At 34.2% G+C, this 72,089-nt stretch overlaps 3 protein-coding genes, 1 long non-coding RNA gene and 1 pseudogene across 4 annotated transcripts; 1 reads left to right on the top strand and 4 right to left on the bottom strand.

Annotated features, from left to right (window-relative positions):
* Positions 1-30,516: 30,516 nt before the first annotated feature.
* On the bottom strand, positions 30,517-38,656 carry LOC143565880 (myosin-17-like). The gene is made up of 29 exons (XM_077052722.1): positions 38,501-38,656; positions 38,270-38,416; positions 38,098-38,199; positions 37,973-38,030; positions 37,788-37,889; positions 37,673-37,710; positions 37,474-37,600; positions 37,224-37,394; positions 36,994-37,125; positions 36,804-36,913; positions 36,669-36,729; positions 36,406-36,583; positions 36,130-36,335; positions 35,944-36,063; positions 35,773-35,871; positions 35,334-35,695; positions 35,110-35,227; positions 34,185-34,241; positions 34,011-34,091; positions 33,746-33,916; positions 32,715-32,870; positions 32,430-32,636; positions 32,220-32,357; positions 31,670-31,740; positions 31,503-31,602; positions 31,306-31,419; positions 31,143-31,223; positions 30,968-31,050; positions 30,517-30,865 (listed from the first exon to the last, which is right to left on the bottom strand). Coding segments are annotated over exons 1-29 (3,516 nt in total). The 5' UTR covers positions 38,503-38,656; the 3' UTR covers positions 30,517-30,741.
* A 61-nt stretch (positions 38,657-38,717) lies between these two features.
* Positions 38,718-40,191, bottom strand: LOC143565881 (uncharacterized). Its single transcript, XR_013141151.1, has 3 exons — positions 40,127-40,191; positions 39,873-40,032; positions 38,718-38,855 (listed from the first exon to the last, which is right to left on the bottom strand). It is a non-coding gene; the product is annotated as an uncharacterized LOC143565881 (long non-coding RNA).
* A 4,125-nt stretch (positions 40,192-44,316) lies between these two features.
* On the top strand, positions 44,317-49,919 carry LOC143565890 (uncharacterized). Its single transcript, XM_077052727.1, has 14 exons — positions 44,317-44,716; positions 44,787-44,973; positions 45,065-45,207; positions 45,279-45,395; positions 45,838-46,479; positions 46,575-46,666; positions 46,747-46,797; positions 47,427-47,515; positions 47,598-47,915; positions 48,584-48,658; positions 48,738-48,808; positions 48,918-48,975; positions 49,065-49,305; positions 49,378-49,919. Exons 1-14 carry the CDS (start codon positions 44,349-44,351, stop codon positions 49,917-49,919), a joined length of 2,994 nt encoding a protein of 997 aa, XP_076908842.1. The 5' UTR covers positions 44,317-44,348.
* Positions 49,920-51,330: 1,411 nt separating this feature from the next.
* LOC143565889 (pre-mRNA cleavage factor Im 25 kDa subunit 1-like) lies at positions 51,331-53,733 on the bottom strand. The gene is made up of 7 exons (XM_077052726.1): positions 53,603-53,733; positions 53,465-53,510; positions 52,056-52,149; positions 51,901-51,974; positions 51,754-51,831; positions 51,572-51,682; positions 51,331-51,501 (listed from the first exon to the last, which is right to left on the bottom strand). The coding sequence occupies exons 1-7, from the start codon at positions 53,731-53,733 to the stop codon at positions 51,430-51,432; spliced, it is 606 nt and encodes a 201-aa protein (XP_076908841.1). The 3' UTR covers positions 51,331-51,429.
* Positions 53,734-55,420: 1,687 nt separating this feature from the next.
* LOC143565888 (uncharacterized) lies at positions 55,421-57,110 on the bottom strand (annotated as a pseudogene).
* Positions 57,111-72,089: the final 14,979 nt, after the last annotated feature.

Here is a 72,089-nt window from a genome sequence, read left to right as displayed (position 1 = left end):
TGGTCACAAGGAGGTACCCCCCCTTCTCAGTGACGAGCTCACGGTGTCTGTTTTGCAGGTCATCAGAAGAACCATCTTTGCCAGACCTAACCCCTCGTGGGAAACATCTATTTAACCCCCAGATTATCCGTAATCTGCCCGGGGTCGATTAGTGTTTCTTCAGATAGGGACGTTTCTGAAGATCAACATGATACAAGGACGTTTCCGAAGGTCAACATGAGTCAAAGTAAAAGGACGTGACAGAAGGAATAGTCAAACACGCGTTCACCAAAGGGAGTTGGTGAAAACGTAAGGAGAATGCATATTCCTGCCCCTCAACCACTTCCTTCATTGGTAGATCTATTGAATGATAGAAAGCGCGCCAAAAGAAGGCTTTTGTCATAGATTTTGTAGGTTATTGGTCTCGTATACGCGCTACAAGAAAAGAATAAAAGTAATCACGAGTGTTTCGTGATTTTTATTTTTAGCCATTGGATATAGTGGCATACATTAACAAGAGTCAAACTGTACATGGATGCTTGTTTCTTGAAGCAGTGGATTTGATTCATATATGTTGAAAGTCTGTTTCATTTGGGATCCAGTTGATGAACAATATACATTAGTGACTGGTTTTCAGCCGATTTATTTTCATTTCATGTTAACTCATCACGTGATGATTTTGAAGTTTGATTATGTATGTATATTTGCAACAAAAGAAAAAAGGTCATAATGTGAGGGTGTGTTTTAAACGGATTGTGTCGTGTTATTTATGGTACCGAAATGATTATCTTTGATTTGGTTTAAACATGGCATAAATACACTCTATAATAATGCAAAATTACACCAAAGTGATGTCCATAAATAAGAAGCATGATTAAGTAAAGATTGATAAAAGCAGGAACAGTAAACGAACGAAAACAAGGAAAGGCGGTCTTTTGGGTAATAATTTCACCGTGGCGTTGATGGTTCAGCTTCGTGATCCGTTAAGAAACTTCGAGCCCTTTGGCACTCCTATGCTCGCTCTCGTTCAAGTCGAGCGCGTTTTCGTTCCACCAAAACCAAAAATTTACAGCTCTATTTATTCATTATTTAACAAACCCGAAGAAAAAGATGAAGAAAAGAAAGTTCTTGTTAAAGAAAAGAAAGTTTTAGTTGAAGAAAGTGAACCGGTCCCTCAGTTCAAGATCACAGAGGTTCATCTCGCAGGTGTGAGAACCGAACCTGAACCGGGGTCAAATAAGAAGAGGTTCACGATATGGGGTTCAAACGCGAAACAGCAACAGGCGGGATCACGATGGTTGGTTGCGAACGGGATGGGTAAAAAGAATGCAAAACATCCACTTATGAAGTCAAAAGTTGATGATGATAAGTCTAGTGGCAGTATATCATCAAAGGGTAAAGGTAAGGGGAAGGATAATAACGAGACGGTTAAGTTACTTAGTGGTGCAGGTTTTGTATAAAGTTTGCTGTGTCGATTCGTATTAATCAATTTTGTTAATTAATAATTATTAATTATTAGTTGTTATTAACATTATAGGCACTTGATGATATATATTGACCATTTTTCTCAAGCTATTGAAATTTCCCAAGGCTCAGATTTGTCTTTAACAGTCACATGAATTATGGTGATCAATTTTCGTTTTTTTAAAGATAATTGTATTTTGGTTCTCACTAGAATAGTTTAGGTATGTAGGTATGCTTACGTTATCCTTTGTTTTTTTTTTGTTTGAAACGTTTATGAACAGTGGCGGATCTAGACATCAATTTCAGGGGTAACGTTTAAAAAAAAAAATTTATCGTATTTCACACAATATAAACCAGGGCCGTGTCTAAAAATCGTGAAAATAGGCCGAAGGAGAAAAAAAATAGCCCTTAAATTAGTGAGTAATAGGGTTTAAACATTAAATTACACATTTTTTTCAATATATATATATATATATATATATATATATATATATTTGTAATTAAAAAAAATTCAGGCCTATCAGGTGTCGGGCCAGGATCGGTCGACCACCCTACCCTGCCTCATAGCCGCCCTTGATGTATAGAAACACAATAATAAATACATTTAAACACATAGGGTGCAAATTTCTCCTATTCGGTTTTTGAAAGCTTAAAATCGAGACCTTACATCCTCTTCTTTTACTTTATCAAACGTTTCTCTTTCAACTGCATAAATTAAAGCATTGTTCAAATACTCATCACCCATTCAGTTGCACAAATCCGTCTTGATAAGTTTCATTTTAGAAAAACATCTTTCAACGGTTGCAACCAACCGGTAAAACCAACGCTCGCTTTAATATTCGTTAAACTAAAGAAAAAGTGGTGTGCTTTCCCGTTTCGACCATTACACGAGCAATGTCAAACATTACACCCATTTTTGCAAATTTATAATCTTCCTTTAAAGTGTGATAAAAGGTCGTAAGATCATCACTCGAAATACACCGTCTTTCTTCTTACTAAACTAGTGGGTCAGTTGCATGCAGGTGGTCTCATGGGAGTCTACGTGAAGCTTAATTGATTATAAGCACGATAAAACAATTTTGTAGTACCCTTTCTATGAAGAAAATCGATGATAAAATGAAGGTTAGCTTATGCTCTTTCTCTACAATGCTGAAAACTGTGCTACCCTTTCTATAAACCAAAATGTTGTTGTGATGCGTTATAATCATTAAACATATACATGTTTGAAAGTCAAATTTATAATCATGCTTATGTAGGCTAGACATTGTATTAAGTCATCATTCAAAGTTAAAACATTCTTTTTTTGCATTAAGTTGTCAAAATAGTCTTCTAATATAGGATGGTGAAAAGACTATTTTTTTAAGGATGGTAATCAGTTTTCGTGTTAAACGGTTCGGTTTATTTGGGTTATAGAGTTTTGAAAATGCTATCCGAGTACCAACCTTAGTAGCGCCCGGCATTCTTTTTTTGCATTAAGTTGTCAAAATAGTCTTCTAATATAGGATGGTGAAAAGACTATTTTTTTAAGGATGGTAATCAGTTTTCGTGTTAAACGGTTCGGTTTATTTGGGTTATAGAGTTTTGAAAATGCTATCCGAGTACCAACCTTAGTAGCGCCCGGCTTAATAGGTAAACAAGTGCTGGTTATAAATGAAAACTAATTGGTTTTGCTATCAATGAAAACTGAACCTAAAAAAGCATTATTTATAAGAAATCAATAAATGGCGTAGGCTAAAATTTTTTGATCCAACTTTGTAATAATTATTTAGCAAAACAATATAATTTCTGAAAATGGCCCAACTTCATTACTTAGTCGAGCATTTTAGTCTACTTTAGTGGTTACTTACTCTAATTCTTGAGGTGCTTTTATGCCTATTTAGTTTTAATACATATTTGAAGTTTGCATATTGCCTTCATCTAATGGTTGAGCTAAAGATCTCATGCTACGATATGTTAATAGGTGACAACCTAGACTAACCGTGTATTAAAGGTGGGACATCGAAAATGTTAACATGTTTGTTGTGATTCATCTTGTGCTTCAGTTTTAGAAGAAAATAATCAATATGATGATAATTTGTTGGTTTTTACTTTTAAGGTTTCAGGATTAAAAGGACATGAAGTTGGTTTTTACTTTTAAGGTTTCAGGGTTAAAAGGACATGAAGGATGGTGAAGTGAGCGATATTCGTTCAACTATAGACAAAACTTGTTGAGGAAGCTATCAGGTTGTTTAATGATATGCATGATTCATATATCACGTTTGATTAGGTGATAATTTTGAGTGTATGTGTCAACTTAGATAGGTGATGTTTAGATAAGTGGATTCACGAGTACATAGCAGTGTATTTGGTAAGTAACATGTAGATTCAAAACCAAATCTTTTTTTATACAACAATGTTGATGGTATATAATAGTAGTAACTTCTAGCATGTTCATAAAAAAAATAAAGGATTATGTTGGGTTGTGCACAAATATGTTTGTTCTTGGCAATGTAACTTTTACATTATTTCTTTGTTGATAGCATGTATGTTATTAAGTAATTATTAAACCGGGATCACTCCATGTAGCAAACCTATATGACACTCATCTTGTGTGTTCCATCTTTGCATATGTTACAGTATATTTTTTGTGGTCCTATTTTTCAATATTTTGAAGCTTATGATTTTCTTTTCTATTAATGTTTCTTTTTTTATTTTATTAATTTTAGTATGTAATTTCAGTATTTGTAACTTTATGTACTTAAATACTATATTTTGATTGTTTATTTGAAACAATATTTTACTTTTAACGATTATGTCCTATTCTACCTTATACACCTACTAATAAATCTACTAACAAACCATACTTTCAAATTGTTACGTAATAAATGCATTATTATAATATATTTATATTCCTCTAATATATTTTAATTACAAAAAACATAATACATTATGTAAAATAATCCGTTCAAATATATACAAAATTTTAAATTTTGTTAAACATATAAACATGTATGTTTATCTGACGATTTTACTAACTTCCACCCGTATAGTACATGGGTCAATAACCTAGTTAAATATAGTAAACCAATTAGAATGTGAATGTGTGCTTTAATTTAAAAGGTTTGACTAAAAAACTGATAAGGAAAACTATGTTTGACCAAAAGGTAAAAAAAAGTATTATCTTTTAGTTGTGGAATTAAAATCTGAATCAGTGGACAGAGATGAACAAAGTCTGGTCCTCTGGTCCTCTGATTATGTCTAATGACAAAAGTCAAATGCATCTTACGAACACAGACTTCACTGATGAGGCGGATTTAGCTGGATGATATTCTTTCAATATGTATTTTAATAATGTAATGAGATGGCATATATAGTTATACTTATGCACTCAAAACACAAACAATCACTTGCAAGAAGATTTATAGGAGCTAAGATGAGTTTCAAGAGCCTTGGGGTAGAATTCAATGTCTTTAATTTAGTTTATCATACTTGTTTACAATTAGTTTGTAATTTTTATTTGGAGTTATTATTGGTTTCCATCCTACTTCTTAATTATATCAAGAGTTATATAAATTAAATATTTGATAGGTTCAACATCGTTAAATTCTGAGTTATTTGAGAAACTACAGTCTTAAGTCATAAATAACAAAAATAATATAAAACTTAAATTTAGTATAAAAGGGTAAAGTACCATTTTTGTCCATATGATTTTCGTCATTTTCATCTAAAAAGTTTTTTCTTTCACATTTTCGTTCTTAAGATTTCAAAATCACGTTTTTTTCATCCATTTGACTAAACTCTGTCCAAAAGTTGTTTTCACTTTTTTCTCTGTCCAAAAGTTGTTTTCACTTTTTTAAAAGATCAAAGTACCCTTGTTATTTAAAAATTTATTATGTTTTATAAAATAAAATAAAACTTTTTATTAAAACCCACTAGAACAAAACTGATATGTATCACTCTTACCATACGCCACACACATCACCGCCATTTAAATTAGTCAATATGTATCTTTTTTAGCCCATCATGGTTATTCAACGAGCTAGAGGAGGATTGGAGCCGACGATGGCTATTTATGTATATAACATACATATTTGTATGTAAAAAAGTTAAAACTTTAAAATATATGAACTGTTAATGAAAAATTAATAATTTAGGTTTTTCTCGTAATAAGATCAACTTCTCACATGAACCCTATCTATAACCTTCTATCTATAATATATATAAATGAAAACCCTAAAATCCTACGTGTCGTGATGTGGTCGCTCCCACTTTTTATGAAAGTCATTAGATTGCTTGATTTTTAAATTGAGACATCTCATTGATTTAACCCAAATTCATGGGTATGGGTCTTACCAAAACCAGATAGCTCTTAAACGGGATATAACATCTCATTAAATTAAAAATTAATCTTACAAATTATTTGATATGAAAACCCTATAAAATAGGGATATACTAAAATTTAATATCCAATTTAAAAACAAAAAGATATTATTTATAATTAATAAACAGTTTTATAGTAAAAAACATAAGCGGGTCATGAGTTACCAAATCCAGATAGCTTTTAAACGGGTTATAACATATCATTTATTTATTAAACCCTTTCATCATCAAACCCTAAGTATATTATTAACTTTCTTACAATAAAGAAAATTAAAATCCAAAAAATAAATATTAAAAAGCTAAAAAATGTAAAACAACCACTCTCTCAAGCCATCAGATTGCTTTATTTGTAAATGAATGTTTCTTACGCATTTGACCCGAATTCACGGGTAAAGGTCAAGCCTAGATAGCTCTTAAATGGGTTCTAACATCTCATTATATTAAAAATTAATCTCATAAAATATTTGATATGAAAATCCTATAAAATAGGGATATACTAAAAATTAATATCCTATTTTATTTAAAAAAGGATATTATTATATAATTAAGAAACAATTTTATAATAAATAAAATAAACGGGTAGTGAGTATCACCAAACCCAGATAACTTTTAAACCAGATTATAACATATCATTTATTTGTGAAACCATTTTATGATCAAACCTCAAGTATATTAATTGTTAACTTTCTTACAATAAATAAAATTAAAATCCAAATATATATATATAAATATTAAAAACGAATAGTGTAAAACAACCCCCGTAATACGGGGGATAAAATCTAGTGTGTGTGTATATATATATATTTGTCTACATTTAAAGCCCTCACGTCACTCCCCCCCCCCCCCCCCCTCGTGTCACCAGATTGCTCCATTCTTGAATACTTATTTTTCATTCATTCCCTTCTTTGTTTTTTCCATGGGTCTAGGTACTCAAATCATCAAAATGGGTTACATATAAATCTCAAATAGATATTCTATATATATATATATATATATATATATATAGGATGAGTATCATTAAAGAACTTTTAAATTATTTAAGAACTCTAAAGAACTCATAATAACTAACGTTTTTTATAAAAAATTTTGTATGTTAATATTATTTGAGTGTAGTTTTATCACTTTTTATATTTATATATATGATTACAAAAATACAAATTAGTTTTTACACATATCTAATTTTCTTTTACACATATGAAAGTTTGTTATTACATAAATTTTACATATATGTAAACTTGTGATTTATATATGTAAATCGAAAATTTATATATCAAATATGATAAAACTACTCTCAAATAATGTTATTATATAAAAAAAACTAAAAAACTATATGGTTTTTAAGAGTTTCTAAAAGTTCTTAACTTTTTCTGAATTCTCAAATAAAACTAACAGTATATATATATATATGTATATTTCTTATTTAGCAAATGTTTTTCATATTTAGTATAATAGTTAATTATGATTTAATTTACAACTACTCCCCTTACCGTTCTCAGCTAATTTTACAAATTTTGTAGAGAATATATGAAATTTTCATAAATAAGAGAATATATTATTAGGTTTATGTAAACAAACGAACGTTCGGTTGATCATGCATGAACTCTTCGGAGGGAAATTTGTCTATATTTATTTAGTAAGCAAACGAATATGAACAAAAATTTTCATTCATTTAGTTAAATGAGCAAATATAAACAAATCTCTTATTTGTTCACTCATTTAAATATGTTTGTCTGTTCATTTACATTCAATTATATTTATTAATATATTCGTTTAAACTTTTTAAGCCCATCACAATTAATTCTAGTTTTTTTTAATTGATTTTAGGAAATGAGATAACGCAGCTTGTGTAATTAATATACATATTTTTGTTTCTTAATTAGTAGATGATTTTGAATGTTTGTGGTTAATTATGATTTGATTTACTTTTATAAAAGCCTGTAATAATTGGTTGACATTTTACACCAGCTACCCTTACAATAACTAATTTTACAAATTTTAGAGAGAATATATGAAATTTTCTATAAATAATTCTGTAAATAATGTTATTAAGCAAATTCTTGACTAAGTATTAATAGTTCTGTAAACGAACCAAACATTCAATTGATCATTCATGAACTCTTCAGAGGGAAGTTTTTTTACGTTTGTTTATTTAGTAAGTGAACGAACATGAACAAAATTCTTTGTTCATTTGGTTAAATGAGCAAATACAAACAAATATCTTGTTTGTTCACTCATTTATATATGTTTGTCCGTTCATTTACGTTCAATTATGCTTATTAATATATTCACTAAAAATTTTTAATTACAAATTATTGTAATTTTTTTAATTGATTTTTTTAAGTTAATTATGCTCGGGCTCCAACCACCCAAGGACCACTAGAGGATGTTTAGATACATGTTGAAGTCATCGTGGTAATTAGTTCAAGGAACAACAAAGTATTGTTCACATGTGTGGCTAAAGTGATCATTCGATTTCAAGTAAGAATGTTAAATGTTTTGTGGTTGACCAACGGAATTATCATTATGATTTATATCAGGATCGATGAAAGTAGTGTGTTATACACTTATACGTGTATCGCAATGTATATATATATATATATATATATATATATATAGGGTTAGTTTCATTTGAGAACTCAAAAAAAGTTAAGAACTTTTAGAAACTTTTAATAACCAAATATTTTTTTAACTTTTTTTATATATTAACATTATTTGAGACTTGTTTTATCATATTTATAAAAAAAATTTTGATTACATATATAAATCACAAGTTACACATGTGTAAAATTTATGTGATAAAAATTTACATATGTGTAAAAAAAACATAGATATGCATAAAAAAACTAATTTTCATAATTGTAATCGTCAATATAGATGTCAAAAGTGATAAAACTACACTTAAATAGCATTAACATACAAAAATTTTTATAAAAAAGTTATTAAGAGTTCCTTCAAGTTCTTAAGTAATTTAAGAGTTCTCAAATGATACTAATCTTTTATATATATATATATATATATATATATATATAGGGATAGTATCAAGAGAAAACTCTTTCTTAAAGAGAGAACTAGAGAACTAATAAAGAAATATTTTTAATTTTCTGTTTTTGTCATTATTCTTATATTTTGTTACCATTCACTCGAAAAAAATAAAAAAAATAAATAAATAATAAAAAAACTCGTTATAGTGCACATATGCAATACGTCGACTTTTTTATATTGCATCTATGCACTTGTGTGTATTTTGATATGTGCAATAGTTTTGAATAGCATATATGCCATTTTTTGTATTGTATTAGTGCAATAGTGTTATATTATATACAAAAATAAAAAAAATCGATATAGTGCATATGTGCATTAGTGTTGTATATTACGTATACGCGATAGTGTATTACATACAATTATTAGTGTTTTATTTGCATATATTCAATAGTGTGTATTGTATAATGCAATTGTGTTGTATTATATGTAATAAAACACTATTGTATATATGTAATACACATTAGTGCACATATGCATTACATCGATGGGTTTTTTTTAGGAACAATATCATCTTATTAGAATGAGGAAAGAAAAAAAATCGCAAAATATTTTTTTTTTTAAATTTAAAAATAATTCTTATTAGTTCTCTAGTTCTCTCTTTAAGAGAAGCTCTCTCTACATCCCACCACTCTATATATATATGTATATGGGGAAAGTGAATACGATGCTGTTAGGCATGTAACCTTACATGGAAAACCAATCAAAACTACGTAGTTTTAATTAAAAACCCCTCATTTATTTAAATTCCTTTCCATTTTTATTAAAATCTTAATTTACTAATCTTGATTATGAAAAACATTTTTTTTAAGCTCAGTTTATTATTTAGCTGTAACTTTTTAACAAATTCCACCAAAAAAATATAACTGATTTCCGATTTCTCTTTAAAATTGATGACTCCTTCAAAACGTGTATAAGGTGGCTTGATTTCTTGGAATTATATTTTCCTTTTGGATGTTATGTATTAATCTTAAAACTTATATATAATAGTTAAATAATATATAAGGTAAAACGAATTTATCCAATACAAATTAACACAATTTTTTTCTTTTGAAAAGCCTTAATTTGAAAAACCTGTATTTTTTTTCTCTTTATAAAACCATAGTAACTAATTATTTACCTCTCTAGAAACTTGAGGCTTTAGATTTTTCGGATGGAAATCTCCATAAACAATTTGATCAAAGAGTTGACAATTTGTCACATTTTTAATGAAAAAGAAACGGTGTTTGTATTGTTTTAAGATAGTTGTTATATGCAAGAAAGGAATTGTCATAAACATAGAAGGGATTTTGAAATAAATGAGGGGTTTTTAATCAAAATTACGTAGTTTTGATTGTTTTTGCGTATAAGGTTACACGCCTAACAGCACCGTATTCACTTTCCCCATATGTGTATATATATATATGTATGTATATATATATATATATTGGGAGAGGAACAATAGAAAACTCATCTTTAGAGAGAAAACTTAAAAACTCCTAAAGAATTATTTTTAATTAAAAATAAAAATATATTTTCAAAATTTTGTTTTTGCCATTATTTCTATATTTTCTTACCCTTCACTCGAAAAAATTAAAAAAATAAAAAAATAAAAATAAATAAAAAAAACCCGCTGTAATGCACGATACCGTTGTATTACATATGTGTATTACTATATATTTTTAAGTTTAATAGTGTTTAATTGCATATATTCAATATTTATGTATTTATTATAAACCAGGGAATCCAGAGAGACTTTGTATATTATTGAATGAATAAATAGTCTTACAATGTTCAATACATAAGACTATATATATAAGAACATAACTACCATAAACTACCATATACACATAATGTATATATGATTTTATAACACTCCCCCTCATATATACATTACCGTTCATTATACACTATTAACAACATGCTCCATATGATGTTAAACATGTACTTCAGGACCTATGAATAAACTTATATATAATAGTGTTGTATTATATGAAAAAAATAATAATAAAATAAAAGTCGAAATAGTGCACATGTGCCTTAATGTTGTGTTACACATACATACTAATGTGTATTCGATGTGCGTATTAGTCTTATATTGCATATATATACAATAGTGTGTATCAAATATGTGCAATAATGTTGTATTATATGCAATACAAACACTTTTGCATATATGCAATGCACACTATTACACATGTGTACTACACCGACGAGGTTACCGACAAGGTTTTTTTTTTTTTTTTGGAACCAATAACAACATATAAGAATAATGGAAAAAAAAACTTCAAAAAAATTTTAAAAAAAAGTTAAAAGTAGTTTTTAAGTTATCTCTTTAAAATGAGTTTTCACTGGATCCCACCCCTGTATATATATATATATAATGAATCTATACGCCAATGTAAATACATAAGGGATATGGTGTGATGTATCACATTATTTCAAGTCTTTATTAACGGGAACAAGCCTAAATGCGAGTAAAGTTACACATGTGACTCTTAGTAACGTATCTCATGGCTAAATGAGTGATTTGTTTCTAAAATAACTATATACATATAACACACCAAAGAAAATAATTATGAAGTTTGGAGAAAAGGACGACTAATAAGTATGGTGAGATTTTCAATAAGATACGTCTAAGATCACTAACTAATAGTCACTTTTAACGTCACATTACACTAAACATAAGATTTGGTCATTTGAGATAAAGAGTGTTAAAGAGGTGATATATGTAAAAATCCTTTAGATATCTTTTAGATATGTAGCCAATCACACCATGTTGTTTTATTTTAATACTATAAAATTATATTTTTAAAAACTTTGACTATTTACCAAAAGCAAAAATGTGGTTGCCAACTCAACACAACTTAACATTTATAATAATATCTTAATAGTCAGTGATATGAAGTTCACCCTTTTAAAATGGAGGTGATTGATTCAAATCCTTACAAATGCGATTTTAGATGGAAATAAATTTGTTGCTGAAAAAAAAAGAAATTTAATAATAAAGGTCAGGTTATTCTACAAAGGGGATAAAAAATTAGAAAGATGAAAAGGGTTTGTAGCAAAAAAAAATTAAAAATTAATAAAAAAAATCATAACTCAAAATTTAATAAAAAACAAAAAAAGTAAAAACACAAAAATGTTTCCATCGTTTTAATCGTTCTAAAAAAAAAGACGCAATGCTAAGGAAAAAAATCACTGTGTCTTTTTTATTTATCATTGTGTTTTTTTTGTTTATTTTCTTTATTGATTGTGTATTTGTTTTCCTTGACATTGTGTCTTTTTTTCTTGATATTGTGTTATATTACTCAACATTGTGATATATTTTGTTCGGTATTTATGTTATATTTTGCGATCTGTTGTGTATTTTTATTTATTATTGTGTTTTTTGTTTATATTCGTCATTGTGTCTTTTTTCTTGACATTATGTCTTTTCATCGTTTTTTTTTGGACTGGGATTTGGACCGGGAATAATGGTGGAAACATTTTTAGTTTTTTTAATGTTTTTGTTTTTTTATTTTTATTTTGAGTTGTGATTTTTTATGAATTTTTCTTGTAGTCACAAATCCTCCATACATTTCTTATTTTTAACTCCTTTTGCATTTTTACTTTTTCCATAATAATAATATCCCATATCAGGTTATCAACATTACATTCAGATTCATCAATGTTTCTTTGTTAAATTACAAAACTATTCTTTTTTCTTTAATTATTAATTGATTCCTTTTACTTATTAATTATCAATTATATTAAATATTAACATTAAATATCAAATAATAAATCATAAATGTTAAATATTAAATATTGAATATCAAATTTTAAATATTAAATTATTAAGTATTAAGTATAATTGTATAAAGTATTAATTATTAACTATTAATATTACATATTAAGTATCAAATATTAAATGCTAAATACTAATGATACTTTGTGATATATTAATATTACGAAAATATATTGTGTTATATTATTCAACGAATGTGATATATTTTGTTCGTTATTATGTTATATTTTGCGATCTATTGTTTTTTTAATTTATCATTGTGTTTTTTGTTTATTTTCGTCATTATGTCTTTTTTTCTTGGCATTATGTCTTTTCGGGTTTTTTTTTTGACCGAAAATGATAGTGGAAACATTTTATTTTTTTAATTAAATAGTTGTTTTAGCCATTTTTAAACTCAAATAATTTTTAATATACATGATATAAAGATATAACATACATGCTTTTTTGTTTTGTTTTGTTTTTTTAGGTTTATCTAGTTTTCTTAATTATTTCATTATTATTGATTTTACTTTTATTTCTCAACTTAAATGCCATTTTATTGTTTGAAATAAAGCATGTCCCAAGTTAGTTATTAAATACACAAAATGCTTTATTTTAGTAAAATTATATAAATATAGATGGGACTTCATCATGTGATTGCTCTTATACTTCACATATATATAAAATAACTAACTTATTAAATGTGAATTAAAGATCAGCGTTGGTGTACTTGATAAGATTTGTGTAGTATAACAAAAACGGAAAAGGCAAACCTAAAAAAAATAAGAAAATAAAATTAAATAATAGAAACATATATATAGTAATTAAATTACAAGAATTCAAATAGTTATTTTTTTTATTTTAACGAAAGACAAGGTTAATGGTGTATTTTAAGCATTTGGCTATAATAAAATAATTACTTAACATTAAATTATTGGGTAAAGTTAAAATGGAAAGGGGGGTAAAAATGAGAAATATGAGAAGAATTTGTGGTCACACAAAAAAACTACTCAAGATAAAAATTGAAAAAAAATAATAAAAAAATCATAACTCAATATATAAATAAAAAACAAAAAAAAAGTAAAAACCAAAATGTTTCCCCCGTCATTCCCATTAAAAAAAAGACACAATGCCAATAAAAATACACAATGACGAAAATGAACAAACACAATGATAAACCAAAAAGACACAATAAATCGTAAAATAAAACACAATGACGAACAAAATATGACACACTGTTGAATAATATAATACAATATTAGGAAAAAAAAAAGACACAATGTAAAAAAAAGATACAATTAATGATGAAAATAAACACAAAAACAAGGATAAATAAAAAGACACAATGATATTTTTCACTCAACATTGTGTCTTTTTCGAGTTATTTATTATTTTTTTAACGAGAAAGAAGGTGGAATATTTTTGTGTTTTTATATTTTTCGTTTTTGTATTAAAATTTGAATTATGATTTTTTTATAAATTTTTCATTATTTTTAGGGTATTTTTGTGGCTACAAATCTTCTCATCGTTCTCATTTTTATCCCTATTTGTAGATTAACTTGACCCTAAATTTTAAGTTATTTAATAAATAGGAAAGAAAAATTAGGGAATTTAAATTTTTGTTAGTATTTTTTTTATTAAATAGCTATTTTAGCCCTTTTTAAACGCAAATATTTTTAAATATGCATGATATAACATACATGCTATTATTTTGTTTTGTTTTGTTTTTTTAGGTTCATCTAGTTTTTTTTTATTATTGATTTTACTTTTTTTTGTTCTCAACTTAAATGCCATTTTATTGTTTGAAATAAAGTATGTCCCAACTTAGTCATTAAATGCACAAAATGCTTTAATTTTAGTAAAATTATATAGATAGAGATGGGGACTTCTACTTGTGAATGCTCTTATACTTTACATGTATATAAATAACTGATTTATTAAATGTGAATTAAAGATCAACGTTAGTGTACATGATAAGATTTGTGTTGTATAATAAAAAAGAAACAGGCAAAACTAGAAAAAATAAGAAAATTAAAATTAAATGATAGAAACGTATATATAGTAATTAAATTACAATAATTCAAATAGTTATTTTGTTTTAATTTTAACGAAAGACAAGGTTAATAGTGTATTTTAAGCATTTGGCGATAATAAATAATTACTTAAAATTAAATAGTAGGGTAAAATTAAAACACAAACGGAGACAAAAATAAGAAGTGTGAGAAGGATTTGTGGCCATAAAAAAAACCCTCAAAAATAATTTAAAAAAATCATAAATCAATATATAAATAAAAAACCAAAATGTTTCCCCCATCATTCCCGCTCAAAAAAATACACAAAGAGACACAATACCAAGAAAAAAGACATGATGCCGAAAATGAACAAACACCACAATGATAAACCAAAAAAACACAATATATCACAAAATGTAACACAATGACGAACAAAATTTGACACAATGTCCAATAATATAACACAATATTAAGAAAAAAAAGACACAATGCCAAAAAAAAGGACATAATCAATGACGAAAATAAACACAAAACAAAATGATAAATAAAAAGACACAATCTTTTTCACTCAACATTGTGTCTTTTTTGAGATTTTTTTTTGTGAAAGAGAAAGAAGTTGGAAATATTTTTGTGTTTTTACATTTTTCGATTTTGTATTAAAATTTGAGTTATGATTTTTTAAAGAATTTTTCATTATTTTTAAGGGCTTTTTTTTTCTACAAATCCTTTTCATTCTTCTAATTTTTGTCCCTCCTTGTAAATTAACTTGACCATAAATTATAAGTTTCTTAATAAATAGGAAAGCAAAATTAGGGAATTTAAATTTATGTTAGTATTTTTTTTAATTAAATTGTTGTTTTAGCCGTTTTTAAATGCAAATATTTTTTTAATATACTTTGATATAACATACATGCTTTTTTTGTTTTTTAGGTTCATCTAGTTTTTTTTATTATTATTTTATTATTAATGATTTTACTTTTTTTTCCTTAACTTAAAAGCCATTTTATTGTTTGAACTAAAGCATGCATCAACTTAGTTATTAAATGCACAAAATGCTTTAGTTTAGTAAAATTATATAGATAGAAACGGGGACTTCTTCATGTGATTGTAACATCCCGAAATTTCTAAAGTAATATTTATTATATTATTTTGTCGGGTGAAATAAACGAGTTAGTGGAACGATAATAATAATAGCAAAATATGAAGACTTAGTAGGATAATTAGATGGGATTAGATATGGACCAAAAGGAAATATGGGCCTTCGGTCCATGGCTTAAGGGAGTATAAATACTCCCTTAAACCCCAATCCTTTCCATTCCATCCATTTATCCATCCTAATCTCTACACACTCCAAAACACACACAACCCGAACCAAGATCCAAAGGCGAGGACCCGAGCTCGTTGGTGCTAGATCGTCGTGACGAACCAAAGCAACAAGACCAGCTCGTGTTCGTAGTTCGACTCATTTACGGTACGTTTATATCGAGAACTTGTTCGTTTAGGTTTGGATTAGTATAGAAATGATAGATCTGTGTTTGTATGGTAAAAACGAATCCAACAAAGCTAAACTTACTGAAAATGGATATGATTTGATGGGTTAATCGATTGATAAAAGAACCCGTAACCTATATGCCTAAATCACACCCTTTAAACATCGATGTTAGGTCGATTTGATGGTTGGGGTTTGTAGGCGCTGGTCAGACGATTCCGTGGATACCTAAATCGAGTTATTTGGTTAAGAAACGAAGATGATTAAGGGATTTAAGGACGAACAGTACCTGCAGCTGGACAACTTCGCCTGCAAGCTAAGTTTGCCTGATGAACTTCGCCTGCAAAGCTAAGTTCTCCTGATGACAACTTCGCTGCAAAGCTAAGTTCGCCTGATGACAACTTCGCCTGCAAGCTAAGTTCGCCTGATGACAACTTCGCCTGCAAAGCTAAGTTCGCCTAAGGTTTAACTTCGCCTAAAGCTAAGTTCGCCTAAGGTTTAACTTCGCCCAAAGCTAAGTTCGCCTAAGGTTTAACTTCGCCTAAAGCTAAGTTCGCCTATGGTTTAACTTCGCCTAAAGTCAAGTTCGATTAGAAAATAAATTAAAAACGATAAGTAAAAGTAAGCTAATACTAGGCCACCAGATTAAATCAGGCGAGTATTGATACGTGTAACTTATACAGTCAGCCGAGCTCAGTTAAAGAATGGATTTACAACTATCGAAGGAAGAAGCAGAGTTCAGGTGAGTTTCTAGCCCCATTTATGTGTTATGTTTTCGGGGCTGTGTGCATACTCAATATGTTTGTTAATACGCTTATCCTAAGAGATAAGTGTATGCCTTATGTGAATAATGTGAAATGTCTGAATGATTGCTTGATGGTACGTGAACGATCTTCGGATGTTGCACGTACTGTCAGGTTGTAACGCTATGTATAAGGTAAGTATGATATGTATGCTTATGTGTATGAACGTGATAAAGTTAAAAAAAGAATGAAAGGATGGTTGTATGGTTATGAAAAGGGTACCGGGCCTAATAATACTCGAGGTATGATGTATGGTTGTATGGTAACGAAGAGGGAATCGAACCCTACTAATATTCGAGAACTAGGGAACCGAACCCTACTAATATTCGAGGAAAGAGGGTACCGAGCCCTAATAATACTCGAGGAAAGAGGGTACCGAGCCCTAATAATACTCGAGGAAGGAGGGTATCGAGCCCTAATAATACTCGAGGTATGATGTATGGTTGTATGGTAACGAAGAGGGAATCGAACCCTACTTATATTCGAGAACTAGGGAACCGATCCCTACTAATATTCGAGGAAAGAGGGTACCGAGCCCTAATAATACTCGAGGTATGATGTATGGTTGTATGGTAACGAAGAGGGAATCGAACCCTACTAATATTCGAGAACTAGGGAACCGAACCCTACTAATATTCGAGGAAAGAGGGTACCGAGCCCTAATAATACTCGAGGAAAGAGGGTACCGAGCCCTAATAATACTCGAGGTAGGAGGGTACCGAGCCCTAATAATACTCGAGGTATGATATATGGTTGTATGGTAACGAAGAGGGAATCGAACCCTACTAATATTCGAGAACTAGGGAACCGAACCCTACTAATATTCGAGGAAAGAGGGTACCGAGCCCTAATAATACTCGAGGAAAGAGGGTACCGAGCCCTAATAATACTCGAGGAAGGAGGGTACCGAGCCCTAATAATACTCGAGGAAGGAGGGTACCGAGCCCTAATAATACTCGAGGAAGGAGGGTACCGAGCCCTAATAATACTCGAGGAATGTAGGGCGTAATGTTCTTTATAACGTAAGATATGAAAGTAAGTTAATACAAAAGAAAGTATGAAAGTATGAATGAAAGAATATAAGTTTATATGTATTGTATAGTGTATGATTAACTAGAACTCACTCAGCGTAGCTGACTTTTAGTATGCACGCAGGTGAGTAGGATGAGGCAGCTCGCTTGAGGAGACACGTGGCACTGAATAAGAGGCTGGCATCGGAAGACTCAAGACGTTTAAGTTTAATGTTTCGTTTATTTTGAAAGACAAAATGATGTTTTAAGGCAAGACGTGTTTTGTTATGAAATGTTTTATGAAAGCTTTTATATTCCGCGAAAGTTTTAATTAACTCTGATATTTAGAACTGTGTTTATGAGTAAATCCAACACGAAAGTAGGGCTACCGGTAACGGGGCCTTACAAGTTGGTATCAGAGCATAAGTTCGAGAGATTTAAGCATCCTACATGCTTAGACTCGAACAGAGAATAAGATTTAAAATGAGAAAGAAAGAAGATGCCAGTTCAAAATAGCCATGTGTCACTCAAGCAAGCTCAGTAAAGGTAAAGTGTATTGTAAATGGTGTATGTTAATGTTGGCTTATTTGCTAAATGAAGAATGAGTGCAGGTTAGGGATAGGATTAATTGATCTTAACTGATTAACTGTTTAAGAGTATAAACAAGCACAAGTGAAATCATGAAGGGAAGTATGTAGAACCTGAGGAGTAACTCAAATAGTTAACTACACTTGATTAACGTCATTAAGTACTTACTTTACAAATCATGTGCTAAATAATTCCTAGAGTGATGACGTTTGTGTTTTCCCTTTTAGAATACTAATGGCTGGAGCTGGAGAAATTGTTGGAACTGGAGTTCGCACTGGACGTCGTGGCAGGCCTCGTCTTGTCCGGCAACCCTCGGTAGAAGAAGCTTCCAACACCGGAGACGAAGGAGGCGCAGCTGGAGGAAACTCGAGCAACAACGAAGGACATCAACTTGACCCTGCTGTTCTAGCTGCCATTGCCCAAGCTGTGGCAACTGCCATGAAGACTGGGAATCCCGAAGGATCTGCTGGAAGAATTGCTGAAGGATCAGGAGAGAATGGTAGGAAGGATGGTGAGGGAGGGAAGGGTGACTCGAGTGAAGCTGGATCTGTCAAGGTTGGTGATAGAAAGAGAGGTCGAGGTGGGTGTAACTACAAGTCCTTCAAAGGATGCGACCCGCTGAAGCTGACTGGTTTGGGAGACGCAATCGCTACTCTCCAATGGATAACCACTATGGACAAGATTATCCGCATTAGAGAATGCCGTCCCGACCAAGCTGTGGGTTATGCCACTCAGTCATTTGAGGAAGAAGCTATGTATTGGTGGGAAAGTGTGGAGCAGAGAAAGACTAGGGATGAGATTAAGGCGTTGAGATGGGACGATCTGAAAGAGTTGGTGATGAAGAAGTTGTGTGCAGATGCCGAGGTTGAAAGGACGGAGATGAAGTTCCTGAATTTGAAGGCCGGTATGATGACGCATCGTGAGTATACTACTGAATTCAACCGACTAACTAGGTTGGTGCCTGGTATGGTTGACACTGAGGTCAAGAGAATCAAATGTTATGTGAGGGGATTGCCACAAAAAGTCCGCATGTTAGTCAGGGCAAATAAACCTGCTACTTTTAACTCTGCTGTTGAATTTGCAGAAGTGGTTTATGCTGACCTGGCTGAGGACGATGTGGTGGTGGAGGAAAAGAAGGAGAAGAAATGGGCTACCTCTGCTAAGCGGTCTGGCGAGATGGTGACAACAACTGATGGGAGGAAGGCCAAGGTTGGGAACAAGGATGCATGTAAGACGTGTGGGCAAGTGCACCAGGGAGAATGCAGGACTGGGACAGACAGGTGCTATCGGTGTGGAAAGAGTGGGCATTACTCTCGAGAATGCTCTGATCGTCCAAAGTGCTTCAAATGCGGAAAAGCTGACCACATGGCTAGGGATTGCAAGGAATCAGGGGCGGGAGGTGCGAAAGGATAAAGATTTGGGGAAACTGCAGAGAGGAACACTTGATGAAGGAATAATTGCTCATGCAATGGTTTTATTAAATTACATTTGCTTAAGAACTTGTTTTGTGTTAAGGTTTAAAACTTATGTTTATCAGTGACGTGTAATATATTGAGTTTGGTTATGAATGATTATTATGTTATGATGAAATGTTGTTTTAGACAATAGTGTTAAAAGTACTAATCGAAGCCTTGGAATGATGAGATGAGTCTTGGTACATCGAGGGAGACAAAAATGAGAAGTGTGAGAAGGATTTGTGGTCACACAAAAAACCCCTAAAAAAATTTCAAAAAAAATTAATAAAAAAATCATAACTCAAAATATAAATAAAAATAAAAAAGTTTAAAAATAAAAAATGTTTCCCTCGTCATTCTCGTTCAAAAAAAAAAGCCGAAAAGACACAATGCAGAGACAAAAGACACAATGACGAAAAATAAAATTATAACTAAAAAAAAAAGACACAATAAATCGTAAAATATAACACAATGCCGAACAAAGCATTACACAGTATTGAGTAATATAACACAATATCAAGAAAAAAAGACACAATGTCAAGGAAAAAAAGCACAATCGATGACAAAAATAAACACAAAACACATTAATAAACAAAAAGACACAATGGTCTTTTTCATTCAACATTTTGTCTTTTTCGAGATTTTTTTTAAGAACGAGAAAGACGGTGGAAAATTTTTTTTGTTTTTACTTTTTTTTGTTTTTTTATTAAATTTTGAGTTATGATTTTTCATTTATTTATTTTTAATTTTTTTTGAAGGGTTTTTTTATGTGACTATAAATCCTTCTCATCCTTCTCGTTTTTGTCTTCCTTTGTAGAATAACTTGACTCATTTAATAAATAGAAAGAAAAATAGGGAAATTAAATTTATGTTAGTATTTTTTTAATTAAATAGTTGTTTTAGCCGTTTTTAAACGCAAATATATTTTAATACACATGAAACAACATACATGTTTTTTTTGTTTTGTTTTTTTAGGTTCATCTAGTTTTTATAATTATTTTATTATTATTGATTTTACTTTTTTTTTTCTCAACTTAAATGTCATTTTATTTTTTGAAATAAAGCATGTACCAACTTAGTTATTAAATGCAAAAAATGTTTTATTTTAGTAAAATTACATAGATAGAGATGAGGACTTCTTCATGTGAATGCTCTTATACTTCGCATATATATAAAATAACTGATTTATTAAATGTGAATTAAAGATCAACGTTAGTGTACATGATAAGATTTGTGTTGTATAACAAAAAAGGAAAAGGCAAAACTAAAAAAATATGAAAATAAAATTAAATGACAGAAACGTTTATCCAGTAATTAAATTACAAGAATTCAAATAGTTATTTCTTTTATTTTAACGAAAGACAAGGTTAATGGTGTATTTTAAGCATTTGGCTATAATAAATAATTACTTAGGATTAAATTGTAGGGTAAAGTTAAAATGCAACGTGATTCAAAATTGAGAAATGTAAGAAGGATTTGTGGCCACACAAAAAAACACTCAAATAAAAATTCAATAAAAAGTAATAAAAAAATCATAACTCAATATATAAATAAAAAACGATAAAAATTAAAAAACCAAAATGTTTCCCCCGTCATTCCCGTTAAAAAAGACACAATGCCAAAAATGAATAAATAACACAATAATAAACCAGAAGGACAAAATAGATCGTAAAATATAACACAATGACGAACAAAATATGACACAATTTTGAATAATATAACACAATATCAAGAGAAAAAAGACACAATGTCAAGAAAAAAAAAGATACAATTAATGACGAAAATAACATTAAACAGAAGGATAAACAAAAAGACACAATGATCTTTTTCACTCAACATTGTGTCTTTTTTGAGTTTTTTTTTTTGAACGAGAAAGACGATGGAAATATTTTTTTGTTTTTACATTTTTCATTTTTGTATTAAAATTTGAGTTATGATCTAACGCCACACTTTTGAGAGTTATTAAATAAATAATATAAGTTTTATTTAAATAAGTGTCGTGTATCGTTATTTAATAAAATTAAATAATAATAATAAGAGGAAAGGTTAGGATTAAGGTGGTTATGGACTAAAGACTAGATTATGGGCCTAAAGCCTTGGACTTGACCTATTTAAAGAAACCTAAAACTCTAAATATCTCATCATCATCATCATCCTTTCAATCAGCAGACACACATGCTCCCAACATAAATCTCCTGTGCACCCAAACATTTCACCCTTTCCATTCAATCCAAAATCTAACATAAAAGTTGATACCCTGTGCATCTAAGAAAGAGCTCAAATAGGATGTCAAGGGAAATCAAAGATCTACTGTAATCAAGTCCATAGGGTAAGCATTATGTTAAGTTATGTTCTTCTTATTAATCTACATCTTGTTTCCTTCTTGATAAGATCTAAAATAAGGGAATGAATGGAATTGTAAGTTAAAACGAAACAAACCGACACGAATCTTGTAAGTTGGAATGAAATGAATCTAGTCATCCACTATGAAAACGGGTTGAATTCGATTTAATTGATTTAGCAAATATATATATCTATATATATGGAAATATAATAAGTTCGGCCTTAGTAAGATCCAAGTGGAGTTTGGGAATGAATCCTGGCCGGCAATGGTCAGGACCCAATTATATATACTAGTATTTCCAACCCGCGCTTCGCGGTGGGTGAAACCATTGATCATCTAATTAGCCCACTTGTGTGCTGCATTAGTCCACGTGAAACCATTCGATCAACTAATTAGCCCACTGTGCGCTGCGTTGGTACTTGGACGTTAAACCATTCAATCAACTAATTAGCCTACTTGTGCATTTACGTGAAACCAATCGATTCAACTAATTAGATTATTTGCATGTTGGGTACTCAGGCTTGCTATTCTTTTGATTCTAGCCTACCCACCATAAATATTGAATCACACTGTTTAGAATAACCATAAATTAAATTAAAAGTACATTATATGATAATTTTGAAGTAATTGATGATACTAAAAGAACTAAGGAATGAATCAACTAAAGAAACAATTATGGAATCAGTTAACCGAAATTAAATTCATAATTGAATTGAACTTTTAACAGGAAAGAGGAAAATGCAGGTACATAATGTCAACCGCAGACCACCATTTTACTGAACCACCTCTCAAAAACCTTAGTTTTTCTGCGAAGCCACGAACCACGCAACGTTCGTGTTGTCGCTCGAAGTGCCGGAAGTTGCCCATGTCTGAAATGACCACACAACAACAGATCGATCGTTATCAGGCATTTAAACGGCCAGAATAGGACATGCATCTTCATCTCTAAGTCAGAAATCCTTCTTGGCCGTCGTCGGTTCCTGAAACTGTTGCAACGGTTGTAGAGGTGTCTATTTCAGGTTTCCGCAACTACCACGATTCATACTATTGTTCTATCTCTTTACGTTCTGTTCCACCACCGCAACCACCTGCATCAGCGCCATCACCATCGTGTCGGTTTAAGTCGCAGACTACTCCCTCTCTTTCTAGATGTGTGCGGAGGCATATGTGGTTAATGAACATTTTGTGAAGATAATCTTGTTATATTGGTCAGTGTTTTGAAACCCGGCCCGGCCCTGCCGGTCCGACCGGGACCCGGATCCTATACCGGCCCGGGTCAGGGTATTTGGACAGCTTTTAAAAAGCCGGCCGGGCTTTGCAGGTGGCAATCGGCCCGGACCCGGTGACCCGACAGGTGAACCGGTAAAACCTTTTTTTTCTATTTTTTAAAACTTAATCAAAAGAATAACTAAAATCCAAGTAAAATTTAACACTAGATTATTCGAAATCGCTGGCCTACCAAGTTTCTGTGTTGATGTACGCACGTATACAGAAGAAAAGAAAGTTTATAAGAATTAAGAACTTGATGGGGAAAGCAAGTTTGGCAATCAGTGGCGGCTGGCAATAGATAGACATGGATGTGGTAGGGTTACTAAGCAAAATGTAATACATATTTTATTTAGTGAAGTTGGGCTTTTCAATAAAGCCTAAATAGTGTTAGGGCCTGCCCAATTAGTTGACAACTCTCCAAGACGTTCAGCATGGTATATGGATTTTAGATGTTAGAACTTAAAATTGATGGTAACTTCAGGACTACTATTTATATTAAAGGACTACTATTTATATTAAATGGACTATTTAATTGTTACAAATTTAACATATATGCCGTTCAATAAAAAACAATATTTAACATAAAATCTTAACTTTTATTACTTTTCAACATATTAAATACTACATATAATTATTTATTTATTTATATTATATATGACATCATCCGGGTCAATATCCGGTCCGACCTCCCGGGTCGGTCCGACCCGTGACCCGATAAGACGTCCGGGTCGATGTCCGGTCTGGGTCTGAAAACATTGGTATTGGTTTTGTCAGGGATTGATAAAATAGATATATGTGTCTGAAATGATCAGATGGTTTTGTTAAAGACACGTAGCATTACGGATGACAGATGGCAAAGCAAGTTGATGGCAAGAAAAGTACAACACATAGAAACACAATGTACAACATTGCAAGCACACAATTAGACGAAATTGTTATATATAAAATTAATTACGAAGTTTGTGTTAAGACACAAAAGGGTACTGTTGTAGTGCTACAGGTTTTTAAGCATATGGTACAAGCATCTTATGCATCCCCAACTGGTTCCTTCAACATTTGCCATCTTGGTCGTTATAATCACTCCTAAATAAATATCTATTGTGCTCCTCATCATGCTTCATTCAACTTTCTAGCCTTGCGGCATGATGCTAAATCCCCCACCCCTTCTGCGACATGTGTGTTGGCGGTTGACGCCGGCTACGATGATCGAGATGCTGCCGGAGGAGGTAAAGGTATCATACTCCATTTCGTGTTATTTAAGGGATTTGCTTTGTAAATCAATTTATTAGTTCTTGATATATGGAATTAGGGTATACCTGAATCAAACATCAATCAAACGGCGTCGATGATTTCGCCGGTAATAAGAAAATAAAATTAAATCATAGAAATGTATATATATTAATTAAAAGAAAATTAGAAATAAATAATTCCAACTTTTGTGTATTGGCCGATAATAATCCCAACTTTAAAAATCACTACTAGCGGTCCCAACTTTTAACTATTTTTGTTTCAATGGTCATCCGTTAAAAAACACTTAACACCGTTATGTTTTCTCCCAAGTTTCAAACCGATGTTTTAGGGCTATTGATCGAAAGAACGATACGAGTCAACCGATGTAAAACTTATCTCGAAACTGTCATCCAAGCTACGAAATAATGTTTTAATTCGGGTTTTTGAATTTCCAATTAACAAATATCAAGTCGTTTGAATCACCTTTTCGAGATAAGTTTTACATCAGTCGAATCGTATCGTACTTCTGATCAAAAGTCCTAAAACATTGGTTTGAAACTTGGGAAAAAATATAACGGCGTTAAATGTTTTTAACGGAGGACCGCTGAGACCAAAATAGTTGAAAGTTGGGACCGCTGGTAGTGATTTTTAAAGTTGAGATTATTATCGGCCAATACACAAAAGTTGGGATTATTTATTTCCAATTTGCCTTTCATATATTCCATTAAACTAGGTTTTATCCACCGTATTACGGGGATTGTTTTACATTTTTTGTTTCCAATATTTATGTATTTTTTTGAATTTTAATTTTATTTATTATAAGTTAATAATATAGTTAGTGTTTGATGATGAAAGGGTTTCATAAATAAATAATATGTTATATCTCGTTTAAAAGCTATCAGGATTTTGTGAGACCAATGACCCGCTTATTTTTTTTACTATAAAATTGTTTTTTAATTAAAAATAATATATATATATATATATATTAAAAAATCAGATATTAGTATATCCCTATTTCATAGAATTTTCATATCAAATAGTTGGTGGGATTAATTTTTAATTTAATGAGATTTTATAACCCTTTTAAGGACTATCTGGGTTTGGTGAGACCCATACCCTTGAATTTAGGTCAACTGCATAAGAAGCCTCCATTTACAAATAAAGCCATCTAATGTTTTGAGAGAATGCAGGGAACAACCAGAGAGCTTTTAAAGGTTCCGTTTATATATATTTAAGATTTATTCAAATTGATTTGTACACCAATCTTATATTAAATAAATTAGCATTCCTTGCATCTAACTTTTTTTAACGGTCAACAAACAGAGAATTGGGTAAGGTACTCTGTACGGAATGACCAAATAGCAAAAGACTACCGCTAGCTAGCCCAACCCACCCGTACGGAGCCCTTAAGCGACTCCAATTTATCTCGAGTGACGGTAAAACTTGGACACCCTAAGGATCGAACTTGAAATTACAAAGATCCTGATCATTTATTTTTGGCATAATCAATATGTAATTATGCATGATAGAAGCATTACAACTGAAAATTTTAATAAACAAAATAAAACTAAGACTCAGTAATCACTCCAGCTAAACCTTCCAACACATTAAGGCTAACTATTTGAATTACGTCTCCTTGACAACTGGTGGTGCACCAATAGCTCTTTAATCACTCAAGCATTTGCTTTATCTATATGCATTTGCACCCTACGTAAATCACGCACCAACTTTGCACTATCTAGAGCTTTTCTCTCTTCTAATTTGCGCTGTAATCATAATTTCAAATTAAAAAAAAAATCCAACTTATAAAGCCAAACGGCTAGTAAAATACTAAATTAATTTACCCTCTTTCGCTTCTCCACTTGCACAAAATATTCAAGTACTTCCACACGCTTTTCTAATTCGTCTTTATAAATTTGGGGCCCGGACTCTCCATTGCAGCCTATAATTTACAAATAATTAATTAATCACCAACTCCAATATGCTATAGGCACAATACCCCCGTCTGATTTCACACTATCAAATGGCCTTCTATAAAATATTCAGACGACCGTTTTGGCAAAAAAAAAAATCAAACATATGAAAATTATCAAATATCTGGACGACCGTTGTTATGATCATAGGAGGTCATATGAATATCTATATATTTAAAGTTAAAAGATTAAAACACTTTTTTACGGCATCGAAGCTCTTTGCTTGCGACTCTACACCTCCAACAACACTGAATATATAACGCAGCATTCTTCGGATTCTGAAGACTCTTGTAGAAATAATATGTTTTGTGGCAACGATGGTGTGCCTACATGCATGCATGCATTAATCAACGTACATTAGACCACTTATTAATATTAATTCATAATATATTAATTTATTTCACCTGTATAAAAAATGTATTTTTAGCTATCTTTCTGTATGTCATTGCTCTTAATCCTGATGCTCTATGTGTTTTCTCTTCCATTGCTGTCCCTGAAATTTTTTTAATAAAATTTATCAACTTTGAATAAAAACAAAAGTGATGCAGTTTTGAAAGCAATCAATGGCTCGAGAGACTCATGATTAACAAAGACCATAAAACCGAACCAAAGGTTCAAGAACAATGTTCTTATAATAATAACTTAATCAAAAACTATTAATACATAACCTTCAACCCTAACTTATTCTAAAATAAAATAAGATAAAGTTGGAAATAAGATAAACACAAAATATTAAAAGATAACAAAAATCAGAATTTAAATTAGAAGATGCTCCTGCATAAAAAATGAGAAGAGAGAAAATAGATACACACGTAACAAAATATTGACTTAATCTCATTTTCTGTTTTAAATTAATGTTGAATATTAATACATACATTTGATTATAAATTAAAATATATATCTAATAGCTATTATCAGGGGAGGCTATGAGGGTGGGTAATGTGAACGTCCAGCGAGGGCACGTATTTTTTGGGGACAAGAAAAATTTAGAAATTTCCGATATTATATATATTTAGAATACCTGAACTTTTATAAGCCCACTATTTTATAATACCCACACTTTATAGTCTATATTTGGTATATCATAAACTCATTTTAATCGTCATTAAAAAATAGTTTATATTATTTAGTTCGTTAATTTTATGCATATTTTTTTCCGACCTGGCCAGGGTATGTACGTGGATTATTAGGGCCAGCCCCGGCTATTATTGTTGTTGTTGTTATTATTATCGTCTATGAAATTTCATTATAAATTTATGAAATTTCATTATAAGATTTTAATATTTATGAAATTTCATTATAAAATATTGACTAAATTTGCATCATGCCTGAATTGAATAATACATGATTAAGGAGGGATTAGGTGACCTTTATAATCTTCTTCAACGATGCCAGCAGCTTCCATCACCAAACAGAAAGATTGAAATTTTTTAAAGCTTTTTACAAGCAATTTTAGGGGTTCTTATATTTCATATTAGGGTACAATTGTAATTTGGTTTTGATATAGTTTTAGTAATTCCTACAATTATGCAAAACCACAAAGCTGTTACTTTTGGGATCATGGATGTGGATTTGGAGTTAAATAATGTTTTTAACTGACGGCAAAGCCTGACCACCGGTACACATCCATTGGCAAATGGCCACTCACGTCCATAGTCGCATTACATCGCTTGTGACTTGGGGAACTACCCTTTTGTTAACTAGATCCGCCCCTGTCTGGCAAAACCCACCGTCTAAAGGCCATTGTTTAACCCGCGACTCACGAATGACATTTTGTCACGAACGAGAATCTAACAGTGACCCTTCCAGTTCTAATTTTAATTATTTTAATGAATTTTATAAACTATACATGCCATAATATTATGACTATAACACCTAATATTTGTAACTGAAATTAAAATGTTTTACAAATCATCCCAGATTTTCAAGATTAACTTGTAATTCATATATAACTCATAACATAATGACATTAAACTAGATGTGAGAGCCTGTGACGAGCGACGTCACACTTGACACCACCTCTGTTAAGATAAGATTCAAAGGGTTTACACCATGAGCAACGACAAGATAAGCTATGCTTCGTGAGCATACGGATATATTGGAAGAAAATAAAACTAACAAGCCACACTTATTATGGAACTAATTTCTTAATAATCACTCTAGCTAAACCTTCCAACAAATTAAGGATAGTTATTTGAATTATGTCTCCTTGACAACAAGTGGTTCACCAATAGCTCTTTAATCACTTGAGTATTTGCTTTATGTATATTCATTTGCGTCCTACGTAAATCACGCTCCGACTTTGCACTATCTAGAGTTTTTCTCACTTCTAATTCGCGCTGCAATCACAATTTTTTAAGTTAAAAAATAAAGCATAAAAAAATTAAAACTTGTAAAGGCAAATGGTGAGTAAAACACTAAATTAATTTACCCTTATTCGCTTCTCCACGTTCACAAAATATGTAATTGCTTCCAACCACTTTTCTAATTCGTCTTTCCACCTTTGGGGGCACGTGCACGTGCACGGCATTGCAGCCTAGAATTTACAAATCATTAATCAACTCCAACATGCTATAGACACTATCAAATGGTCGTCCACAAAATATTCGGACGGTTGTTCTTACCGACGGCTGTTCTTACCCAATAATAATAATAACAACTTTGAAAAGTACGGGTCAAAACGGCCGCGTGAATTAACATCCGGATATTAGTTAAAAAAAACAAAAACAAAAAAAACCACACGGACACGCGCACACATACAAGTTTAAGACATCGAAGCTCTCTTCTTGCGACTCTACGCCTCCAACAACACTGGATATATAATGCAGCATTCTCAATACTCTGAATATGCTTGTAGAAATGATATGCTTTGTAGCAACGATGGTGTGCCTGCATTCCATCACAATTAAGTTTCTTTATTAATATTAATATTATATCATTTATAAATTCATTTATAAATAATAATAATAATAATATATTTCACCTGTATAAAAAATGCATTTCTGGTTTGCTTTCTGTGTGTCATTGATGCCCTATGTGTTTGCTCTTCCATTGTTAATGAAATTTTCTTTAATAAAATTCTTCAACTTTAAATATAAATAAAATATATAAACGAGAAGAGAAAAAATAGATGCACATTCATAATATTGACCTAATCTCATTTTCTGTTTTAAGTTATTGTTGAATTGAATTTTAAATCATACATTTGATTATAAAATATATCTATTATTATTATTATTATTATTATTCTGAGTTTATAAGTATTATTTCAAATTTTAATTTTCTATGCAATAAAAATATATTATCCTTAAATTCTAGATTTTAATTTTTATGAATTTTTATGAATTTTTATTATAAATTCTTCTTCCAACAATTTTAATAATTTAGAAGTTACTTCAACGTTATTAATTTCATATGTGTGTCGTTATGTTTAACTATGTCATGTTATGTTTATTCGTGTGTTTTCGTTATGTTAGTAGCACAAAAAATCTAAATGTTAGAAATCGTTTTGATCCAAGCTCATTGTTCATAACTTGTTCTCACTTGATACCCCACCCACCCGGTTTGCGGGCTTACAAAGATAAAAAATGGTTCTCTAGTCTAATAAAAAAATATATAAAATTAAACACAAAAGTAGATCTACAAATGAAGGTATGATATACATACAGGATACAAAATGAAGCAATACAGTTTTGATGACACTACTGCAAATTGTCACCTAACAATTTGCATCTATAAATGTTACAAAATATTTTAAAACCAATAACATCACACACTTTTGGCAATATTAAGAATTGCCATAACTAATAAATAATAAATAATAATAAATCACCCCTTTCCAACCCAACCCAAAGGGTCAAAAGGAGTACAAATAAATTGAACCCCAGACACTAATAAAAACCCAAAATGCCCGAGAAAAAAAAATATTGCACACCGAAGTAAATAAAACCGAAAAGATACTGTATTGACATGTATGCATCTTTTCATTCGGTCCGTTGATGTAAAAACACGAAACCCGAGTTTTCACGAATCAACGGTGGAGGTTCGATATCGCCTATTTCAACTTGTGGCATAGATTTGGATATGTCGTCCACAGAAAACGGTATGCTGCAATAATAACCCAAATATTAGTACCAGCAGATTTTTGCAGATAAGCCCTTTAACTTACTAATCATTAACAAAAAGGTCCTTTAACTTTTGAAAACTTACCTTGAGTCATCGTCTAGTAAAAACGAGCTGCTAACAGCATTGTTTGAGTCTTCTGTCATCATAACTCTCATACTTGAAATGACCTAATCACAAAAAAAAAAAAAAAAAAAAAGACCCTTAGAACTTATTGAAATTATAATAAATTCCAAAAAAATAATAATAACAAAGCACTTACTTCTGAAGAAACACTGTGTGTACCGTATTTATCATCCCAATACATCGTGCTAATTCTGTATAATTGTTGTATACTAAGAACCTGAACAACAGAAAAAAATAAAATAAAATTTACATATGTTTATGTTATGCTTATATATATATTATTTAGGAGATAATCTTACGGGACAAAGTTCATTGGTTATTTCATTCAAAGTTTTCTTGGGCTTTTGATGAATAACCAAAAATCCAACAGCTTGTCTAATATGCTTCAGCTCGTCCCACGCAGTGCCTGCATACTGAAAATAAAATATATTTTAGTAAAAAATAATATTGAAATATATTTTAATATGAATTTGAACCACTCGGACAAAATGCTTACTTCCTCGGTTGCATAGCAACACCATTGTTCAAGTTCAGCCAACCCTGATTTTACATATTCTCCATTACTGAACGAGCAGCACTCGCGTCTCAACAGAAGACTAAATAAAAAAATAAAAAGTGTCAGAAATAATGTATAGCATTTAATTATTTATGCTTTCGTCTTACCTGTTAAATAGCTGAACATTGATAAATGAGAATATTTGCGTGAATACTTTGAGCACCAAAAATGGAGGGACCTGTGAAACCCAGAACACATGATATAAATATTGTTCAAACATAAAAACCCAGAACAAATTTGATATAGTCATTAAAATTTTTACTAGGCGTTGAAACGAAATGAACCTTCAGTGAACCGTTTAAAACCGTTCAGCAGGAAGTTCGTTTAATTAACGAACATGAGCACATGCCTCGTTCGTTCATTTATGTTCATTGATATAGTCATTAAAATTTTTAGGCATATTACAATTTAGCCAGTTATGTTCGTTCATATATTTTAGTATGTTTGTCCGTTTACATTTGTGAACAGTTTGTTTGCATTGTTAATGAACTAACATAAACGGACACGAACACATCTTAACAAATGAACAAGAACAAGAAGATCATGTTCGTGTTTAATCGTTTGTTCCTTTAATGTTAAACGAACGAGCGTGCTACATTCGTGTTCGTTCGGTTAGTTTATAAGCCCAGATTTTACAATTTAGGGTTTAAAACTTACAAAATTTGCTTTCATTGTCTTCAGATAATTATCAAGACTTTTAACAATACTCTGCCAGTGAGCAATTAACGCTTGCTGAGCAACAGCATTAGCTTGTGAACGCCCTTTAACTAAACTTGAACGTGATGTCCTCGGAGCCTGCATTCAATAAATTATATCAATTTCTTCTTATACTTCCCTTAAGATACGTTACTCGAGTCAAACTTTTACCTGAATACATAATCCAAGCAATGGAGATATTTCTTTCTTCAAATTATCACGTATCATTCCATATATTTTCTCAAGAAACGCAGTAAGCTGTTGTTTAAACAACAAAGCTGGATATTTTGCTTCCACCTGGCGAAGATCATCGAGTCTACCGAGCACTCGACCGTTAAGAAATGAAAAGCCAGCACTCTGAGGAGATGCGCGCAACCCCTGAAAGTTTTAAACTTTATTAGAAAGAAATAATACTAATAATATTAAAAATGGAATATATATTTATGATGATCATACTTGTGACATTCTTCCAAAAAGTGAAGCTGATGATGATCGTCGCCTTTGTGGGGTCATATGAGCGGCCCCACTTGCTTTAAGCGTGTGTTGAAGTAAAGTGAGTAATGTGGAAGTGTTACATAACCAGTAGCCTAACACATCATTGCTATCCTGGACCTTCATCACACAAGATTCAAAGTCAGTTGACTTTTTGAAAATGGTCAAACTCACTCACACAAGAAGGCAAACCAAAACTTGTTATAATAAGGGAAAATTGCATGAAACAAACTTACCATGTTTTCCGATTTTAACAATCAACCTAAAAAAAGATTAAGATGCCATATCATGCCATCACTATTTTTAAAATCTACAAAAAGTGACTTGCTAGCGGATAGGCATGTAAAGTGTAAACGAACCGAACATACACAAAGAGAGCACGTTCGTGTTCGCTCGCTTAACTTTAACCACGAACAATTAAACGAATGTGGTTTTCTTGTTCTTGTTTGCTAGTTAAAAAAATGAGCGTGCTCGTTTATGTTCGAACAATAACAATATAAACAAACAGTTCACGAACGTAAACGAACGAACATAACTGATTACACATAACCGAGATTAAACCAACTAAAAAGTAAATGTGAACAATGTGCCGGGCCTAAAAGTTATTAAAACTAGACTAATTTGTAACAGCCTAAATTTTAAATGAATATATCAACGTAAATGAACAAACTTAAAACTAACAAACATAAAATAAAAGTAAATGAATGAACATAAAAGAATTTAAATGAATGAACGTTGAACGTTCATATAAATGAACGAATGAGAAATGCGTTCATGTTCGTTCGTTAACTAAATGAGCATAAAACTCCGTTCACATTTGTTCGTTTATCAAATAAATGAACTTCCCGCCGAACACTTCACTAATCGTTTGGTTCATTTACAGGCCTGCTAGCGGTTCGTTTACAGGTGCATAAAATTTAAGTTGATTTCTATTTTGTGCCTAATTTAAGGTTGGTTACTAAAATGGTAAAAGTGTAAATATCTGAAGTAGACACCTCAATAGCTGAAGCAATGGTTTGAATTACACGGTCAAACACAGTAGTTCTTTCAACTTCAAACGACCTCCAATGAAGAAGACTTTTGTATATCAATACAGCTGCAACCGGTTTGCCACTTGAAAACCCTAGATCTTGTGTAATGCACTTGATAAGTAGATCTTGATTCTCCTATTGAAATTATAAAAAAAAGGCATAATATTCATAAAGTATCAAGTTTTTTTATTAACATAAATCAGAATAATTAATGATCATAGTCACATACTTGTTGTTTTTCATTGAGATACTTTTGTGGTTTCTCCTCGGATTCAGGCTCTCTTGTATTTGATAAAGCATGTGTTGTCTCCTGAAAAATAAATAAACAAAAAAATAATAAAATCATTTTTTGCATTTTGAATATGTTTATGAAGTCTATTTCAATAATATTAAATATTCTTACAGGTGTAGCCACCACCCTTGTTTCTCCATTTTGAACATTTCCGTTCTCTGGTGTTCTCTTTACATTCATCAAAAGAAATATTATTATTAATGCCTTTAAACTAAGCAACAAGAATAATAAATAAACTTTATAAATTTATTTGTATGGTACCGGAATAATCATTGTTCTTGGTCTTGAAGATATGGATTTTCCAGTTGGTGACATGGCAAGTGCTTGCTGGCGAAGTACTTGATTCTCGGATTCCATATTCGAGAGCTTTTCTTCAAGCCTATAAAATAATAATAATTGAAAAATAATAACACTAATAATAATAATAATAACAACAACAACAACAACTTTATCATCACAAACAATCAAGTGCGTGAAAATCAAACCTTTGATTAGATTCTTGAAGCTGTTCTGCTCTTTTCTCAGCATCTTCAAACTTTTTCATTAACTCGGCATTCTTTGCATCAGCTTCTAATAAAGACTTTCTAGCCCCTTAAACTAAGCAACAAGAATAATAAATAAACTTTATAAATTTATTTGTATGGTACCGGAATAATCATTGTTCTTGGTCTTGAAGATATGGATTTTCCAGTTGGTGACATGGCAAGTGCTTGCTGGCGAAGTACTTGATTCTCGGATTCCATATTCGAGAGCTTTTCTTCAAGCCTATAAAATAATAATAATTGAAAAATAATAACACTAATAATAATAATAATAACAACAACAACAACAACAACTTTATCATCACAAACAATCAAGTGCGTGAAAATCAAACCTTTGATTAGATTCTTGAAGCTGTTCTGCTCTTTTCTCAGCATCTTCAAACTTTTTCATTAACTCGGCATTCTTTGCATCAGCTTCTAATAAAGACTTTCTAGCCCCTTAAACTAAGCAACAAGAATAATAAATAAACTTTATAAATTTATTTGTATGGTACCGGAATAATCATTGTTCTTGGTCTTGAAGATATGGATTTTCCAGTTGGTGACATGGCAAGTGCTTGCTGGCGAAGTACTTGATTCTCGGATTCCATATTCGAGAGCTTTTCTTCAAGCCTATAAAATAATAATAATTGAAAAATAATAACACTAATAATAATAATAACAACAACAACAACAACAACTTTATCATCACAAACAATCAAGTGCGTGAAAATCAAACCTTTGATTAGATTCTTGAAGCTGTTCTGCTCTTTTCTCAGCATCTTCAAACTTTTTCATTAACTCGGCATTCTTTGCATCAGCTTCTAATAAAGACTTTCTAGCCCCTTCTATCTCTTGTTTTTGAGTCAACATCAACGCCTTTAAACTTGAAACCTCAGCAGTCAAAGAGTCAATCTTTTCCGTGTCTTGAATAATGACAGGTGTCTCCTTAACAACCGGTGGTGCTTCTTCAATAGCTTTTCGTGCTGCCTCACGCTCTTTAACTACTTTAGCATTCGCTTCGTCTATTTGAACTTGCATCATACGTAAAGCATCCTGAAACTTTGCAGCTTCTTGAGCTTTTGTCTCTTCTAATTCACTCTGCAATCACAGTTTCAAATTAACAAAACTCATAATAAACTTATAAAGGCAACAGTCAAGTAAAATTACTAATTTACCCTTAGTCGTTTCTCCAACTGCAAACGCCATGTAAGTTCTTCTACACGTTTTTCTAATTTGTCTTTCGCCTCTTTGAGGGCCCCAGTCTCCCTTGCAGCCTGAAATTTACAAATAATTTAGTTCCCAGATATCATAAATTTTTCAAAAGTTAGTTAACAACATAAACACACCAACTTAAGCGACCGAAGCTCTTTTCTTGCAACTCTACGCCTCCAACAACACTGAGTATATAATGCAGCCTTTTGAAGACTCTTGTAGTAAGAATATGCTTTGTGACAACGATAGTGAGCCTGCATTCATCATAGAACATACGATAACTAAAACTAAAACATTATAACTTTTTTTGTTTAGAGAACCTGTATAAAGATTGCAGCTTTAGTTTGCTTTCGGTGTCTGAACTCATCTCTAGCGGTCATTGCTCTTAAACCTGTTTGTATATTAATACTAGAAGCCCTAAGTGTTTGATAGGATTTGCTTGTAACAAAACGCCTGTAATCTTTTTGAATCTTGACTGCAGCTGCTTCTCTTCTTAATAACTCAAATTGCTTGCAAGCCGATAAAGCTGTAATTAATTAAACAAAAGCATAAATCACAACTGCATGAGGAGGATAATAATAATAATAATAAGATACCTCGCCAGCAAGCCTGCAACTGAATAGCAGCTTTGCGTATTGAAATATACTCTTTGCGTGCAATGTAAGTACGCATTTGCCTTTGAATGATTCGAGCTGCATTCCCAAGAACCTCAGCCCTCCTGGCATCCAGCTCAGCCATTTGACCAGCGCGTAAAAACACCTTTGTTTTACCGATCTGCAAAGGTAGTTAAAACTTGAAGATAGAAATCTTGGTTTCTTTCTAGAAGCTTCTAGAATGATTTTTTTTATAAAGATGTTACCTGGTAGCCTTTTAATCCCATTTTATCTAACAGCATCTGACAAGCAACCTTCTCATCATATCTACAAGATAAAATCATTATTAAATAAACTAAAATGAAGAAAAAATGGGAAACAAAATCATTTAAAAACCGTACTTTCCGTCCAGAACATCAGGATATAGAACACCAAAACGAAGAAGAAACTCATCAAACGTTCGCCTCGTGGGATAACCAGCACAACTGATCCTGATTGCCTCAAGAACACCCTAAAATAAAAGATTATTTCAAAATAAGTGACAAAAGTATTTAAAACAAAACACAAAAAAAAAATTAAAAAAAAACTTACACCACATCTTAATTGTTGGATAATATTTAGGTTTTCAAAAATAGCAGGCTTGAGAACATTGTTTGGCTTCACACACCTAATGTAATGAGGTTCTGTTGTGCTCAAGGTTTCCATTAGAGACTGAAGTTGCAGCTGCAATTAGTAAACACAAATCCAACTTTCATAACATGTGTTTTACAAAAAAATTGTTAAATTTACATACAAATAAGAGAAATAAATAGTAACTATACCTTAAATCGCGAACCAATAGACGAAAACTTGGAAGACTTGGATGATTCTACAGGAAGTGGAGGAAACAAAGCAACGACAAAGGGACATTTTGAGGCGGTTAATAAATCTTGATGTTCAGCCACCACATAATCCTTGTTTTTGTCTAGAAACTGATCAGCTAAATAAGTCACCTGCAGTACATTTTAATTAAAAACATTATTAAATAAATGTTATACTTAATTATTGAACAATATAATATAGATAGCATACCTCCCTTGCATAATGAGATATTGTAAAACTCGTGCGCGAAAGCTTCGGTTTTATAAAGCGTTTGTTTTTTGGAAATGTCTGGTATAGCTTCTGAGCAAACGTTTCATGAGTAGACTTCGGGAACATGCTGCATTTAAGTATTTTAGTAACATAAAAAACTTATGTTTATAAATTATAACCATTGTTTCTTAATCAATACCATGCTTCATCCAGAAGTGCAATGATTCCTCCCGGTTTCTGTAATAAATTTCATTAGTTTTCGACTTTTCATTAAAATAATTGATGTACATACAATCAAGCAGGACGTGCAACACCTTCTCAATAAGATCCAAAACATCTTGGTTGTCAACAAACTCTATGTAGCTCCAGTTTATCGCTTCCTTTGTATACTCTTCTTGCTCCATTTTAAACACATGCTGCATCGAATATGTTTCATTTTTAAATCAGCACATTAAAATTTCATATATATAATTCACGAGTGTGACCGATAAAACCTAACCTGATTGAAATGTTGTTGCAGTTTTTCATTTGTGAAGTTGATACAAAACTGCTCAAAACTATTTCAAACAAATCACTAAAGTTAATTCTTTATAATAAAATGAATTCTATATTCTAAAAAAATACCTGTTATGCTTAAAACTTTCAAACCCGTAAATATCAAGAACACCAATTAGTGATTTTGAATTCGGATCCTGCCCGATCGACTTGTTTATTTTCTCCACAATCCTGCAAGATTATATTCTTAGAAAATACAATAAAAAAATAATATTTTATTACATATTTGACCAGATTTTACCAGTCAAACAAACGAGAGTAGATTGTTTTAGCTAAAGCATCTCTACTACCGAGTGCAGCTTCCGGATCAAGAGTTCTTGTAATAACTTCTTCTGGTGTTATCATTACACGTTTAATCAACGCATCCTCTAAACTTTTAGCATCACACCTGTTCATTAGATGTCGGTTAATAATTAAAACTCACAAAGAACTTATCACTTAAAACTATTATTAATAAAAAGATTTAACTTACATAAGCAATTCAGCTGTCACATTCAGATGAAACCGAGATTTCTCGTTTTTAAGAACCGAAGAGTCGATCTCCTCTCCTTTTGCAAACTCGATATTACCAAGATGAAGAATTGCAGCTACAACCCTAAATATTGCATCCTGAAAAATCTCTGAAATGTGAGAAATAAAAAAAACAATAATAATAATAATAATAAGATATATATATGAACCTGTTCTTCACTGATTCCAACAATGTCCATTGCTCTTCTGGTAGCAAGATATTCATGAGCATCACTTACGCCTTCAAGCTCAAATGATTTTGACTGATTTAAGTAATGGTATGACTGTGGACTTTCCAATTTAAACTTTTCTCTATCCTGCAAATTGAGAAAAAGTTTCTTTTTGAGTATCAACTATCAAGTCCTTGAATTTATGAATATGAGTTTAAAAGCAAATTTTTTAAATCCAAACTCATAGAAGAAGAAGATGAGGGTAGTTTAGTGATAGGAATCATGATCGTTGTCTATTTTGGGAGGGGGTCAAGTGCAAAACTTGCACTTGACCCCCTCCCAAAATATTTATGTTTAGGATGGCATTGCCATGGCTCCTGCTTATGCAGTGAGAGAGGGCTCGGCCCGGGAATCTATTGTAATCTTTCTTACATTTTCATTAATACTATCGTTCTTCCTTTTTATCCCTATTATCTTCTCTATACCCAATCTATAGCATATCAAAACCTATCATTTAGTCATTTAAATATGGATGTGAAGGCGACATCACTAGGCGTGTAAATAAACTGAGCGTTCAATGAACAGTTCATGAACCGTTTTGCGGAAAGTTCGTATATGTTCGTTTATTTTAATAAGCGGACAAACATGAACAAAACATTTTGTTCATTTACTTATATGAGCAAACATAAACACATGTTTCATTCATTTAGTTATGTTCCATGAGCGTTCGCTCATGAATGTTCGTTTACATTCCTTTCATTCCAATTGTTCGTTGCTTTCATTTATGTTCGTTAGTTTACGTTTGTTGGAGTTCATTTGTTTACATTCGTTGACATATTCATTTCATTTAAATATTTTTGGCCCATTGCAACTTAATTTGGTTTTCATAATTTATAGGCCCAACACATTGTTACCACATTACTTTTAACCAGGTTCGGCGCAATTCTGTTCGTTCAGTTATGTTCATTCGTTCGCGTCATGAACCGTTCGTTTTTGTTGACGAGCATACCCCATTCATTTAGTTGTTCGTGTTTGACCGTTTATTCGGTACGAGTTAAACAAACGAATGTGAAATGCTCCGTTCGTGTTCGTTCGGTTCATTGACAAGCCTACACGCCACTCATATATTAAAAGCTACCATTTATGTAACTAACTCATAAATACCTCAGGTGGTGCAGCACAAAGAAGATAAAAACAATGGTAGTTCCTTTTGGGATCCGATATCTGACAAACACGCGATCTTTCAAGCAGATAAGTTCTAATAGCCGCCCCCGATATCCTCCCACTTTTGTCAAACTGTATCTCAACAAATTTACCAAAACGACTATTTTCACCATAGCAAAGCCAACACAGTAAAAAAAAATTAGTCCCCTAGAAAAAAAAATCATAAATGTAGACACTTTAGAACAATAATATACCTCGAGTTATTGTTCCTCACAGTTTTTGCATTCCCAAATGCTTCTAGTACCGGATTTGACTGCAAATGAGTACACATTAATAATTCATAACAAAGAACTAGACTCAACATGCCAGGGGCAATAAAGTAAATTTATTCTTACTTCAAGAACTTGTTGCTCAACCGTGCGTCCTTCCACACCGCCTAAATGTGCAAGATATCTCATAAGCATCTTTGTTGTTTCGGTTTTACCAGCAATATTGAATTACTTTTTCCTTCATTAATCATCGCCCTAATATTAAAAAATAAACATTATTAGTTTCATAATATATTATGCAACATCTGCAAAAACATGGCTCCTTTATATTGTTCCATCATGTGTGTATCATTCTCTTTGAAACGGATTTATAGCGATTAGAATATTTCCGGTAAATGTCTAAAAAATCATAAAAGAAATATATTAACGAGAAATTTTTAAACGACAAATGAAATGTGAAATCTAAGTTCATATCTAGTTGCCAAATTTTGTAACACTCCCGGTTCATGTAAATATGAAAGACGTGTCATGTCATCTACACCTCCGGTATCTTTAGGGAACACTTTCGAGACATTCGTAACAATCTGCAGTCAAATTAGTTTTTGCAATATGGAAATAAAAAAATGTTAAAACTTACCGTTTTTCCCTTTGTGGTTTGTACTTGAAGCTCTTGCCCGTTGATTCGGGTCACTTCGCCATCGATCCATGCTAAAGCAGCATCTTCAACCCAAACGTGTGACCCCACAATAATATTAACTAGTGCCGCCTGCAAGTATTTATTTTGTCAACACAAATAAAAGAAATAAAATGTACACTCTAGAACTTGAAAGCAGTGAACTTAGTTACAATAAAGCAAACTAACTTTTTTATAAAATGTTATATACAACTAAGGGTGCAAACGAGCCGAGCTTTTCTGAGCTCAAGTCGAGCCCGAGCCTCAACTAAAGTGTGTTTAGTTATTGAGCCTGTGATCGACCCTTGAACAGAAAGTTAGTTTAGGTTTGTGAACCTTAACAAGCCTTGTACATTTTTTAAGTTGTGCCTCTTTTGCACTTATATGTATTAATTTCACACTGCACAACCGAGCCCATCCAAGCTTTGGCTCGCTTAAGGTACTACACGAGCTTGAGCCAAGCTTAGGCTTGTTTAAGATTTTTCTCAAAATATTTAGAAATAGTTAAAAACGTATATGTAAACTAACTAAAGCCGAGCTCAAGCTTGAAAAAACGAGTCATGAGCAGAGCTTGAGCTTTAGAAAAAGAGCTTGGGCTCTCGTAACTTCATAAGTCAATATGAGCTGAGCTCGTCTCGTTTACACCCCTACAATACATATAATGAGTTACAAAACCTAGATTGTGTTGATTACACATTTAACAAGTTTTCTACTTGCAGATTTTGCTCAATTATCCCCTCAAAGTAACCTTTAGAAACATCCACAGCATATAACAACAACCAATTTTTAACATACACCAGAATCCAAATTAATCCACAGAAAATACAATCTTCCAACTTAAAACTATCAGAAACCTAATACCATCAACAACTTCGAGATGACGAAGAAAACAAGATTCAAACATTTGGAAACCATTAATAGTTAAAAAAAGTTTCATAATTTTTTTAAGCATTAATAGTTAGAATAATAAGATGAAAATAAAATAACAGTATCAAGCAAACGGCGAGAAGAAGACACCATCGACAGCATAAGACGATGTCTAGTCACCATTCTAAACTAACCCGATATTCCCATTTAATGCAGTATTAAAAATAAGTCATGTAAACTGGAGACAAAAATTTTAATTCATTAAAAAATGCCAGAGTACTCAACTCGTTTTTAACGAGCAACAAACTCGAGAAATACAGATACCCTCCAATTTTTGTTGGTCGTTATGAAACTTGCAAAGTTTGAAATATGAAGTTATTGCAGTCATTTTCGTTCTATGACCATTTGATAAGTTGATACTCTTACACAATGCTGTCACACCCCACCCGATAGGTGGTGGGTCCCGGGCAGTTAGTGACCACATTGATATCAAACATAGGTTCTACAAATTTAAACCACCAAGTCATCTAGAGAACTTAGTCACAATATAATCGATACTTTTTGAAGAAGCGTGGGTCGACTTACTTGTATACGATCAACGTTCCTCGGGTACGAATGTGCTATATCACCGATGGTTTTCCGAGATACGAGTTCTTCCACCTACAAAACGAGCAGCACCGTGAGCTTACCCCTCAGAAAGGGACAGAGGGGTCCTCTTTGGGGTAACCCTCCGGTGTGAGAATAAGATATTGTAGGGGAGGATAATCAGAATGTGCAAATGAATAAAGGATTTAGAATATATTTTGTTGCCCTGGCCCCAACTGTGGAGGTGGTGTGGTATTTATAGTATTAGGGTTTCCAATGATTGGGCTCAGACCCAATTAGGGCCTTTTTGGCCTCCTCCTATTGCTTCGCGCCACGTGTACTTAGGACACCTGGTGCTTTTTCATTGATTATTCTTTGACCAAGGTATTTTACCTGACCCATGTGCCATCACGTGGTGGCACATGGGTTTTGCTGAGTTGTCCACCCTTCATTGGCAGCTGTCAACATCAGCACATTCTTTATTCCTTAAAAGATACCTTCTGGAAGGTTGTCTGATGAGTACAATCATGGTTGTCCTTATCCTGATTTGGATTAGACTAAGTTCTATAATTTCTTATGCTAAGTTCTATATTATGTGTTTGCAGTATTTATTACAACATGTATTTGTGAAATATATATGTTTTTATAGGTTTTTCATGTTTCTATGGTTTTACATTACATTTATTTGTGTATTTAAGTTACGTATGTAATAAATATCAAGCTGTCGTCCTAAAAATATATACTACAAATTATCTTGTTATTTAAAATTATATATGTTAAACGATTTCTATATTTCCACTCGTGTCGTATCAATAACCTAATAATAATAATAATAATAATAATAATAATAGATTAGAATCTTTGTTGAGAAAAATAATAAACCCCCAAATCAAATTGATTTTCGATCAAGCTTTCTTTCTTCCATTCTTACGCAATCCACCAATTTCACACGCAATTACCACTTCCAATTCCAACTTCATTCAGGTAAATTCAAATTCATCTCTTTTATCCTCTAATTGATCTTAATTTACTCCTGGGTTTTTCAAGATTCTGTCCAATTTGATCTTAATTCCACTTTTAGGGTTTCAGTTTCAAGAAACTAGGTCTTTAATTCATCCCAATTTGTTCAAGTTTTGATTTTTACAAATACCCAGATCAGAATTATATGTATGGTATCTAAATACTTGTGTTGATCAAGATCCATTGAGAATTTGTGTGTTTAGTGATAAAGGTTTATGCTTTTTAACCTAATTTGTGTTTTTGTGCTAAAGTTTGCCCCAATGCAGATGTATTTATTGGAAGATAATTAAGATATTTAAAGTCATCAAGTATTTTTATTATTATTATTATTATTATTTTGTGTAGTATATGTCTAACTAGGGCAGTAAACGAACCGGACGCCTGACGAACTGTTTGGCAGCAACTGGGAAGTTCGTTTATGTTTGTTTGTTTAATAAATGAGCTGACGTGAACAAAGGTCGTGTTCGTTCAACTGTGTTTGTGAACGTTCGATAATGTGTTCGTTTACTTTCGTGAATGTTTGTTTATGTTTGTTCGTTAAAGGTTTTTAATACTTTTAATGACTTTTCTAATCTTGTCATGTGGATTTAAGCATAATTTTTAACTATAAAGCATAAGTATATATGAGTATTATGTGATTAATTTATGCGTAAAATTTAACATATTATGTGATTAATTTATGCGTAAAATTTAACATATGAATGTTAAAAAAACACAAACACAAACTTGGCAGCCGGACTGAATCGTTGACAATGATCATTCTCGGTTAGCCTAATCAAATAAAAGGTTGTTCATGTTCCTTTGTGCTCGTTCGTGAACCGTTCACGAACAACTTCATTTACTTAATGAATGAAGACGGGCAAAAAAATTTTGTTTGGTAGCTGTTCTTGAACCGTTCGCCTGTATGATAAAAGCTTAATGGACGAACATGAACAAGGCCTGGTTCGGTTTGGTTGGTTCGTTTACAGCCCTATATCCATCTATGTATCTATCCTTGATACTGGTCATGCACAACTGTATTGACAGGGTTTACAAAACAGATAATGCGTACAAACTGGTGCAATGGGATCATCTGCTAAATTTGGGAAACGTGGGGCCCGCACAGCTGTGTTGATGGACAGGTCAGCAAGTTTTCGTGACAACATGGAAAATCCAATATTATCTTCACTTCCAAGTATGTCAAGAAGTACTGTAAATGTAAGTCAAGAGGATGTAACTAGTTTTTTACAATGCTTGCGGTTTGACCTAAAGTCAATGGCTGCTGAATACAAGTGTAATCGGTTTGGAGATTATAAACAACTTGCAAATGCTGCACTTTGTGCACCGGATGAGTCACCGTCTGGTTTGTTTAAAAGCAAGCTGCCTTTTTATTCCCCCGAGGATCTTAAACGACTTAAGGTCGGTCTTCGCGAGTCAACTATTAAAGCCAGGTAATTTTTAAAAAAAGTTTGTTTCTTTTCTTGTATAAGATTCAGTTCATAACAATCTTTCACTTTTCAGGGAGAGAGTGAAGGTTTTTAGTGATGTATTGTCGGTGATCAACAAATGTTTTCCAAGTATACCCTCGAGGAAACGATCTCGACCCGATGCTTTTTCTGGTAGCCAAACCTTTGAGCCGAAGGTTGAAGAGAGGGGTAAAAATGTCATTCCCAACAAACGAACCAGAACGTCTATGGTAGATCAAAGGGTTTGTATAATTGTATCTTATCCGTTAATCACATATTTAAAACTTAAATTGTGATCAAGACTATATCTTATTTAGAAAATATGCAATTCAGGGTCTGGATGGAACATTGCCAATGAAGAAAAAACGGACGGTTATGAAAGCCGACTGGTCACCGGGTACAAGCTCAGTGTTGGCGAAACCGGTGCATTCAAGGAGTCTTGCTGATTCAAGGTCTAGGTTAAATGATGAGTTCAGGTAATATGTTTTGTGATTGTTGGTTATACTTAACTTTGACTTTTTAGTTAAAAGTCAATATTTTGATGTAGGTCGGGAGCTGCAAATGGCAGTATGCGTTCTTCCATCCCGAGGCCCGAGCAGGATAACACAGCAGTTCTGCATGATAAACGAGATCAAACTACGACAAATGTCAGACCTTTTAACAAGTATGTGGCTCATTTCTACCATAACTTTTAGCCCAAAACTTGTTAAAATGACGAAAATGCCCTTAAAATTTTCGGGAAGACAAAACTTACCTTTGATGAGGTGTCAGCATATTCTAGGTTAAACTTGTATTTTCGATGAAGTTAAAAAGGCATTTTTGTCATTTTGCATGGTTATGGCCTGTATTGGTATCAATAAAACAAAAGACATACTTGGGTGGTGTACCAAATGCATGTTAAATGGCAAAAATGCCCTTACGAGTTTGAAAAGACAAAAGTACCTTTGGTGAATTGTCAACATGTTATAGGTTAAACCTATTGTATTTAGAAAACAATTGAGGTCATTTTTGTCATTATGCATGTTTTTAGCCAGTTTCGGTATTGATAAAAAACGGATACATAAATCGGGTGGCCTATAAAACAGTTTCAAAATCATGTTAATCAGGGTCAATGTTCGACAAGACTTCATTTCTGGTACCCCCTCATCGACCACTAAACCACAAGCAGTTGCATGCGGTCCAAGATCAGGGCCAAGTGGGGTCCCTAAGTTGACCCACGGTCAACCCGCAACCATTTCCAACGGGTCAACCCCTGGTCTTATTACCTCTACCAACCGTAAACGTGGACCATCAACACGGTCTCCATCTCCACCTGTGGCCCAGTGGGCTGACCGTAGGCCCCAAAAAATATCACGCACAGCTAGACGAACAAACCTTACTCCTCTTTTATCCACCAACAGCGAACTCCCGCCTTTAAATTACGGTGACATAAGTGAAAATGGTCGCGGGTTTGCAAAAAGATTTCCCGCCAATTCTCCTAAGCAATTTAAATCAAAAGGTGACCATAATAATGTTACATTATCAGAAAGTGAGGACTCGGGGGCTGCTGAAATCAGATCTCTTGGGAAGTCGGAAGAATTTGTAGATAAAGATAGAATCAATGGTCAAAAGAAGTCAACTTTAGTCGGGCCTGCCAGAAAAAATAAGTTTTTGAACGCGAAGCATCATAGAACCACAAGGGGTTTAGCCTCTGCACGATCCAACAAACAGCTTAGAAATGGCAGACTTGGTTCTGATAAGCCTGAAAGGTTTCACTTTCATGTCCTTTGTTACTTATAAAAGTTTAAAGTTTCATATAATAAATAATATTAATAAAACTCACATGTTGATGACGTGTTCACAGTAAAATAGGTCGTCCTGCCACACGAAAACTCACGGGCCGTCAAGCGTATACACGTCAAAAGCATTCTGACTTTACTGCTACTGACTTTTTTGGTATTGGAATTGTTGACTATTTAGTTATTGATTTTTAACCCTCTTTTAACCCATGGTTAACTAATATTTGCTTTCTTTAGATGATGGGCATTCAGAGCTTTTGGCTGCTGCTAATGCTGTTATGAATCCTGGTATTGTTCTGTTGTCTTTTTCGTTAATACTTCTCATTAGGATACTGTTTTATTTGGTTCTAATTGGTAGGTTTGTAAACGAACCGAAAGTTCAGTAAATTGTTCAGCTGGATGTTCTTTTACTTAATAAACGAACGAACATGAACAAAAAAATTGTGTTCATTTAGTTGAACATGAACACATGTCTCGTTCGTTCATTTATGTATGTGAATGTTCGTTCGTTTACGTTCATTTATGTTTGTTATTGTACGTTTGTTCGTTTATTTATTCATTTATGTGTTAGGCTCATTAAATTTGTCTAGGTTTATTAAATTAACGTATCACCGATTGCAATCTTGTCTGCTTTTATTAAATTTTTAGGCCCAACGGATTTATATTCGCGTTTACTTTTAATTGGTGTTCACTCTGTTACATTCGTTCATATATGTTCAGTTATATTCATTTGTTTACGTTCGTCTACGCTCGTTAACGAACATGAACACGCTCATTTTCTTAACGAATGAACATGATTAAGAAAAACGTGTTCGTTTAACTTTTCGTATCTGATCGTTTGTTCGGTTAAAGTTAAACGAGTTTTGTTTCATTCGGTTCATTTAGAAGCTTGCTAATTGGTGGATTGGTAATTGCAGCTTATGCATTTTCTAGCCCTTTTTGGAAGCAGATGGACCCACATTTTGGTTTTGTATCAGATTCAAGTGTGACATACTTAAAGCAAGAGGTGATGGTTCTTATTTAGACTCAGAAATTATATGTAAAAACATGTAACTAAGAAAAAGTTTGATTCTTTTACCATTTTGCAGGGAAACATAGGATCTACTGCTAACATCATAAACCCTAACTGTAATACAAATAATGGAACCGAAAGCGGTTGTGAATATTTAACATCAGGAACATCTCCATGGGGAATTACTCTATGTCAGAGGCTTCTTTCGGCCCTAATTTCAGAACACGATGATAATAATGATGCGTTAAACTATAATGCTTATGAGTCTGCTTTTGAGCCTGAAATCAGTGGAAGTTTTTCAAGCGGTTCTCGGTATCAATATGGGGACATGTCATCAATGGATGAAAGACTTCTCAGAGAAATTCATAGTCTTGGACTCTACCCAGAACATGTGGTAGGTGTATATATATATAGTATAGTAGGTTTTTATCCCCTGTATTACGGGGGCTGTTTACATTTTTCGTTTTTTAATATTTATGTTTTGGATTTTAATTTTTTTTATTGTAAGAAAGTTAATAATATACTTAGGGTTTGATGATGAAAGGGTTTCACAAATAAATGATATGTTATATCCTGGTTAAACGCTATTTGGATTTGGTCCCATGACCCGCTTATTTTTTTTACTATAAAATTGTTTCTTAATTATAAATAATATCTTTTTTTACAAAAAATCGGATATTAATTTTTGATATATCCCTATTTTGTAGGATTTTCATGTCAAATATTTGGTAAGATTGATATTTAATTTAATGAGATATTATAACCCGTTTAAGAGCTATCTGGGTTTGGTGAGACCCATACCTATGAATTCGGGTCAAATTCATGAGAAGCCTCTATTTACAAATAAAGCAATCTGGTGGCTTGAGATAATTTAGGGAGCAACCAGAGAGCTTTTAAAGGTTTCGTTTATATATATTATAGATATATGTATATATATGCATGTATGTATGTATGTGTGTGCACGTGCATAACACCCTAAGTTTTAAGCATACAATGCACATACATTAGTTTGTGTGTAGATTCTATTTCAAGTTGGTAAATTTTTGCTTCATTTTTGTACAGCCGGACTTGGTACACACCGGGGATGATGACATCAGCAAAGATATCAGTAAGCTGAAAGAAAAGCATTATCATCAGGTAGAAGTTTGTTTGACTTTTGACTGTGAATCTTTAAAGTAGTATTATGGTCAACTGTTCTAATATAGTTGATTAACAGGTTTCTAGGAAGAAAAGTTTACTCGATAAGCTTTTCAGGTCTACCGAGGAAACAATCGCGCTACAAGAGAAGTAAGTGATTCTTTTAATTGTATTCGTTTGGTAAAATTTTCGGTTCTTGATTGACTATTTGACTATGCATTATGATAATGTGAATCTTATTTGATCATTTTGCTTTTAGGGAATTTGAACGGCTTTCTCTTGAAAAGCTGACACGAATGGCTTATCAAAAATACATGGTATTATTATTAATGATATCATTCTCATAATATTATTGTATGCTTCTTAAAGTTTTGATTTTGATTCATGTTAAATCAATATTATGCAGAGTTGTTATAGTAAAAGTACAAGTAGCAAAATGGCGAAACAATCCGCTTTAGATTTTGTGAAACGGACACTAAACCGATGCCACGAATTTGAAACAACGGGCAAAAGTTGCTTTAACGAGCCCTTGTTTAAGGAAATATTCCACTCGGGATTGTCACACCAAAATCATACCGAAGATGATGATGTCTTCGATGGTCAACAATCTAGGAAAGTCAACGGAACTTTTATGCAAGATTTTACAGGTAATACATTAAAATGCTTAAAAAGTTAATCTTTTTTTGTTATTATGTGAGTTGACTATGTTGACCAACCAGGTACACAAGTAAGTGGTATGTTGACCAACCAAGACATAGTCAAAGATGATGTATGGTCAAGCAGGGGTAAGACTCGAGAGTTGTATCTTGATGATGTGGCTGCTGATGTGGCTTGTACATCTTCAGGGGCAGAAAGGGTAAATATAAATAGCATAAAAGGAAAAAGAAGCGAGCGGGACCCAAGAAACGGAGGTCCTAAAGCTGGCCGACCTGCAAAAGTCAAAGCAAAACAAAAACAGAAAACAACTGCATCAGTCAATGGCAGTCCTGGTAATTTCTCGGATCAACAAAGGGCAAAATCGTCTTTTGCTCCAATCCCGACTGCCAATGAAGAGGACGAGCCAATGTTATTGGAAAACTTTGAGGAACCGCTTGATTTGTCACATCTGCAACTACCTGAAATGGTTGACTTTGGTGGTCAAGGGGAAGATATCGGCTCATGGTTGAATATCGATGATGATGTTTTACACGATGACGGAGATGATTTTATGGGACTTGAAATTCCAATGGATGATTTAACAGACTTGAACATGATGGTTTAAACTTTAAAGCTTGTTATGATGTATAGTATACTCGCTTACAAGATGACACATGCCATATGAAGGTGACAAAACAGTTGGTAATTAGGGTTATGATTCTTTTCTCAAGAGAACAAAAAAGTTGAGATATGAGAGAAACTTAACAATTGTTTTAGATTTTTTTATGTGATTTTAAGGTAGTTTAATTAGGCTGTAAAAATCTTTTTTTTTTGGGTACTTAATATAGCCAGGTTGTTGCATAATATATTGTAGCAGTAATTGATTATGGCACAATGCCTTTTGTACATGTGAATTAAGTCTCTAATAATAATATTAATTCATTCATATTACTAGGCCATGAATATTTGATTTTGGTTCAGTTTTTGTCTTCAAGTCTTCTGTCCAGTTCAGTTACATTATTGTTCATAATTCAGGCATTACAACATTTAGAAACTTACATTAGCAAAATATAGTTTTATAATTTATCGGTTTTGATGCACTCGCTATAGTAAATGTAAGAGAAAACAAAAAAATATAGTTGTGGATCAACGAAAAAGGCATCGAAATGTGTTTGTTTCGTAGATTTTTATCATGTAACGTCCAAACTTGCGTTATCAAGCCCACGCGATGTTATGGGTACCGAACGAAAGATAAAACCCCAAAAAACATAGCATGTTTGATTAACTAGTTTTGTTACAAATGTTAATCCTGTGCATTGAACAAATAGTAGTCTAGTACTCTAGTTTGCAATACAAGTTGATGATGATATTATTGTTGTTGTAGACATTAAATCCTAAAGAACAAATATTACATCTTGTTGTATCAAAATAGAAAACACATGAACATATAACATATATATTTTTTTAAATAAATTTGAATTTGAGAAAGAGATTCTTACAAATATAGCCTGTTTTCCCTCAGTTTAACAATAGCATTGTTCTCAATAGAACTCGGTTAAAATTAAGTGCTATAACTTGGAAAATCATTTTTTTATCAGTGGTCCAAACCAAAAAGTTCAAGTGTTCATCTTGTAAAATCATTACCAGCGGTCCAAAACTTGAAAGATCAAGAATTTAAGAATGTTAGGAAGACAGGTTATTTTAAGTTCATGTGTTGCCATCCAATTTAATAAGTTTGGTGTCTATTGATGCCGGTGAAACTCGGCCAAAACCCAATGAGAATACCTGAAAGTCCGAAACCCGAAAAGTCTGGAATGGGGATGAGACGAGTAATTGGGTATGAGATCACTTTTTTAATTTTTTTCAAGAGCATTGGATTTGTTTATCAAATACAATATTTCATTTAATGAGTCAAATGGATTGAATTATAGATGGATAGTTTTTGATATTTTTATTGTTTGAATCTTCAAATAACAAATATCCTCAAGGTCATTTCTCTTTCTAATTATATTTACATTGCATATACACTATATATCAATACAAGTATACATCCCAGTGTTTGATTATTTCACTATCTTACAAAAAAAAAAAAAAACTACCTTCAACTATAACCAATACAGACATATTATTACTTTTTAAGTACTAACCATATTGATAGAAAACCTCGAAAGCAACTGCGGAATCCCTGCTATGATCGATCCATACGTCTGCCAACACATTCATTCTTTCACAAAACATTCAAAATGTGAAACAAATGTAACTTCCAATGATGCATACCTTGCGGTTTTCATGAAGCTGACACAGTGGAACGGCTAATAACTTGTAGTTTTTAGGCACGATGAAGTCCCGATTCGATGGCAATTTCACAAGGTAGAGTTTTGTGCAGTCCTGCATACACGAAAACGGAATGCATTATCATTGATCATGATCATGTGTATTAATGTAACAAAGAAATCCACCTTAGGGGCGTTCGGCGCATATGGGTAAGGTAGTGATTCAAAGTCGGATTTCCACCATGATCCAATGCATTCACTAACCTAAACAAATTAATTAAATCATTTATCGTTTTCAATATCGAATATGAAGAATTAAAGCATTACATATACCTCCCAGTTGGTTTGATTGTTGTCATCATCAGCAGATAATTTGCGCAAAAGCTTACGTTTTAAGCCATCGACATCTAGAAGGTTGCATAATTTGTAAACATTGAATCTACTGATTTACAGATAACTGGATATAATAAGTGACTTTCAAAACTCACCAGATTCACCCGGTCTTAAGCGGCCACCAGGAAGATTGTATATGCAGTTTTTCGATTGCAGCAGTAACACATGAGGATGCTTAAATAGTTCCACCTGAATAAGCATATTAGAAAATTAAACCTAAAAAGCGTAAGATGATTCCAAGACCATCCTCGTTAATCGAATGCAACTTCAGAAAAGCAGTTCTTAATCACAAACAACCATGATGATATGTTCAGATATAGACGATCATCTCCGAGTTTGTTAATTTGATAATGCGATTACCTCTGGTGCTAGACACAAACACGAAATGGTAACTAATCGTGTCTTTTTCTCTAAACACAAGCACGAACTTGTTTAGAAACAGGTTACAAGACATGACTTGTTTAAGGACCTTTTAGAAACACGATAAATATCACATATGTAGTAAAACAAAAGTTATCAAAAATCCATAAAAGTCTAAAACCAAATCATAACATCCACTAAATAGCACATATATTTTATTATCTTTTTAAATAAAAACTATAAATAGGTTTACACATATCATTAATTGGTTAACAAGTGTCTAACCTGTTCAAACACGAATTTAAACATGTGTTAAACACGTCTACCTGTTTAAGACACAAAACCTGTTAATCCCAACCCAAACCTATTCGACTCCATGTCATTTCGTGTTGTGTTAACAGGTTCAAGTCTAGAGTATCTTTTAACTTTGAGCTTGCAAAAAACCGAAAAAACTTATCCGAAAACCCAAAAAAAAAAAAAAAAAAAAAACGAACGTTTGGTTTTATCTTTTATGTTTTTGTAAAAACCGAACTAAAGGTTCGGGTTCGGTTTTTTGCATGTGTGAACCCTCGGGTGGGCAAAAGTGAAATTGCACTAATTTTGACGTTATTTTACTAATCTCGTGAAAATAACGTTAAAAGTGGTGGAAGGTTAATCAGGCATCATGTGGTGGCGTTGATAGCCGAAAGACAAGGGTACATGCACCAGTCGGCCGGTGTCCCGGTGGTTGAGTGTTATGTGCCTTATGTCCAAGGCTTAATGCAAAACTACTATCGAGCCGGGGGTCTTACCGGAAGCAGCCTCTCTATTCCTACGGGGTAGAGGTAAGGCTGTCTACATCTTACCCTCCTCATACCCTACCATAGCTTTGCTATTGGTGAGATATACTGAGTACGATGATGATGGAATAAAAACCGAAAAAACCGAACCGAACTAAATTTTCTAGATTTTTATATTTTTATTTTAAGTAATTTATACGAGTTTAATAAATATGCAACTCAACTACTTCTGGCCAAATGCATAATAGCCGTCTAGTTGTTAACAACTAATATAATTATTTATACCTACATTCATTATTTTCCTCCAACTAACTTTCTTCTCGGCCTAAAAAACTGAAACCGAACGATTTCAAAAAAGTACGCACCAAAATCACTGCCTCTACACAAATCCTCATTCCACGAGCATCATAACTACAAAACGAACAGACATATATATATATATATATATAATAAATTCATTCAATCGATGATTCAAATTCAACACAAGCTGTTGCATCACCTACTTGGATTTCAATCGCAGCGTACGTTCAGCTGCCGGTTCGTCCTTTAACGCAGCAGGTGGTTTTGAACCGAAGTAATAGCCGCTGAGAGGATAGATATCCACAATTAGATCGTTTAATTCACTAGTATTCATTGTCGGCATTTGATTAGCAGGTGATTGTGGCTTGGTGATGTGTTATATATATATATATATAGTGTGTGTGTGTTTGTGGCGTGTAGGGGATGGACACGTGGCAAGTGGAGAGAGGGTGGATGGTGGACGGTTGTTGAATGTTGAAGACGGTTCTAGTTAGTAGTTACACATGAAAACGACGTCGCTCGGAGTAGTCAAAGGAATAACTAGTAAACATTTGAAAAGGTTGTTGATTAAAACCAATTCACACTACAATAACCTACCGTTATAATCCTTAGTTAATTTTTTGCAACATCTTAACAGTTATAATCCTTAGTTAATTTTTTGCAACATCTTAACGGTGTTAATAGCTCATAACAACCTCTTAACTAGGGCTGAGCACAGTTTAATTTGGTTTGGTTTTTAGATAAAATCGAAATCGAAACCGAAACTGAAGTCCTTGGTTTTTTTAATATACAAACCATTCGGTTTCGGTTCGGTTATAGTCGGGTTTTTTCCAATTATGTGTAGACATTGCAAAAAATTTTAAAAATGAAGATGACGACTTTACACTCTGTTCCCGAGTTTCATTTAACAAGTGAAAAGAAAGGAAAGGAAACTATGAGGGGAAAAGAAAGGAAATGAAATGAAAATTGTGATTTCATTTTGTGTTCTTGAGTTTAAATGAAAGGAAAGGAAATTAAACATTTCATGTGTTCCCGAGATGGATGGAAAAGAAAAGAAAGTTGCATTTTTACTATTATACCCTTTATAGAGAAAATTAAATAAAAACACCCCAACATGCCAAATCGCGAACCAAACCATTGGTAACGGTTTTTTTTGGTTTTTGCAAACCAAAACTAGACCGTAGAATTCTTAAACCGAACCAAACCAAACCAAACCGTTAACGGTTTGGTCCGGTTTAATTTCATGGTTTGGGCTCGTTTGGCGTTTTATACCAGATGTCCAAAATGACATACAATATGCATACAAATAAAGTTGTCTATAATTTCCAGATTTTAACAAGATGTCAAAATTAGCTGCACTACTGCACTAGTATGGGCCACAATTAGCTGCACTACTGCACTAGTATCACAAGAAACAGAAATTACAAGTATGTGCTTGTTAACATTAATTTCTTGATTTCAAAGTTAAAGAAATTACAGTATGGCATGTGAAAGTCCCTGTATGATACATTTGACTTCAAAAGCTTGACTTCAAAACAGAACATGTTCCTTTTATGGTTTTGTGTACATTATGACATATTATATGGCATGTGAAATTACAGTATGGCATGTGAAGGTCCCCTGTATGATACATTCTACATTTAGCAAACACATTCTACTGGTTTTGTGTAATAAAAATGTGCTAACTCTGTATTTTGTTCATAGATAAACAATGTCATTATCTATAATGTCAAAAACCGACTACACCATCAACCCAAAAAACATAGCAAAGCCAAGAATCAATAAATGCATAAAAGTAATCACTTCACCATAACCAAAAGATAATTGTTCACAAGATCCATAACAACTTACAATGTCATCTTTGCCTGAATAACAAAAAAAAAAAAAAACACATGGCATCTAAAGATGACAACTAATAACATCATCAAATACATAACCAATATCTACTACCGGTGCCATCTTTGCCTGAATTACCAAAAAAACACACGGCATCTAAAGATGTCACCAAATCCTAAGCTTGCTTACTTACCATCCTTCATCATACCTTTTAGTATACACATGCGCATCTGAAGAGGACAACTAAATAACATCCTTGCTTTTGCTTGATTATTAGCTAAATAAATTTTAGCGTCCGGTATTTCATTAGGTTCCAAACCCATTGGCTCCAATTCGTTACAAATTTCCTCATCTTTAAACTCACGATGATAAGCTCGATCAAATATTTCGTTCGTTTCTGCCAATATTTTATTACCTTCTGAAATAGCATTAGCCACATTGTCAAGGCAATTCACAAGCTTCGAGTTAAACGCTTCAGCTTAATCTTCTTGTTCTAGTTTTCTTTTTTTTACTTTTACATTTTTTTGCATTTGAAGATGGCTTGGGTGGAGAAACCACAGAATCTAACACTTGAATATCATCATCAAAGTTGCATTGGTTCTCTAGAGTCACTTCTTTGGAAGCTAGTAAGTCATCCAATTTAGAAATTGTTTCTACTTTAATGTTGTCATTTTTCAGCAATCGAGCATTTCGTTCTTTAGCGGTTTCAGCATGTGCACCGGATGCCCTATCCCTTCCAAACAGTTCTAGCATTTCATTGTAGTTTGACACTTTTTTCGTCTTCAACATTATAGCGTCAGGCTTTGACTGTTTACATAATAAAGATAATTAGTATTATTATAATCGGTTAAGTAATTGTTTAAGAAAAGAGCTAGAACGCTTACAGCTATTAATTTAGCCCAAACTTCGTCCTCAGTCTCAATTAGTTGAGCCTCATAATTCCATGAAAAACCACTCAATGAAGTTCCTTGAAACATATCATACCATTGAGAAAAATGGCCTTTCAATGTTTTTAAACGATGCATCAAATGATTTTTGGTAAAATGCATTTGAAGCTTTGTAGTAGCTCCTCAATCATATTAGTGTATGCTTGTGAGGTGAATGTTCCGTTTATCCTATTACCCTTGTCTTTTTGTGTTATCATCGCTTGAACGAATGCATCATCCATCATCTCTGTCCATTTGAAGTATTCCTTCTTACCAATGTTTCTAATGCCTTCTTGTTTGCTCATGATAACTTCCTACATTATAACAAAAATAAAATGATACATTGCTTAAAAAATTGAACTGCGAATGCTAAATATCATAACTATGATATATAAAAATACTAAATAACGTCAATAATTTCAAACACCAATGCTCATTTAGCGGTTAACGTGATAATAGGGGCGTATATGAGCTCGACTTGAGCTCGGCCGATTCGAGTTACTCTTTTAAAGCTCGAGCTCGGCTCGTTTTGACTCACGAGAGGTAGAGCTTGTGCTTGGCCGATTCGAGTTACTCTTTTAAAGCTCGAGCTCGGCTTGTGAGTTGTTTTTTCGAGCTCGGGTTCGGCTTGTTTATTATCTATTAATCAATTTATATAAGTTTTTAATTATTTATATACACTTTAAAAAAAATTCCGTAACAAATTTGATCAATAGAAAGTATGTATATGCAACAAATAAAGATTCGAAGTTGGTTTGGTGCATAACATTATTACCAGTTGCTTCAAAATTCTTTTAGCAAGCTTAATTATTAACTCAACACAAGAGAAACCATTACTAACTCAGACTAATACAATCGAATAACATGTAAAAATCAAAACAAAGTGTTATAAAGCAAATGATAATACCTGATTAGGAAAGGGTTGCTTGGGGTGTTGAGAAGAAGACATGGTGACGGCAGCTTAGGTTTAGAAACATGAAACAAATATATAACCTATTACCTAATACAAAAAGAAAAAGAAGAGGATAAGATGGTAATTTTAACCTAAAAAAAATCTGATCCTTCCTTATTTCTTTCACTTTCTTTTTCTTTCCATTACTAAATGAGGCTCTGGAACAGACCCTTAAGCCTGTAAAAATGTATTTGAATACCACAAATACATTAAATACAAAAACCAAAAATGCACGTATTATGTGGAATCATATGAATAAAAAGTTGCTAGAGTAATAGAATTTAAAATTCAACAACGTTCTTAATAAAAAAACATTAAAAGTTTAGTCATAATCTTCATTCATCATCCTGTTCATCTTCAAAGTTTAGTCTCAGTCTTCATAATCTTCATCACCATCAATCGGTTCGTTTTTTTTATGGTTTTTTAAAAATGGAAAACCGAACCGAAACTGAAAATTCGGTTTTTCAAAAATACAAAAAATTAACCTTTGGTTAATGATTCGGTTCGATTTTTTCGGTTAATTCGGTTTCGATTCGGTTAATTCGGTTTTCTGCTCACCCCTACTCTTAACCATTTATACTTAAGGCTATCTCTTAAGCATTAAGAATTCAAAATCAATCAATATTTACGGTATATGATCATGGACCAAAAGTGTTATAGAATTTATATCACATACCATAATTAGTAAAAAATCTTTTCTATATCGAAATAATTAAAAGGGATAAATTATACGAACAAAAACCGTAATTCCAATGAATTATTTAACAGACTTGAATATGATGGTTTAAACTTTAAAGCTTGTTATAACGTATAGCATATACTCGCTTACAAGCTGACACGTTTCTAAACAGTTGGTAATTAGGGTTGCGATTCTTTTCTCAAAGAGAAAAAAAAAAGTTAAGATTTGAGAGAATTTAACAATTGTTTTAGATTTTGTTATATATTTATATTTATAATTATAATATTCCTTCAATAATTTAAGGGTCCTGCTAGGGACACCCTAGCTCACCATCCTATATGCCGCGTATAGGGCTATACGCGGCGTATTAAGGTACGATTTGACGTATTAGCCTGGCTCTGTCATAGGGTTGTCGGTCGTACGGGCTATACGCCGCGTATAGCTCTATACGCGACGTATTGTATTTTGTATATTATTGGAGCCCGGCTCCCTCCCCTCCCTCTCCACAATTTCTTTTTTCCCTTTTTTTTTCTTAACCCTCACCCTCTTCATTCAACCAACACCAACAACCATATATGTTTCCGGAGTCGGACGAAGAGATGCCGGACGACTAACGGTCAGTCGGAGTTAAACCATGTATGTTTCCGGAATCGGACAGGAGATGCCGGACGACGCTAACGGTCAGTCGGAGTTAAACCAGGTTTCGTTTTATCTTTATTTTTTACATGTTAGGACATAGTTGTGACATTCGTCAGTTTTTCGATTCGTTTTCTTATTTGTAAACCCGACCCGTTGGGTCGTTTCGATGTATTAAATATTTTAATAAAGAGATTCTCGACATTTAATATTCATTATTCGATGTTCGTTGTCATTCAAGTATTTATAAATTCCCGAGCCTTAAAGTAATCAAGCCGTACGGGTTAAACACGTAAAACCGAAAACTATTTAATTTAATTATAAAGTTTAGGGGTTAAAAATGTAAATTTGAAAACTTTATTTAACTTAAAAGATATTTATATTATCATTTAAAGGTTCTTTAAACTTCAGGGACTAATAGTGTAACATTTTTAATTCAATTTATATTAAAATAAAACCCTACCCGCCTCCCTCCCCGTTACCCGTTTTTCCGGCGAACCTCCGGTGGCTGGAATCGGCGCCGGAGGTAGCCGAAAACTTTTTCTAACGCGTTTTAAACCCGGGAAAATATACCAAAACGATTCTCCGTCAATATTAAACACTAACCGACTAATTAATCGTGATTTCCTTGCCGTAAAACACCCCGTAATCGACGCCGGATTTCACGGAATCACCATTAACGAATTAAACGCGTAGACGCTCCTTCCACTAGTATAAATAGGTGCCTAAACCTCTAAACAACTCGCCCATTCTCTCAATCCCCCTCTAATACACAGATTTCTCTGTAATTGGGAGCTTCTTTATTATTATTTTTTTCCGGCAACCGGGTTTCGATCAAAACAAAATATTATAAGGTAATTAATATATGCTTGTTAATGTCGTTTAACCTATAATCAATAACCCTAAACTAATTTGAACAAACATAGAACAGAAACCCCAATTGAATTATTAGGGTTTATATTCTTCATGTGAAGAAGATGAACCTAAAGTATTATATATGTATAATGATTTTTAACTCTTAAACGAATATCCTTCTAGTTCAACTGATTAAACTCATTTCCTCGCAACCATGAGACCCGGGTTCGAAACCCGGGTCATTTTCATTTTTTTGGTTTAATAATCTAACCCGGGTCATTTTCATTTTTTTGGTTTAATAATCTGGCCCTGTTAATATTATTATTAATAAAATTCTTTTGAAACAGCCATTATATTTAAATATTAAGAACTAAACCATAAACGAATATGCAGTCTAGAACAGCTGGTTGAAAACAAGGATTATAACCCCAAGACCCGGGTTCGAAACCCGGGTCAATCATGTTTTTTTTTTGTATTAATTAAATTCAGTTTATTAATATTAATTAATTCTTAATCAATTAAAAATCATAAATAAATCATAAAAGTCTTTTTAAATTAAATAAAAATTACGTAAATTAACTATAAAATATAACTCACCATCTCACCCTTAAAAACCAAGTTTCTCGTTTTCATAAGCCGCTATTAAAAATCATTTAATAAACGTAAAGTAAACTTTAAATTCCTAAAAATCGTTTTGTCAAGACAATAATCATATTTTCGACTTGTAATCGATAGTTCAAGCATTTCGGAAGTATAAACTCCATATTCTCGCCGTTAAGCTATTTATATTTTATTAATAAACAATTACCGTTAAACATAAATAATAATATAATAATCAAAGGGCCGTAGAATTGGTAATAAATTATAATAAATTAATAACTATCTTCTATAACTATTATACAATTAAACAACCTTAAAATCCCGATAGAATAGTCGTTAAAAGTTGTGTTTATTCTTATTTATAGTTCGTACGGATTGACCGCTTCGGTTTCCTTTGACGCCTTCAAGTTATTCTTATTCCTTTTTCACTTCAACTACTAAGGTGAGTTTTTCACCACCCCTTTCTAATGTTTTAATGTTTTGGGGTAGCATATGTATCCTTATAAAGATTCAAGGATTATTTCTTCTATTACAAAACTACAATTTGTATATGGACTTGTGTGTTACTTGTATTACTTGCATGAATATTACTTGCACGATTGGGAAGCCTCATTAAGTATGATCATATGCCCCCTTTTGCACTCCGGTCCATTTGTATCGAGTGGAAAATGGCCTCATTATCCAAGTACATTGGTTGTTACCAATTGGAAAGGACCTTACTTGCGCGATTATCCAAGTACATTGGTTGCACCAACTGGAAAGGACTTGCTCGTTTACCACATGTCTATGAATTGTATGGTTTTTATGTATGTATTTAAACTGTGGAAACTCACCAGCTATATTTATAGCTGACCATATTTTATACATATGTTATAGGTACCGTGATTAGAGGTTGAAGTATTGAAGACACTTAGATTACTTAGGGCATTTCAATAAAAGAACTATTGTTATGGTTATGTTTTGGTTTGAACTTGTATAGTTACTTTCGAACTTGTGTTACTTGGTTTATTAAATGAATTAATGTTATTATGGTCACTTAATAGTGCCACGTGTGTTTGAGCAATCTGTACGTCACACTCGGGCGTTTCCGCTTAAGCCGGGGTGTTACAGATTGGTATCAGAGCCGTGGCTATAAGATAGGACATTAGACGTAGTGTTCTAGTTTAGCTATAGCTTAATTGTTTAAATTGTTTAGGTTGCATGATTAGAAAATTATGTGGGCCTTTATTTGATTGTTTGAACGCACTTACTATTATTGCTATATTGCTTAATTCGTTTACGCCTCATGTACACAAAGCACACACAAGTCCAAGGCTTATGCCTAAAAGCAAAAAAAAAAAAAATTCAAAATTTTCAAATTATGGTGTTCCGATAATTCTCTGCATAAAGATGACTCGTCGTGGCGGGTATGTACTAACTGGAAGGAGGACGTGCTTGTTTCCCAAACTCTTGACACCAAGGTTCATGAAACCTAAGGATAAGCAATGCACATAAATCCCAATCAGCCGCGGGACCTGGTTGCTTACCTGGAGAGTTCGGGAAGGGCATGAAACTTATTAGGCCAAAGCATACTACACCAAACGCCATACGATTCACTACTTTATGTTTTCAACCGTGATCATGTTCTCTTTGTGATAAGGATATGGTTGCACTCTTAGGGGTCATACAAGTCATGGCGGTTCATGCAACGTGTGACTCCGACCCCCTATGTTTTACAATGTGTTTTAACCGAAAGTCTGTCAAGTCGTGGTGATATACGAATAACCAGCTTTTGGTTCGATTTACTTTCGAAATTTTGATGTTGTGTTGGAACACAAGAGTCCATGGTGGTTCATGAAAACTCTAAGTTCCTCACCACACTCATTATATTTGTGGTTTTCATATTTTAACAAGCTTTACAAAAGATTTATTTTCTTTATGTATATCATGCACTATTCCAAGTCTCATGATTTTCCTTACCCTTGTTCGCAGAATGGCTTCCCGCAACCTTAAGCGTCGATCATCTAGTAGCAAGATAACCTCACAGATTACCAAGCACTTGACAGCGGTCCTCCCTAATATCATGACCCAGATGCACCAGAACATCATGGCCAACGTTAACCCTCCTCCTCCCCCACCTTCAGCTCCCGTTGTAACCTACAAGAACTTTACTGATGCCAAACCTACCAAGTTTAATGGAACTCAAGGTGCCACTGCCCTACTTCAGTGGTACGAAAAGATGGAAAGCGTGTTTTACCAAATTGAATGTCCTGATGATAAGCGAACCCGATTCGCTACAGGTATGTTCGAGGAAGGTGCACTTACATGGTGGGTAAAGGAAAAGTTGACCCGTGGTGTTGAAGCTGCCATGGCCTTGCCATGGAATGAATTGAAGGATCTTATGACCCAAGAGTTTTGCCCTCCAAACGAGCTCATGAACTTGGAGGCTGAGTTTTGGAACCTCAAACAAGAGGGCGGTGAGCATTTGGCTTACACCACCCGTTTCAAAGAGTTGAGCGTGCTAGTGTCGCATCTTGTTACCCCTACCTCGCGTGCCATCGAGAAATACATTAGGGGACTACCAAGGCAAATCCAAGATAGTGTCTTTAGTAGTTCGCCTAAGGAACTTGGCGATGCGATTAAACTAGCCGCAACCCTAACCGACAACCATGTCAAAGCCGGGACTTTGACATTAAAATCATCAAAGAAATCGATCGAAAGACCCGCTGCTGAACCCAAAGAACCCAAACCCGAATCATCCAAACCCGCATACTCCTCCCACAACCGCAACAAGAAACGCAAGAACTACGCGCTAACCCAACAACCCGCACCCTCAACCCAAGCCAACCCCATGCCACCTCTCAAGAAACCCTATGGCGGACCTCACCCGTTTTGTAGCACCTGCCAACGTCACCATCCCGCCTATGCTTCTTGCCGACAATGCACCCGTTGCAACCGTTACGGGCATCTTAGCCCCACTTGTCGTGAAACTACCATAGCGGCTCCCCCGAGGGCTGCTCAACCAAATCCCCGACCCGTGCCATATGCCCAACCCGTTAACCAAATGCGGGCTTGCTATAATTGTGGTGAATTTGGCCACTTTCGTAGTGCGTGTCCACGACTTGCAAATGTGAACACACTTCGGCTGGCTCCTGCTTCGCAATTCCAGCTCCAAGCTTACCAAGCCTACCAAGCGATTCAGCCACAAGTTCCTCAATTGATGGCTAATCAAGCTCCACCATTGCTAGCTATTCAAGCACCTGCACCTCATGAGGCTCAAGTCGCTCAAGCCATTCAAGCTCCTCAAGATAACCGTGGGCGTGCTTCCATGATGAATGCCCACCAAGCGCAACAAAACGGCGATGTAGTGAACGGTACGTTTCTTGTAGACAACCACTTTGCTACCATTTTATTTGATACCGGTTCCGATATGAGTTTTGTGTCTTTTGAATTTGAGTCCTTGCTTGCTAAGCCCCGATCTAGACTTAAGAGCTCATACACTGTTGAAGTAGCGAATGGTAAATCCGTGACGATCGACTCTATTATTCGAAGTTGTAAGATGAATCTTAATGGCCACACGTTCTCAATCGACCTCATCCCGATGCAATTGGGAAAATTGACAGTGCGAAACGAACTTTTAAATTATTGGCTGGTTTCGTTATGGGCATCTTGGTTTCGTTATGGGCATCTTGAATCAGTTACAGTGGCTTACTTGGGAAAACTGGCATTTCCAAACGAACTTTCAATTTCTTGGTTGCTTTCGTTATCGACATCTCAAATCTGGCTCTTCGATTTCTTCGAACTCCAACGGTCTTGACCGCTGGTCACCACTGACAATCGTAGTTGTGTTAACTCAAACACATATCAGTCGTCACTAAGCTTAAGCTTAGGCTTGTTATTAGTTTTATTTTTAGTTGGGGGTATTCTAAGTTGTTCATGTTGCGTATATTAAAGAATTATCGGCATATATATACGTATATATATAGTAGATGTGAGGTATAAGAATTCATTGCACCGACATAACCAGCACCAGATCGAGATACTAGTTTGATGAGTTTGAATCTCTCGGATCCGCGGTATCCGCTAACGGCAGCAAGAACGGGAGCCCCAACTTTGGAGAGATAGGTGGAAATTCGGTCATTGCTCCAACATAACGAGCACCAGATTGAGATATTAGTTCGCACTTAGCTTAACCGGTTGACACGTATGCAGACGTGGATTTAGGTTCGGTGATGTCCCGGATATTAACACGTTTGCTTACAGCATTCGTTGACACATTTGCATAATACACAATGAAAGCACAAACTGAAACAACAATCCATACAATAACAATTGTCTTCGTTATTTTTCTCTTCTTCTTGTTTGACTGGTCGTTGAAGAGGACGGATATTGTATGGATTGTTGTTTGAGTTTGTGCTTTCATTGTGTATTATGCAAAAGTGTTAATATCAGCGCCAACACTGAGCCTAAATCCACGTCAGCATACGTGTTAACCGGTTCAGGTAAGTCATGGGTAATATCTTAGTCTGGTGCTCGTTAAGCTGGAACAATGACCGAATTTCCACCTATCTGTCCAAAGCATACGCTCACGTTCTCGCTGCCGGTAGCGGATACCGCGGATCCGAGAGATTCAAACTCATCAAACTAGTGTCTCGATCTGGTGCTGGTTATGTATGCGCAATGAATTCTTATAGCGCACATCTACTATATATATACGTATATATATAAGCTGATAATTCTTTAATATACGCAACATGAACAACTTAGAATACCCCCAACTAATAATAAAACTAATAACAAGCCTAAGCTTAAGCTTAGTGACGATTGATATGTGTTGAGTGAACACAACTACTGTTGCCGGTGGTGGCCAAAGGTCAAGACCGTTGGAGTTTGAAGATATCGAAGAGGCGGATTTGAGATGCCGATACCGAGAGCATCCAAGAAAGGGTTCGCTTGGCACTGTCAGTTTTTAGCAAGGTGATCACTGTAACTGATTCAAGCAGTCCTTAACGATAGCAGCCAATAAATTGAAGGGTCGTTTCGTAATGTCAATTTTCCCATATAAGGCCTGCTACCGAACACACTTTGCCGAATTGTGAATAATAATATATTATTCATAATTAAAATAATATTAATAATAATAATTATAAATAACAATAAATAACAAAAAAAAAGAAAAGAAAAAAAAACAAAAACATAACAAGACAAGCTGGTGGGTTTTTCTAGAAAAGCTTCCCTATACGCCGTGTATAGACCTATACGCGACGTATTAGCTTGATTCCAACCTGCCTTGCAAAAGCAGGCGCATGATCGTACCTTATACGCCGCGTATAGGCCTATACACGGCGTATTAGGGTTCCTGAATTATTGGAGCCTGGCTCCCCTCCCTTCTCCTCCTTTCCTTTCTCTATTATAAAGGAGGCGTATGCTCTCGACGTTCAACAAAAAAAAATATATAACATTTGAACTATATATACCCAGAATGTCTTGGTTTAACCATTTATTTCCGGAGGAGGAGCCGGGTTACGCCGCTAACGATCAGCCTGGCACGTCGTGGTTACCCGACTTGAACCAGGTTTCGTTATATATTTATTTAGTATGAATTTGGTAGTTTTTTTTACTAACACATGCTACATTACGTTTTGTCAGGAGTATGTCGGTTATGATACCCTGCCCCAACAACTTTATTGTTAGCCCGAACAATTTTATGGTAACACTGGCTCGCCGGGCTTGCCAAACTTGAACCAGGTTTTGTTATAGCTGTTATTTTTATTTATTATTATAACTAGCACTGTTGTTTGAATTTTTAATTTATGTATTTTAGGAGTACTTCGTGTCGGATTACGGTATTCAGCCGACATACCCGTCACCTGTCGCCTGGTCGGACTATGGAGGTCAGGCTTCGGCATCGTACCGTCATGAGTCTTCATCGCACCACGGGCGAAACGATCATGCTGGGCCAAACCCAAATAACGAAGATGAGTACGATGACGACTACATACGCGAAGTGAAGGTTTCGTATAAAACAGATGCTGTAAGACACCGTGTGTTTTGTTTAAGTTAATATTATTTATTTGTATGTTATTTAATAAACGGCTTAATAAATATGGTAAAATTGTTTCAGATTTTTGAGAGCCGCGAGGAGCTGGAGAAATGGGTAAAAATTAGAGGACGGGAGCATGGGTTTGTTGTTGTGGTCCAGCGGTCAAGGAAAAACGTTGTGGACCTTGCATGCAATCGTGGGGGCGAACCCAAAATAAAGGCTACGATGAGACGTACCGGGAGCATAAAAAAATGCTGTCCATTTAAGATCTTGGGCAGGTACGACTCGAGGGATGCATGTTGGAGGGTTCAAGTGGTAAACGAGACTCACAACCACGATCCCGTTGAATTCGAGGAGGGGTGTGCGTCTTTTAGAAAAATGAACACCGACCAGCTGGATATGGTTGAGAGTTTACACAGGGCCGGCATGAAGCCGCAAGAAATCGAAGCAGCCCTCCGCGAAAAGTTTCCCAGTGTGCAACCTGTAATAAAAGACATATACAACCACACCGCCAAGATTAGGAGGGATGGGCTACTAGGCGACACCCCTATGAAGGTAGTTCAAAACACTTGTAGTTTTAATGTGTACTTGTCGTGCTTGTAATATTTACCAAAGTTTTATTTCATCCAATGCAGGCGCTGGAAAACTTTCTCGCAGGCAACGGTTTCACGTTCTATACCCGGGAGAGTGATACCGACGACAGGACAGAGGAAATTTTCTTCTGTCATAGTAAGTCGCATAAGATGTGGCGTGCGTTCCCCGAGGTGCTGATGATTGACACGACGTACAACACCAACATGTACGACTGGCCGTTGGTTCAGTTTATCGGTGTGACGTCGACATCAAAGTCGTTTTGTATCGCCACCGCGTTTGTTATTAGGGAACAGCAGAGGAACTTCGCCTGGGCTCTGGAGAAACTTAAACAAATGCTCGATGACTGCATGGAGCCACGCGTGATCCTGACTGACGCGGACCAGGCCCTTATGAACGCCTGCGACGCGGTCTTCCCTAATGCCACCAAAAATTTATGCAGGTGGCACATATCCGATAATATAAGGAGAAAATTTAAGGGCCTATATAGGACGGATATGGGGACGAAATTTGCGTACTGGTGGAAGGTCCTGTATCAGTCTTCAACGATACAGGAGTACGACAACCATTGCATCAACATGGAGTGTCATTTGATACATGACGATAGAGCAGGTGAGTCCTTCGAACCGGATGACAGTTTTTAATAGCCTAAACATATGTCTTAATAACGTTTCCCTTTATCTTTCAGAGGTCTGGCAATACATTCACACCAGCTGGCTGGATCCATACAGACACAGGTTTGTAGCATGCTGGATCGACGAACGCCGAAACTACGGCGAACTGAGTTGAGAGCCAGCACGCAAATCTGAAAAGGTACCTCAGTGGAAGTAACACTCGCTCGACACAATTTCCAGGCACATCCTTAAAATGGTCGAATCGCAAATGAAAGAGATCGTTAAATCTTTTAACGACTCACGTTCCAAGGTCATGGAAGGACATCGACAGCACGTCTGGTTGAAAAAGTTATAAACAGGGTGTCGACTCACGCTCTAGGTCTACTTGTGAACGAGTATGAGTTGATACACAAGATGCGTGATGGCGGGGCTTCATGCGACCACCATTTGTATTCGTCTTCGGGGCTGCCATGTGCTTGTCGGATTGAGGGATACATAGTTAACGACACGTGTATCCCAATAAACGATGTTGACCCGTTCTGGAGAAGGCTTAATTTTGATCCAGCCTATCCGCCGAACGAAGAGCCAGACTACGAAGCAGGTATGCGTGAAATCAACGATACGCTGTTGTCCATAGATGATCCTAATCAGAAGAAAAGTTTTTTCGTGAAGCTCATATATGCTATTCCAGGGAGATCTAAAAAGAAGTCATCCGAAAAAAGAGAGGATCCTCGGGGGCGTCCCAAAAAACCAGATCCCCCAAGACACAGCTCCTACACTCCCGCTCCAGGTCTCCCCAGACACGGTTCCTACACCCCCGCTCCAGATCTCCCAGACACAGCTCCTACACCCCATTCTCGCCACAGGTGCCCAGCAACAAAACCCCCACCCCATCCTTGCTGTCTCGTTCGTTGTCCCAGTCAGCGTCGCGGTTTAATATTCGTCGGGGACGACCTAAGACATCGAAATCTACAGGAGCTCACCTTGGGTTTCCTTTGATGGTTTCGCCAGCGCAAGTGCCGGCGATAAAAATGTTTAGGAGCGTCATTCCTGGCCGGGCTCAGCCGTTCATCGCAGACATAAAAAACGTACGCCCAGACGGTAACTGCGGTTTCCGATCAATCGCCGTGGGTTTGAGGCTACATGAGAAACTCTGGCCGGATATTAGGCTACGCAATGCAGAACGAGCTGGAAACCAACGAAGGGTGGTGGAGGGCGATGTTCAGAAAAGAGGATGAAAAATTGTACGGCTGGGTTCATTCCAGCATTCCGTACTCCAACACGGTCAAACCGGCGCCGCCGAGTCGTTGGTTCAGCGTACCTGGTCACCGGCACGTGGCTGCTCAAACATACGCGTGTGTGTTAGTCAACCTAGCTGGCAATCAGACCGAATCTTACTTCCCATTGAGAATCGGTCCTGACTTGGTTCTGGATCCAAAGGTTATAGGCATCGCTAACTGGGGAGGTGATCACTGGATATATATTAACCTGGTAGGGGATTTCCCAATGCCTACGCCAAACCATAATTGGGAAAGAAGCGCCGTACCGGCGGCGCTCGAATGGAAAATACGATTCGGACAGCGTTTGAATGAATACGAAGACATACGCCAGGGTTGGCGAAAGGAATCCTCTAACGTAGATCTAGACAGCTTATTGAATACATTGTATCAATGGACAAAAGGTCTATAATAATAATAATAACAACAAATACTAAATAATAAATAATAATAATTTTAATAATACAAAATAACAATAATTAAATAACAATAATTAAATAACAAATTAATATTAATATTATTAACTAAATAATATAAAATAAAATTAATAAAAATATTAATAATAATAAATAATATATAATAATAACTAAATAACAAATTATTATTAATATTAATAACTAATAAATAATAAAAACTAATAAATAATGAAAATTAAATAAAAAAAATAGGCCTAATACGTCGCGTATAGGCCTATACGCGACGTATTGGCCCCCTTATATCAGGTGCCGGCAGCTCAACAGCCACATAATTTTAAATTTCAAACTCTCGCCCGATCAACCGAGCATCCGAGCATCCACACACGAGCCTATATCGGACGGACACCGACCGGAATACCAAACGAGCCAACGAGATTTCACCCGACACCGATACGATATGGAGGTAATTTTTTAATATTATGTTGATGATGATGATTATGTTAACATGATGATGATGTATTATTGATGATATGATGTTGATGATCCTGTTGTTTGGATGGATAAAACCGACGGCTGGAGGCCGGCCGTAAAATGGCCGGAGTCCGGCCTTCTGTTTACAAGGACTATCAGACGCGGCGTATAGACCTATACGCGGCGTCTGATATAATTTTTTTTATTTTCTGTTTTATTATTAATATTATTATTAATAATATTATTAATTAATTAATTAATATTATTATAAATATTATTAATTAAATAATTAATATTATTATAAATATTATTATTAATATTTATTATTCGTATTTATTATTATTATTATTAATATTATTATTGTTGTTATTGTTATAATTATTATTATTATTATTTGTTATTATTATAGTTTGTAGACGACGAGATTGAGGCCGAGCTCGAGCAGGTGGAGCGGGGCCAGGGCTATGTCCGTGGCCAGGGCTGGGGCCAGGGGCCAGGGCTAGGGGCGGGGCCGCGGACCCTCGAAGGGCAACGACGTGTTGCTCACCTACCCTCATCTGCAGTTTGATGAGGGTTCTCCCGCCCACACACGATACATTCGCCTACGCCAGATGCACCCGTTTCCCAGCACGATTATATCCTGGTCGTTTTTGGAGTCTTGTGACGCGCACCAGCGGGCGGCTGAGTACATTGGACAGGATACGCCCTGGAGCCGTTACTTCTGTATCCACGATCAGCCCACCGGGAGCTGACACTAGAGGTTTACAGCACGATACGCGTTACGTAAGTTTACACCACATTGTTATATTTATATATATATTATATTATATTATATTATATTATATTATATTATATTATATTATATTATATTATATTATATTATATTATATTATATTATATTATATTATATTATATTATTGCAGGCCCCGCGCGCCTGGTACGCCAGAGATTCAGATGAGGGTGCCAGGCGCCGATACGACACAGTCGGCGGTTTACTTCCGCATGTTTGGGCATGACGTCCATCTCTCGATGGAGGAGTTCGCGGTTGCTCTGGGCTTATACACCGTGCAGGAGGTACGCAGCCTGATATACACGGAGAGCATCCACCAGATGCCGGAGGACAAGCTGCGGGTATGGTGGCGGGCCATCAGCGATCACGACTTCGGGGATAGGACCTTGGACACCGGTTCCAAGCTCTCGGCTATTAGGGACCCGCTGCACAGGTACGTTCTTAGAATGTATAATATAATATAATATAATATAATATAATATAATATATAATATAATATAATATAATATAATATAATATAATATAATATAATATAATATAATATAATATAATATAATATAATATAATATTATATTATAATAGAATATAACATTATATTATTATTATTATTATTGTTAATATATTATATTATCTTATATTACACAGGTACCTTTACAGGCTGATTGCGATGTTCATCGCGGGTGGCAATCAGGGCGCGGATAATTGCAGCCTGCGTGACCTGTTTTTTTTTAGGTGTCTGCTGATTCACAGGCACTTCAACCTCGCTAGGGGGGTTGCAGACTATTTTGTTGGCTACTAGTTCAGGCAGGGATGAGGGTCCTTGATGGGTGGCGGGTACGTCACCCAGCTTGCGATATCTCTAGGCCATGGAGCCCTGGTGGACGAGCTTCTTATCGCTCCGACCCCTCCGAGCGAGCTGGACCGCGCCCGTTGCGGCGGCATGCACATTGTGCGTTCGTTCCCCGGGCCCAACGGCCCGCGCGACCGACTGGTGGCGGGGGTGGGGGCACGTGCGCCTTACGTCCCGATGCCTTTAGTCGAGCCTCCCCCGCTCGCGGCACCGGAGGTGGAGCTTGTCCATGAGCCTGTCGACGCGGGGGAGGGGGGCGGCGGGGATTCAGACGACGGTGGTGCCCGACGTGAGGATCCGGGCGCATCTCAGGTACGTTTTAATATATTAACGTTTTATCGTTTCTTTTAATTCGACTTCGTATTAAATGTATTTATGTGGTTTTGTTGTTAGGGACCGACGTAGCACGTTCCACGCACATATCGCGTGGTGCGTCTGGGTCCCGCCACCGACGTTAGGTTGGAGGCCCTAGAGTTGGAGATGAGGCGGATGTCACGCCAGATTGACTGGCGGATGAGCCCCATGTCGTGCCAGATCGACTGGCTTGTTGGCAGTCGGGTAGCGAAGCTGTCTGGACAGCAGTACACCGTGCCACCGCCGCCACCCCCCAGTTTTGACCACGAGGCGAGCACGTCTGGCGTGAGACGCGGACGGGGCGACAACGTGGATGCCCCAGACGGTTCGGCGCCGAGGCGCAAGGGAGAGGATGACGCCGACGTTGGCGACGCGTTCAGGGGGCTCGTGGGCCACGACGACGGCATGGACATGGACATGGGGGACTTCATGTAGATTTCATGTTCTAGTTGTCGTATTTTCTTTTATTTGTACAGATTTAACAATGATTTTTTGGTATATATAATTTATTTGTACAGATTTAACAATGATTTTTGGTATATATAATTAATTAATATATAATGATAATAATAATAATAACAAAATAACAAAGAAAAAAAATATAAAAAAAAACATAATAAGACAAAATTGGTTGGAATTTCTAGAAACACCGGGCTATACGCCGCGTATAGCCCTATACGCGGCGTATAAGCCGGTGTTTTAGCAATTGGGGCGGTATCCCTAGAAAATCCGTAATTTAATAAGTTTGGCGTACCTAACTGATGCATTAAATGACAAACTAGATATGAGGCGCCATCAACCACGATTTCAAAATTCAAAAC

Source organism: Bidens hawaiensis, unplaced genomic scaffold (genome assembly GCF_021521415.1).
Source record: "Bidens hawaiensis isolate Kalapana, Puna unplaced genomic scaffold, B.hawaiensis_p1.1 tig00022575_1, whole genome shotgun sequence".
Taxonomy (NCBI): Eukaryota; Viridiplantae; Streptophyta; class Magnoliopsida; order Asterales; family Asteraceae; genus Bidens; species Bidens hawaiensis.
The sequence above is the reverse complement of the archived record's forward strand: the minus strand, read 5'-3'. Positions and strand labels throughout refer to the sequence as shown.

Bases quoted from the DNA above. Each gene is read 5' to 3' on its own strand.
- LOC143565890 (XM_077052727.1), top strand. From the start codon at position 44,349: ATGGGATCATCTGCTAAATTTGGGAAACGTGGGGCCCGCACAGCTGTG. The intron at 45,208-45,278 runs GTAATATGTTTT...ATTTTGATGTAG, and splicing joins AGGTTAAATGATGAGTTCAG to GTCGGGAGCTGCAAATGGCA. The intron at 48,976-49,064 runs GTATTATTATTA...AATATTATGCAG, and splicing joins TGGCTTATCAAAAATACATG to AGTTGTTATAGTAAAAGTAC.
- LOC143565889 (XM_077052726.1), bottom strand. From the start codon at position 53,733: ATGAATACTAGTGAATTAAACGATCTAATTGTGGATATCTATCCTCTC. The intron at 51,975-52,055 runs GTGAGTTTTGAA...GCAACCTTCTAG, and splicing joins CTTAAGACCGGGTGAATCTG to ATGTCGATGGCTTAAAACGT. The intron at 51,502-51,571 runs GTATGCATCATT...ATGTGTTGGCAG, and splicing joins AGCTTCATGAAAACCGCAAG to ACGTATGGATCGATCATAGC.
- LOC143565880 (XM_077052722.1), bottom strand. The intron at 37,126-37,223 runs GTATAGTTACTA...TACTAATTGCAG, and splicing joins CTATTGGTTCGCGATTTAAG to CTGCAACTTCAGTCTCTAAT. The intron at 35,696-35,772 runs GTAAATTAGTAA...CTGTGATTGCAG, and splicing joins AGTTGGAGAAACGACTAAGG to AGTGAATTAGAAGAGACAAA.